The sequence below is a fragment of the Hyperolius riggenbachi genome, chromosome 6, assembly GCF_040937935.1.
Source record: "Hyperolius riggenbachi isolate aHypRig1 chromosome 6, aHypRig1.pri, whole genome shotgun sequence".
In the NCBI taxonomy this organism is placed as follows: Eukaryota; Metazoa; Chordata; class Amphibia; order Anura; family Hyperoliidae; genus Hyperolius; species Hyperolius riggenbachi.
The window spans coordinates 8,755,554-8,827,642 of record NC_090651.1 but is presented as its reverse complement, the minus strand read 5'-3'; the positions used below and the strand labels follow the sequence as shown (position 1 = coordinate 8,827,642).

General features: G+C 45.7%; 1 protein-coding gene across 2 annotated transcripts; it reads right to left on the bottom strand.

Moving 5' to 3' along the window:
- Positions 1-13,436: 13,436 nt before the first annotated feature.
- Positions 13,437-26,929, bottom strand: LOC137522339 (uncharacterized protein CXorf65-like). Of its 2 annotated transcripts, none has more exons than XM_068242377.1 (6): positions 26,796-26,929; positions 24,999-25,085; positions 24,118-24,234; positions 21,432-21,506; positions 16,465-16,566; positions 13,437-15,317 (listed from the first exon to the last, which is right to left on the bottom strand). In XM_068242377.1, exons 1-6 carry the CDS (start codon positions 26,818-26,820, stop codon positions 15,268-15,270), a joined length of 456 nt encoding a protein of 151 aa, XP_068098478.1. In that variant the 5' UTR covers positions 26,821-26,929; the 3' UTR covers positions 13,437-15,267. The 2 variants fall into 2 exon arrangements, with proteins under 2 accessions (XP_068098478.1, XP_068098479.1); XM_068242378.1 differs by having other exon boundaries at positions 24,118-24,216.
- Between the last annotated feature and the right edge of the window lie 45,160 nt (positions 26,930-72,089).

Here is a 72,089-nt window from a genome sequence, read left to right as displayed (position 1 = left end):
CTTGTTGTTAGTGTGTTCTTATGTCTTCTACATCATATAGGAGGCTTCTGCACAGATCAATAGTGATGGCAAGAACTGTGAGCTGGTGAACAGTCCCTGTGTACTGACCTCGCGACTGCATCTGGGTCAGTGAGGTCCATTAGTAGTGTGCAGGCACTGGCACAGCAGCACACATCCTTGATAGCGTGCCCACAGCCGTGAGTGCTCTGTATGGCGTTGTGCACATAGGCAGAGCGATCCCGGTCGCCGGCACGCAATCAAGGACACTCGCTGCCAGGCCAGTGTCTAAGCACTACTTACAGACCTAGCCGACCCCAAATCATCCCCGGGGTCACTACACAGGCGCCACTTGCCTGTGACCAGTTCTTGTCATTACTACGTATCAGTAATAGAGAGCATGTTGTAGAAACATTTACCTCCTCCAACAAGTACCTACAGCTGCTGACTTCTTTCACATAAGATTCAGGAAGTTATGTCAGTCATGTGACACTAAGTCACATGACCAATATTGCTGTACTTGCGTAGCCGGCTTCTGTGTGAAAGTGTGTTGCCCCTCTCATTACAGCCTCTCACTATGCACCCCCTCATTATACCCCTTTCCCTTCACTATATGTGTATATAATAAATATAATATATATATAATAATATAGTATATTATTGTATTCCTCTCATTAAAACCCTTAACTACATTCCTCCCAATTTTTTGAGATGAGAAAGAGGGACACTTAAGCCACGCCCCTGCCACACCCCTGATCATGCCCCGTCACATCCCTAGTCACGCATGCCATAAAGATTTCATACGAAAAATATGTGGTTTTATAACTCAAACCACACTGGCTCTTTCTATCCTGGTTCCTTTTTTCTTCATAGTAACATTTTACAATTAGTAATATATCAATTAAAAGGATGGGAATTAAGTTTTGAGTCAATCAAACATGTGTTAGTAGAGAAATATATATATTGACATAGAAAGAGGGACAAAAGTCCTGAAAGAGGGACAAATGAGGAGGAAAGAGGGACAGAGGGACAGGGCTCCCAAAGAGGGACAGAGGGGCAGGGCTCCCAAAGAGGGACAGAGGGGCAGGGCTCCCAAAGAGGGACAGTTGGGAACTATGTAACTATACTCTTTTTTGTTTGTGAAATTGATTGGGCTCATTGATATTGAATTGAGCCTGTACTTTACTTCCACATATGGGAGGGTTTAACCCTGTCTGCCAATCACAGTTAATTCTGTCACTCTTATTTGACTATTGGGGCCACAGGGAATCCATAAAGACTGAATATCGAAGAATATGTTGATATTTGTTTTTAAGTCGGGGATCTATGATTTTGCTTGTCTCAATGTAAATTTTGTCAGAGCTCCATATTTTGAACACACAGAATTATTTTCTAGAATCTTCCTCAGAATACCACATCCTGTAAGATGTTCCTACTGAACTTTCTACTTGAAATGGAATCCTCTCTGACACATTGACAAGGAACTCCTTCACTCCCCAGAGAGTTGCCCTTCTAACATATAGCCATAGGCTACGAAGTCTGCCTGCCTGGATCTACTACAACACACAGAAAGAATGCTATCTGATAAATATTATGCAGGTGAAATGTCACTGCCACGATTGTCTGTCACTTCTCCTTACACCGATTCCTCCCACGCTCACCCCCACTGGTTACCTAGTCTCCTGCCACCCACCAAACTGTCACCTCCACTGGTCACGTAGTCTCCTGCCACCAACCACACCGTCACCTCCACTGGTCACCTAGTCTCCTGCCACCAACCACAATGTCACCCCACTGGTCACCTAGTCTCCTGCCACCAACCACACCATTACCCCCACTGGTCACCTAGTCTCCTGCCACCAACCACACCGTCACCCCCACTGGTCACCTGGTCTCCTGCCACCAACCACAATGTCACCCCACTGGTCACCTAGTCTCCTGCCACCAACCACATCATCACCCCCACTGGTCACCTAGTCTCCTGCCACCAACCACACCGTCACCCCCACTGGTCACCTGGTCTCCTGCCACCAACCGCAATGTCACCCCACTGGTCACCTAGTCCCCATGCCACCAACCACACCGTCATCCCCACTTGTCACCTAGTCTCCTGCCACCGGCACCAACCACACCGTCCGTCACCTCACTGCTCACCTAGTCATGTCTCCTGCCACCAACCACAATGTCACCCCACTGGTCACCTAGTCTCCTGCCACCAACCACATCATCACCCCCACTGGTCACCTAGTCTCCTGCCACCAACCACACCGTCACCCCCACTGGTCACCTGGTCTCCTGCCACCAACCGCAATGTCACCCCACTGGTCACCTAGTCTCCTGCCACCAACCACACCGTCATCCCCACTTGTCACCTAGTCTCCTGCCACCGGCACCAACCACACCATCCGTCACCTCACTGCTCACCTAGTCATGTCTCCTGCCACCCACCACAACGTCACCCCCACTGGTCACCTGGTCTCCTACCACCCACCAAACTGACACCTCCACTGATCATCTAGTCTCCTGCCACCAACCACACCGTCACCCCCACTGGTCACCTAGTCTCCTGCCACCAACCACACCATCACCCTCACTGGTCATCTAGTCTCCTGCCACCAACCACACTGTCATCCCCACTGGTCACCTAGTCTCCTGCCACCAACCACACCATCACCCTCACTACTCACTTAGTCATGTCTCCTGCCACCCACCACAATGTCACCCCCACTGGTCACCTGGTCTCCTGCCACTCACCACACTGCCATCCCCACTGCTCACCTATGCATGTGTCCTGCCCCCCACCACACCGTCACCCCCACTGGTCACCTAGTCTCCTGCCACCAACCACGCCATCACCCCCACAGGTCATCTAGTCTCCTGCCACCAACGACATCTTCACCCCCAATGCTCACCTAGTCTCCTGCCTAGACATGTCTTGCTAACCACCACACTGCCACCTCCAATGGTCACCTAGTCTTAGTGCTGGCCTATATGTGCTGTATAACCGCTGAAAATAAAAATATGAACATTTGAAGAATTCCTCTCATATGATTGGTTGAGTCCAGATTGGTGCTGCATAGATTGGACACCTTGTCTCCTGCCACCAACCACCCCATCACCCCCACTTGTCACCTAGTCTCCTGCCACCAACCACACCGTCACCCCCACTGGTCCTCTGATCTCCTGCCACCAACGACACCATTACCCTCACTGGTCATCTAATCATGTCTCCTACCACCCACCACACTGTCACCCCCACCAGCCACCCAGTCATGTCTCCTGCCACCCACCAAACCATCACTCCCACTGGTGACCTAGTCATGTCTCCTGCCACCCACCACACCGTCACTCCCACTGGTCACCTAGTCATCTCTCCAGCCACCCACCACAATGCACCATACTGCAACAATAACCCCAAAGTATCAAATGCAGCTATTATGACCATCAAATAAGAAATGCAGCAAACATTGCACCCTATTTGAAATGCAGAAAACATGATGCTCCATAAGAAATACAGCAAACATTACTCCCCATATGAAATGCAGTAAAGTTTACACTCTATAGCAGTGGTCCTCAAACTAACGCCCGCGGGCCGAATGTGGCCCCCTGAGGCTTTTTTACCGGCCTCCCACACACAAAATATATTACAGATGTGGTCAGCTACATCTTTAAATATTGGTGGTCAGCATATAGAATGAAGCCAGAAAGCAGTATTTCGCTAGTTTCCAATCAAATTCCACATCAGGTGACACTGTTGTCCAATTGGACTGCAGGTTGTCACCTGGGCATGCTTCACTGTCTGGTGCACAAAGACTTCTACATTATTTTATGTATTGGTGCACAAAGACTTCTACATTATTTTATGTATACTCCGGCCCCCACAGCAGTCTGAAGTATGTTGGCCCGGCCCTCAATCCAAAACGTTTGGGGACCCCTGCTCTATAGGAACTGCAGCAAACATTACCCCACATCAGAATTACAGCAAACATGACTCCAGTTATGAAGATGCAATAAACATTACCCCACATATGAAATGCAACAAATGTTACCCCACAAATGAAATGTGGCAAATGTTACCCTACAATATAAAATGTGGTAAATGTTACCTTACATAGGAATAGGAAGCCAAATGTGTCCCCCAAGAATAGGTAGCCCCCCTGTATAGGTAGCCAAAAGTGTCCCTCACTATAGGTAGTTCCCCCATAGGTAGCCAAAGCTGTCCCCTAGTAAAGGCACCCCTTTTTATGAATAATTATTATATTTATTCATTTGTTTAGTTTTTTTTTGTTTGTTTTTTTACAGAGAGACAAGGACACTGTGGTCAGCACATTACTGATGGGTGAAGGGACCTGTACTAGCGCCAGCAACACTGTGATTTTTCCTGAGAACCGAAAGCCTTGTGCCACTTATCAGCAGCACTTGATAGTAAAGTGGTTAAGATAAGATATGCCCTGGATGGGGCGATATGTAATTTCCACTGAGCTAACATCATTGCTCCATACTCTCGCCATCTGCTGCCAACTAAGTCATCCCAAACAGGTAAGTATTATTGCTGTGTCACCTTTTCATAGTACCAGGTATCCAACAACAGCAATTAAAATGTGTAACAAAAGTGGCTGATAAGAGAACTGGTCTGTCATCCTTTGAGAAGAGTCCCTGGAAAGTGCCGGGGACCGTTCAGAAATGTCACCGCATTACAGAGCACGGGAGAAAAGTTCACCTTGGGGTGTGGAGTGAGGAGAGAATGCGCTGGTACCAGCAACACAGGCTGGAGTGACACTTGATTGATATATTGACGGCTCTCTCGGGTGTACTGGTACCAGCACATTCTCGCTATTATATGATTCTCTCCGCCCACTCTGCAGCCGTTCCAAGTAATCCGGCTCAAACCGGCTACAGAAGAATGAAAATAGAACAGGGCGGAGCCCATGCTTTCATTAATAGCCTGTAATAGCTTTGCAGGTTTTCGCTGAAAAAAAAAAAGAAAGAAAGACAGAAATGTAAACAGAAAATATGATGGATGAAGCCTCGAAATACACCTACTTTCTGGAAACAACTGTGCTGCTTGTGTACCGTGAAATGCTATACCTACAGCGGGGAGGAGAAAGAATTCACCAAAACAGAACTTCCACAACATAAAAACAAGAAAACACTTTGGGGGTGATGCACCGAAATGCGGTGATATTGCGATGCTCAGTGCTTGAGAAGCCAGAGTGGTGCTATGGTAATGCTTGCTCTACTTAAAGGAAAGTTAAAGGCGTCATCAGGCAAAACATTAAAAAAAGCTTTACTCACCTGAGGCTTTCTCCAAGCCCCTACCAGCCGACTGTCCCATGCTGACCGCTCCACTCTCCGCCGCCATCCCGGGCTCGCCGCACCGTGCAGAGGCCGAGGTCCTTACTGCTCCTGCGGGAAGTGCGCTGTCAATCATGGCCACGTCGCCCGCGGGGTACTCCGCAGGCGCAGTAGTTCTGCAATATGGCCATGATTGACAGCGGCGCTTCACGTGGGAGCAGTAAGGCCAACCTCGGGGTTAGCCTCTGCCCCGTGCGGGGAGACCGGGATGACAGCGGAGAGCAGAGCGGTCAGCGTGGGACAGTCGGCTGCAAAGGGCTGGAGAAAGCCCCAGGTGAGTAAAGTGTTTTTTTTTTATGTTTTGCCTGATGACTCCCTTAAAGTGAAACAAAAAAACAATAGTTTACCCACTTCACCCCAAAGCGGTTTTTACCCTAACGGACAAGAGCGATTTTCACCTTTTAGCGCTCATCCCTTTCATTTGCCAATAGCGTAATCACTACTAATCACAATGACATGATCTATATCTTGTTTTTTTCACCACCGATTAGACTTTTTGGGGTTGATATTTGTTTTCAGTAATTACTTTATTTTCTATGCATTTTAATGGGAAAAACAAGAAAAAAAATAAAAAATACACTATTTCTCCAATTTCATCCTCTATGGTTTTAATATAAACACTGCTACTGTACATAAAACCTACACATTTTATCTGTCTATTTGTTCTGGTTATCACAAGATTTTAATTATGTCCCTAGTACAAAGTATGGTGACAATATAGTATTTGGAAATAAAGGTGTATTCTTTCTATGGTGTTTTCTTTCCCACTAATCTCACGTGCACGGGCACGGGAATGCACTTGCACGCACTGGTGCACGCACGAGCATGCGGGAGCGTGCACGCGCACAGCGGCAGCAGCACTGTCTGACTTATAAAAACGTCCTGGAGCCATTAAGAGGCTCTAGCAGGACGTTTTTATATGTCAGCTTGTCATTAAGCGGTTAACTAACTTGGGGCTTCTACCTGCCCAGTGGCATAGCTAAGGAGCTATGGGCAAGATTTCCATGGGGCCCCCAAGCACTCTATACATAACAATTTATATGGAGCACCAAAACCTGCCAAGGATTTTCACAGTATCAGAGGTGCAAGGAGGGGATGGGGAACAGTTTATTAATGATTACTACTATTTCAAGCATCTATAGAAATTAGTATTACCAGTATAGGACCAATAGAGAGCTAATATTGCGCTTGAGGGAGGGCACCTTGGGGCCCTTCTGGCCCAAGGGCCTCGATACAGTCGCTACCTCTGCACCCCCTATTGCTACGCCACTGTACCAGCCCCCTGCAGCTGCCCTGTGCCATGACAAACCGATTCTCCGGTCCCCTGCAGCAACTCAGTTTTATTGTTGGCGACTGAGCCAGTCGATGGCCATTGCGTTTGCGCAGCCCTGGTGCACGCGTCCTTGATCACGCTCCCATCACCCGGAGAGTCCTGTGCATGTGCAGTACAAGATTTTCTGTGCATGCGCAGGACGCTCCCAGCAACGGAAGCGTGATCAAAGATGTGTGCGGCCAGAGCCATGCAGGACGGCCATCAACTGGCCCAGTTGCCAAAAACGAAACGGTGGGACCAGAGGATCGGTTTGTCCCGCCGTGGACAATGGTTGGTTGCAGGGGGCCGGTAAAAGCAAAAGAGTCCAGTAGCTTAAACTGCTGTTGGTAGACCAGCACCAGGTAGTCAACCAGTCAACACCCGGATCCAACAGGGTGTAAGCAAACCGAACCAAAGGGAAAAGAAGACCAGGTCTCAACCTGGATTTGTGCAATTATAGCGATAATTTAATGTGCCATAGCAGACAAAAACACAACGTTTCGGCCCAGGAGGACTTTATTAAGTGTTCACACTTGATAAAGGCCTCCTGGGCCGAAACGTTGTGTTTCTAGCTGCTACGGCACATTAAATTATCGTTAGAATTGCACAAATCCAGGCTGAGACCCGGTCTTCTTTTCCCTTTGGGGGCCAGTAGAAGCCCCAGATAAGTTAAACTATTTTTTATTGTTTCGCTTTAGGTTTCGTTTAAGTACAACAGGTCTCGCTTATACCGTAACTCGCAGTACACTGCTGCCAATAGTAAGACTAATATTGCTGTGCACTGCCTCTGTACATCAATATTATGCGCACAGCCAAAAGAGGCGACGGGAAAAAAGGTGCATGGTGCCACCCGATAATTGCGCATGTAAACTTTAAAGTTCATTTAAAAATGCTATTTAGCGTTTTAGTCATTACCCATTAACATTAATGACTAAAACAATAAATAGCATTTTAAGTGAATTGTAAAGTTTATATGTGTAATGACTTTAAAACGCTAAATAGCGTTTTTAGCACTTAATCGGCGTCTCCGTGCGCCATTTTTTCCCAACAGGGGGTGGCGCCATAATGCCATTCTTCAAAATAAAAAATAACATTTTGTATGTATTTCAATGGCGCGTCAGAAGGTTTATAGAGCGGTATGCGCCATTTTTTCCTGCTCCCCAATATTATTGCAGTCTAGGGAATCAGCCCCATTATGGCTCTCCTTCGATTCACTTTCTCTTCTAAAGATGGCGACACACCATACATTTTTTTTTTAAATTTATTAATTTATTGATTAATTAGAACATGTTAAAAAATCTGACCAATGTACCACGTGTGTTTAGTTTCTCCCTGATCATGAAAAAAAATGATTGAAAACTAGTAAAAAATTGCTTGCGTCTCTACATCTTGAAATCCTCTCTACACCATCCAATCTTGCAAAAAATTGATCAGAAATTTCCACATCGAGAAAAATAAAAAAAGACAAGAAAAAAAAGCTTTAAATTTTTCAATAGAAACAATTATTTTTATTGAATTGCAGTAAAATCGTTTTTTATTGTATTGTGTGTGTCCACTTTTAGATTTCTCCTAGGGGATGAATTTTCTGTTTAAAATATCTTTCCAACACAACATTTTTCTGAAAAAAAAAAAAAAGTACAGTGGGATGCGAAAGTTTGGGCAACCTTGTTAATCGTCATGATTTTCCTGCATAAATGGTTGGTTGTTACGATAAAAAAATGTCAGTTAAATATATCATATAGGAGACACACACAGTGATATTGAAATGAAGTTTATTGGATTTACAGAAAGTGTGCAATAATTGCTTAAATAAAATGATAGAAATGGAATCAATATTTAGTAGATCCTCCTTCTGCAGAAATTACAGCCTCTAAACGCTTCCTGTAGGTTCCAATGAGAGTCTGGATTCTGGTTGAAGGTACTTTGGACCATTCCTCTTTACAAAACATCTCTAGTTCATTCAGGTTTGATGGCTTCCGAGCATGGACAGCTCTCTCTAACTCACACCACAGATTTTAAATTATATTCAGGTCTGGGGACTGAGATGGCCATTCCAGAATGTTGTACTTGTTCCTCTGCACGAATGCCTTAGTGGTTTTTGAGCAGTGTTTAGGGTTGTTGTCTTGTTGAAAGATCCAGCCCCGGCGCAGCTTCAGCTTTGTCACTGATTCCTGGACATTGGTCTCCAGAATCTGCTGATACTGAGTGGAATCCATGCGTCCCTCATCTCTGACAAGATTCCCAGTCCCTGCACTGGCCACACAGCCCTACAGCATGATGTAATCACCACCATATTTTACTGTAGGTAGCAGGTGTTTTTCTTGGAATGATGTGTTGTTTTTACTCCATGCATAACACCCCTTGTTATTCCCAAATAACTCAATTTCAGTTCCATCAGTCCACAGCACCTTATTCCAAAATGAAGCTGGCTTGTCCAAATGTGCTTTAGCATAACTCAAGTGGCTGAAGTGGCTCTGTTTGTGCTGTGGGCAGAGAAAATGCTTCCTCTGCATCACTCTCGCATACAGCATCTGTAAAGTGCGCTGAATGGTTGAACGATGCAAAGTGACTCCATCTGCAGCAAGATGATGTTGTAGGTCTTTGGTGCTGGTCTGTGGGTTGACTCTGACTGTTCTCACCATTAGTCGCTTCTGTTTAGCCAAGATTTTTCTTGGTCTGCCACTTCGAGTCTTAATTATTTAAATCGCGTTTTCACACAAATTTACAAATTTTTCTTCACTTTTAAAATGGCAATTTTTTCACATACGATGTGCAGATCGCATGTCCCTGTGCCATGTTGAGACAACTGGGTCATTTGCATAGCGCCACCCTCCACTCAGTGACGTTCTCCGTGCTGGGTAGGATCATAGGCATAGCGCCACTCCCCGCTCAGTGATGCTCTCTGTGCTGGGCAGGATCATAGGCATAACGCCGCCCTCCACTCAGTGACGTTCTCTGTGCTGGGCAGGATCATAGGCATAGCACCGCCCCCCACTCAGTGACGTTCTCAGTGCTGGGCAGGATCATAGGCATAGCGCGGCCCCCCCACTTAGTGACGCTCTCCATGCTGGGCAGGAAGTATGTCACTGGGATTCCTGTTGGTAGGCGCATGTGTGAAAACACAGCGCTACCTGAATATTGTAAATTAACACTTCAGCCAAGAGGGTTTGGTCATTATGCAAAATAATTTGCCAAACTAATAAATTGCATATCTTTTATAACATTAACCGCTCAAATTGTTATTTTGTATTTTAATCGGTAAATCTGTAATTATGCTTACTAACAGATTTATCAAATTAACTCATATATATATATATATATATATATATATATATATACAGTATATATACTATATGTCCAGATAACTTATTGGGTGCTGGTGGCGACGCTGCAAGGAACATCAATGGTGTGGCTTCAGCGAGTGTTGATGGCACGGACGACACTGTAGCAGTAGGGTAACTGATACTGAGGGGTACAAAGTATCCAATTACCCCAGTGCCAGCCTACATGTTGGGAAGTTGTTGGGGGTGGCTGTACTAGCCAGAGGAGAGAGTTTGGCTCATAAAGTGACTGTTTTATGGTCTGAGCAGTTTCTCTTTTTAATTCCGTGAGGAATATTGTGTTTGGGCACAATATCCCCCCCCCCCCCACCCCCAGAAAAACATTTTTTTATTTTCTTCTTATCTTAAAAACACTGTGTGGTTGGCTGTTTTTCCTTTTATTTCTGTTAACCCTCTTGTCCCAAAATCCCTGCCATCTACTGAGCTACAGCATGCACATGGTGGAGGATGCGGGCATGAAGGTGTTCAGGCCAGGAGTGATAGGAGTTCATGCCACTGCACCAGTGAAAGTAAACCCAAAAGTTTACCAATAATTGGGAGCGTTTCATAATGTCCATATTAATGTGCATTGACGTGAACACACACTGTAATATGAAAGAGCCTTTCTGCAATGGAAATTTTTGAGAAGTGTCAGGGAAGGAATACAAAAAGTTCAGTGCGAGGATTTCCTGCAGGTATTGGGGAGTGTTTGAAAACGTATTATGTGTTGCAGGCATATGTTTAATCTGTAGCTATGGTAACTATGTTGATGTTTTGTTTGTAAGGTTTCCAACTGACTTTAGAGAGTGTCAAATAATGTAATGCGTGTCAGATCTCTCTCTCTTGCTCCTGCTGTCTCTGTCTATCTGCTTACAATGTAGTGAGCATGGCCATCTACTTGTACATCAAGTCTCACAAAGAACTTTATCCGATTCATTTTTCATTTATAAAACAAACAAAAAAACAGCAATTGATAAAATGCTAAATAAAGTAGGTAAAAAAACTATTACCAAAATGTTTTTGAGTTATTGATTGGTGGAAACTTGAAAATATTTCATTGACAAGGTTTGAAAATAACTCAGGAGAAAAGTTAATAGGATATGAGTCAAATACCTTTATTCAATTAACTTTTTCTCCTAGGAGATAAATTTCTCTCTTCTGTTTACAATAATTCTGAGCACTGAAAAAGTACCAAAAAGTAGGTGAAAAATTCAAAATTATTCTGAATATTTCCCTGCTCGCTGGGGGCTTAAAAGCATTTGATTGATAAGGGCCCACATGCAATTAACCTTTTCTCCTGAGCTTTCTCATATGAGTGAATTATTCATCTTCAATTTAAAATATTTTTTCATTATTTTGCAATTGAAAATGTACAAAAAGTAGATGAAAAAGTATTATCAAAATTAAGTATTTTCTTGCTTGCTTGTGGTTAAAAAGGCATTTTATTGACCACGGCCCATATGCAATTACGGTAACGTTTTCTCCTGAGTTATCTCCGAGGTGATAATTTTCATATTCTCATTAAAAAAACTCTTCAGCATTTTACAATTGAAAAAGTACCTAAAAGTTGGTGAAAATGTACTATCAAAATTATTCTAATTATTTTTTTGCTTGTTGGTGGTGTAACCAATTAAGCCTATCTGGACTAACACGCACTCCCGCGGGCCGCGCGCTCCCGCCGCCGGCCATTAGCCCAGCGATCAATGAATGGGATTATAGATCCCATTCGTTGAATGAAGCAACCCCCTCCCCCCCCCCCCCCCCGCAGAAAAAACAACAGCCTCTTACTAGAGGCTGCGGTTTTTCTGAGTTACAAAAAAGTTTCCAGGCCCCCTAATGCTTCCTGGAAGCGTACGATCATGCTTCCAGGACTTTTTGACTGTGGCCATCTTGTGGCCGAATAGTAAAACTACAACCACATCAATTTTTTTATTAAATAAATACATTATTTTACATTTAAAATTAGCTGTTTACCTCCCACACCAAAATTACCCAAATAACATTTTTATTAAAAAAAAATGAAAAAAAAAACAATATAAAAAAAACAACAACAAAAAAAACGTTAATAGTTACCTAAGGGTCTGAACTTTTTAAATATGCACGTCAAAGGACTATATTAATGTAATTTTTTAAATTATGGGCTTGTAAATAGTGATGGACGCAAATTGAAAAAAATGCACCTTTATTTCCAAATAAAATATCAACGCCATACATTGTGATAGGGACATAATTTAAATGGTGTAATAAGCGGGACAAATGGGCAAATAAAATACATGGGTTTTAATTATGGTAGCATGTATTAATTTCAAATGCAGTATAATGGGCAAAAACTGAGAAATAATTATTTTTTTCCATTTCTTTCTTAATATTCCTGTTAAAATGGATTTAGAATAAATTAATTCTTAGCAAAATGTATCACCCAAAGAAAGCCTAATTGGTGGAAGAAAAAAACAAGATATAATTATAAATCATTTCAGTGTGATAAGTAGTGATAAAGTTATTGGCAAATGAATGGTAAGTGAAAGTTGCTCAGATACAAAATATAAACAACCCTGTTGGCTTAAAGGGAACGTAAACTGAGCAGGATATGGATTTTTCCTTCTAAAATAATACCAGTTGCCTGACTCTCCTAATACTTTTAACCACAGCCCCTGAACAAGCATGCAGATCAGGTGCTCTGACTGAAGTCAGACTGGATTAGCTGCATGCTAATAATATGCATAACATATTTCCTCCTCCAGACTGAACAAACTAATCCTTTATTGAGAATGGAAAGAGCTGAGGCCAGCATTACCTGTGTTTGTGAGGTGGATTACATCCAACGCCAGCTCTAATCCCATCAGCACAAACCATAAACTGGCGTCAGGCAGCGCCGCAGGCCTGGAACGCGGGCGGAACACAGCGAACTACTTACGTCACAAAGAGTCAAGAACTCACGTCCCAAACCGCAAACTGCCTGATCACAATCTCATGCTCAGAGATTAAACTTTACACAGCTTAATCCACCTGCAGAGCTGAGAGATCTGACAATAGGGGACTGTCCCGGAGATTCCTCTCTGCATGAGATTCCTGACATCAGCTGCTAAGCTGTGATTAGCATTAGCCTGCACACATACACACTTTTATTACTATAATTACTGACATTTATAGCTCCACCATCTTCCAAAGAGACATGAATGTCATAAAAACAAAATATGTACATTTGAGGCAAAGCTCCCAACTTTTTGATTAAGAGGGACACATTAAGACACACCCTTGTCACACCTCTAGCCAGTGCCACGCCCAACCACACCCCTAGTCACGTATATCACAAAGTATTCTTATGCAAAAGATGTTGTTTTATCATTAAAACCACTCTGGTCCTATCCATCGTCATTCGTTTTATTTCATAATAACATTTGAAAGTAAGAAATACATTAATTTAAATGATGACAATAAAGTTTAGAGTCAATTTCAAAACATTTTTCAGGAGAAATATTCATATATTTACAAACCCTCTGAAAATGGGACATTTGGGAGCTATGATGTTATGCCTCCTGTCATTTGTTCTTCGTCTGTTGTTGCAAATACTTCACAGTGCTAGCTCTCAGACCTTTAGTCAGATCCTAGTGTGTTGATCCGGCAGGACCCCGGGGAGTCACACTTAGCTCAGGATTTTGATAGCTATAATTATAAATATTATATTGTATTGATATTTCTGTGTATGACCTTTTGCTTGACCTCTGACCTCGCTTCTGCTTTCTGATTCTGTACTTCTGCCTATCTGATCTGCTGCCGACCTATTGCCTGTTTACCGACTACGATCTGCCTAATGATTCTGTACCGATACTGTCTGACCCGTTGCCGACCTTGCTTGTCCGACCACTCTTTGTATAGTGATAGCCCCAGCCACTAAGGGCTATCACTTTAGGAGTACTCCTGATATTATTGAGCACCAAAACACCTGAGATCACATTTTGAATAAATTACTGACTACTGTTCTGATTGAGCACGATCTGATCACCTGTTACGACACTGATCGTTACATATGAGTTTGTTTTTGTCCACTGTTCCTCCAAGTAGCAGTGCTGATTCTGTCCTCCTCTCTTTGCCGTGCTAATCAGTATATTAAGAGCCACAAAGGAAGATGGGATATACTCCCTAAACGGCACTAAAATTACCATGTGCACACAACTATTTTACTGGCACTCAAGCAACTGACGTAGTGTCCATTGTGCAGGTAGCTAAACCAAGCGATGGTCGGAAACGCCCATTTCAGATTTTGCAGAAATTCCAATTTCCGCCAATCCCAGTTTCCGGTTCTTCTGATTTCCTGTTTTTCTGATTTCCGTTTTTCGAGGAGTATTTCATTAGTAATTGTTTGCAACAGAGAATGCAAAAAATGAAAAAAAAAAATGTAAAAACAGAAATCGGAAAAACGGAAACTCAGTCTTGTGATTGGTCTAAAATTACGACAGTGATCACATTTTTGCAGAAACAAATTCTGCGTTCTCTGATTGATCCAATGCTTCCGAGTTCTGCGATTCGGCTAAAATTACCAAGTTGCTGCAAATCAGATTCCAGAGGAATTACGATGTCCAAAGTCTGATTTCTGTCCTCCGATCAGAAATATGGAGAGAAATCCGTGCACAGGGCCGTGACATGAAAACCATGCAGTGCTGTAATCCAATTGTAAAGGATTGTCACCTCCATCCTTTACAGTACTGTAGCCTGTATTTTTATTGTTTGGAATAGAAGCACAATTTTTGCATGGATGTGCGTTCTCCTCTCCTCCTTGCTGAACCTAGTTAAACGAATGTTGCCTACGTAACGCACGTTGTCAGTGTAACGTGAGGAAGTGCGCACACTGTCATTTCATTGACTTTTAGTGAATATATATACGTTACAATGGTTAACATCTTAGGATTTGTTGATTGCGGGCAGAACCGGAAATCCAATCTTTTATGACAGTCAATGTTATACCAATCGTGGTGAAGATCTACAGATTCCTTTCCTGCAAGGTGCCATCTTTTTATGTTGATATGTAGCGGGGGGAAAAAACGCACTTATTTAGACCAAACATCTTATGAGCAGGTGGAGCTCAGAAAATGAATAGTGGACATTATATACATCTTTTATAACGACAGTCATTTTAGAAGATGGTGAATTTGTGGCATCCCCTGCAGCCATCCGTGGAACGCTCAGAAGACGTCTATGGAGGTAAAGAGGCGATTCATCGATCTTCTGGAGGCTAAACGTCACACTAATAGCGGTCTATCCAGGCTTGTAACATATCCTCTGGCTTCACGATTTAACAGTCCGTTTTCGGGTAGGCGTGGTCTGCTTTGCTACCGCTGTTAAAGAGGAACTCCAGTGAAAATAATGTAATAAATAATACAATAATTATGTATAAATGATTTAGTCAGTGTGTGCCCATTGTAAAATCTTTTAAATCCCTGATTTACACCATGACATTTATTACATGGTGACATTTTTACTATTGGCAGGTGATGTAGCTGCTGCATGCTTTTTTGGCAGTTGGAAACAGCTGTAAACAGCTATTTCCCACAATGCAACAAGGTTCACAGACAGGAAACTGCCAGGAGTACCACGGTCCTCAGAGTTTCTTGTGGGAGGGGTTTCACCACAATATCAGTCATACAGCGCCCCCTGATGGTCTGTTTGTGAGAAGGAATAGATTTCTCATGTATCAGCTACTGATTGGGATAAAGTTCAATTCTTGGTCGGAGTTTCTATTTAAGTTAGAAAAATAGACATCATGAAAGTCCACATGCCGAAATGCTAAAATGCAACTTCCCTCTATCAAGCAAGACAACCACGTGGACACACAGGAGACATGCAAACATGGAAAGGCCCCTCCCACCAGCCTAGAGCTTAAGAACAGGGAGCTGTCATTAGGAATTATGGGAGGACCATGTTCAGCTTATCTTATGGACACCCCAATTAATTCTGAATAAGCATCAAGATCCTGTGCCTGGCCTACAAATCTATACACAAGGCCTGCCTGACTCTCTGAACTCGTCCACAGATACATACCGGCCCGCCCTCTCTGATCCTCCAATGACCTTCACTTCACTGTCCCATGCATTTCGCAACCCCACGTGTGGCTGCAGGACTTTTATAGAGCTGTCTCCACTTTCTGGAACTCTTTTCCCATCGCCCATCAGGCTTGCCCTCTCCTTCAACACCTTCAAACAAGCCCTCAAAATGAACCTCTTTGTGCCTCCTTCCTTGTATGACCGAGTGCTTGTCTGTCACCCCTAATTATCAGTGTTTGTAACCCAATCTATTATTCAGCACTGCTGTTCAGTAATAGGTTGGCGCTTTATATATACAATTATTAATAAAGATAACACATCATTAACAAAAAATAAAAAATAAAGATAATACATTAAAAAAAAAAAGTTTATGTCTAAATGTAATCGGAGAAGCCACTCCGGGGGCTGTTAGACCAGTACAATAATTCTTGATTCTTTTTACCTTCGGGCGGAGTGGAAATAACAACTGTGGCTTTTCTGGTGGACCTCTTGGATTTCGGCTTACGGCTCGAATCCTTGGATTCTCCCCAGTTTCCCAACTTCGCTAAAAAGAAACAGAGTACAGTAAAACCTTGGATGGAGAGTAGCTTGGTTTAAGAGCGCTTTGCGATACAAGCAAAAATGTTTGTGAAAATATGACTTGATATACAAGCAACGTCTCCATATACAAGCAAAAAAAAACAAAAAAAAAACGTATACATGCGTCACGTCATCACAACTGCTGAGCTGATAGTTCTTCTCCCATTGGCGCAGCAGGATTGCCCTGAAAGGGACTCCAAGCAGTGCATAAATACAAAATCTGAACTTACCTGGGGCTTTCTGCAGCCCACCGTAGGTCGGGAGGTCCCCCAGCGTCCTTCTGGCTCATCTCCCAGGCCCTGTTCCGAAATGGCTCCCGGCGACACACCGGGACCAAGTGTCTGGCTCCCTCTTCCGGGAAGATGACGTTAGTCATATTCACGCCGGCCGCCTCGTGTCATCACAGCGGCTGGCGTGACAGTACTGTGCATGTGCGGTTTAATCGTGTATGCGCAGTACTGTCACGCCAGCCGCCGTGAGGACGCCGAAAGACCTCTCGACCTACGGTGGGCTGCAAAAAGCCCCAGGTAAGTTCAGATTTTGTATTTATGCACTGCTCAGAGTCCCTTTAACCACTTAGGTCTAGCTAGACGGATATATCCGTCCAGATAGTTTGCACTGCTGCTGTGGTGCCGCGCACGCTCCCGCAGCCTTCCCCTGCCCCTGAGATCAATGAATAGGAATACAGATTCCATTTATTGATCTATGTCCCCCCCAAGAAAAACCGACAGCTTTCTCTGAAAAGCCATGTCACCCCTTCGTTCCTGTAAGCAAGAGCTCTTGCTTACAGGATGAAAAATCAAAAACTCACTGTGGCCATCTTGTGGTCAAATAGTAAAACTACATCTACATAATTTTTTTAAAAAATCTACACAATCAATTTCATTTAAAATCAACTGTTTACCTCCCCACTCCAAAAAAAAAAAACCCAAATAAAATGTTTAATTAAAAAAAAATAAAAACAATTACAATTTTAAAAAAACAACATAAATAGTTACATAAATAGTTACCTAAGGGTAGAATTTTTTAATATGCATGTCAAGCGAGTATATTACTATAATTTTTTTAAATTATAAGCTTGTAAATAGTGATGGACGCAAATTGAAAAAATGCACCTTTATCTCCAAATAAAATATTGGCGCCATACATTGTGATAGGGACATAATTTAAAAGGCTGTAATAACCGGGACAAATGGGCAAATAAAATGTGTGGGTTTTAATTATGGCAGCATGTATTATTTTAAAGCTATAATGGCTGAAAACTGAGAAATAATGCCTTTTCTCCATTTGTTTTCTTAATATTACCATTAAAATTCATTTAGAAAAAAATAATTCTTAGCAAAATGTACTACCCAAAGAAAGCCTAATTAGTGATGGAAAAAAACAGATATAGATCAATTAATTGTGATAAGTAGTGATGAAGTTATTGCCGAATGAATGGGAGGTGAAAGTTGCTTGAATGCATAAGGTGAAACAACACTGTAGGCTGAAGTGGTTAATTGCACTAAATCTGAGTGTAGAGACTGAGCAAAGTCACATTTCCATGAAATCCTCAAAAGCAACTGTCACTGGATAAGTTCCTTGTTAAAGCCACACAAAAAGAAAAGGTTGGGGTGAGCCAACAGATGGCAATAATTCTGTTAGTTATAGTGAAAGTCTTGTTTACATTTTTATTTTATACTACTTTACTATAACTGTTTTTGGATTGTGGAACAAATCAGCTGGGTTTCCTTTAATTCTAATGGGGAAATTTGCTTTGATATAAGAGTGCTTTGGATTACAAGCATGTCTCCGGGACGAATTATGCTCACAAACCAAGGTTCCACTGTACTGTGATAACTGCAGATGCAAGAGTCAGAGCTCAAGTGAAGATCATGAACCAGCATTGCTTCTCAGGAGTGGTGGTAGATTTCAGCAACTCAACTTCATGGTTGTAAAGGTCTTTTCAGCTATCGATTTGCGTGCTGCACTGTGCAATCTGATGGATCACAAAACACAGGGTACACAACAGCGACCATTGCAGTTGGTCCAATCCAATTGCAGCACAATTTTGTCCCAAGCGCAATCGCCCTCCTGACACGTTTTGGCTGCATTTGCACTCCTATATTGAGTATAGTGGCTCAATTGCAGTTTGTGGAAATTAGGAGGCAACGGAATCGTACCACAGTCAGCAACAGTCGCCTTTCCTAGTGGAAAAGAGCCCTAACAGACCGCAGCGTGCGTATATAGGAGAGAGCAAGCAAATACGTCCGAAACTGCTGCAGCTTCTGTCTTGTTCATTTCTGAAGGCAGAACCGGCATTTAGCTCACGGAGAGATTATGTGTTGGCCGTACAAAGCCTTGAAAAAGTGCACAATGGCGAGAAAAAGCGGAAGATTTTAATTGTGGTGGCAGGAACATAAAGGAGGGTTCCTGGAGGACACTGAGGGACCTGAAAGGCTAAGGGGGTCTGGAAGAAGACCTAGGTATGTAAAAGTAGTCTTGTGCCTTGTGTCTCAGGCACACTACTCTGAGCCGTGGTAAAGAGAACCAGAGATGAAGAATAAATAGATTTATACATACCTGGGGCTTCCTCCAGCTCCATAAGCCTGGATCGCTCCCATGCCGCCATCCTCTGCTGCCTCTGTCCGCCGGTACCAGGTCCCGTAATTTCGGGCAGTCAACGCAAGTGCAGTGCGCTCCCTCCGTACTGAGCAGCGCATGCGTACAACTGGTTGCATCTGGCAGAAGTGACGGGACCCGGTACCAGCGATAGAGGCAGCAGAGGATGGCGGCGTGGGAGCGATCCAGGCTTATGGGGCTGTAGGAAGCCCCAGGTATGTATAAACTCTTTTTTAATTTTTAAGGATCCCTCATCTCTGGTTCCCTGTAAAGGTGAATTTGGAGTTATTATCTCTAGTCCCTGACTTTCAATCTGCTGTTTCTGCATTAATTTCATCCCATTTCCTGTTGACATGAGATAAAACAGCACCCCCACCTGCAGTGACTATCATTGTGGAAAATACCCCAGTAACCTCAACTTCTGAGGTTCCCCATCCGGGGAGTCTTTGGACTCTGCACTATAATTTAAACCACATATTATATAGCACATTGACTAACTTCTGCTACTTCCATCTTAAAAAACATTCGAGAATTCATCCCTTCCCTTCACAGGATGCTACTAAAATGCTTGTACGTGCTCTAATCATGTCTTGTCTTCACTACTGTAGCACCCTACCCTACGGTCTACTAAAAACCAGGCTGGCACTTCTCCAGTACCTACTGACCCATGCTGCCTCCCTCATTCACCTCTCCTCCCACTTCTCTGATGTCTCTGCCAATCTCTCCATTGGCTACCAATCACCCTAAGAATCCAGTTTAAACTTCTCAGTCTAGCATACAATGCTCTACATAAGTGGTCACCTCCATAAATGTCTTCATTAATCTCCAGATATCATGCTTTTCATAATATTTGCTCCTCCCAGGAGACCCTGGAGGAGAACCAGGAAAACATGGTCGGACATCGCAGGAAAAGGTGTGAAGGCCTCTTCCTTGAGGTAAGCAACAACCAGACAGGATATTTAGGCAATACAAGTCTGCAGGTCTGTGTATCAGATGGTGTTAAAAAAACAAACAAAAAAGAAAGAAATGTGAATTAGCAGATGGAGTGTGAAAGCACGCTGGATGCCAGCACATAGTCTGCGGCCAAGTCTCCTCCCCCAGGCAATGGCAGGAACACCAGAAACAGTTTGGAAAGCAGAGGCTTATGGAAGGAAATGTTCTGCTTCTTTACAGGAAGTAGAAAACTCCTGAAGTCAACACACAAGAGATCTGGAAGACTCCACATTGTACAAACAATTTGTACCCTCTGAATGCGGACAGCCATGGTGGAAAGATGCATTCAATAGCTTCATAAAATCTATTGTACAACAGAATACCCAGATAGCTCATGGTGTCCCAAAACCACTAAAAGAGTATAATAAGGGGCTAAAAGACCCCAAAGTCCTCTAAAATGGTACGCTGAGTATACTTCTGCCATGAGCTATCTGCAGTGGCTGCGCTGCACTGGGGCACTGCCGCCCCACCCCTTCCGGGGAAATCACTGTAACCCCTGAGTGCCCCCACTGCTCAATTACATACAGATAACTGTTTCCAGGCTCCAGCAGCATACAATGATCAGGATAGGGTGTGTAAAAAAACTCTCCATGTCAGCCTGTCTATGTAGGCGTTAAGTAAAGCAAGGGTGTTATCTATTTGCCATAAATACATCACAATCCTTGCAGAATCCCTTGTAATTAATGTATCTGAATGGCACTTATATTTTTTAAAAAAAAATCTCTCTACCTCCTTATGAAAAAGGCTTACTAGTTGAAAGATAAGGAATTGCACACAGTGTTTCTCTCCCTCTTTCCTCTTCCCCCTCCCCTTGCTTGTAGAGTCCTGAGACACAGGTTGAGGGCTGGAATGATTTGTCTGTGATCTGTCCACACAGGAGCAGCTTGCTAGCATGTAAGTATTAAAGCATGCCAGCAAACTAGCCAAGTACATCTGTAGGTAACTTTTCTTCAATAATAGCACCATCATTTGGAAAAAAAAGTTCTGTTTGTAATGTTTACATTTGGTTCCTATTAATGCTGAACTATTTAGCCTTAATTTTATCACCTGAGTTAGGCTAAAAAAATCTAAAGTTCACCATACACACATCACCCAAATAGGCACCACCAGGCAGCCATTATGTCCTCTTTGTGCCCCCCCCCCAAAAAAAAAAAATAACACATTTAAAGCTGTAGATGCCACTGGCTATCTGGTCCATGTCCTAACCCTACAAAAAGCACCAAATAAAGGTCTTACCTAAAAATTTGGCGTTGACAATGTTTTCATCATTAAGTAAGGGTGTAAATATGACCTCGTTGGAGTCCTGTGACCCTAGAAAGATGGAACACAAAGGTAACGATAGTTCGTAAGGCACAATAGTCTATCAAATTAGTATACCTCTCACGTCACAGCCAGAAGCACACACGTCATGTGACATCACTTGCTTGCAGGGGTATATCTTATTAATATTGAGCCTAGATCCCCCCATCCCAGTCAGAGCCCCCTTCCCCTCTAATAACAGCAACAATTTTTGCATACATGTTATGGTTGCCTGCACTTTTTGGCTAGGGATATTGCTGAAGTTACTTAATAGAGATGGCCCGAACGGTTCGTATGCGAACGGTTCCAGGCAAACTTTCGGTGGTTCGCATTCGCAAACGAACTTTTGCGGAAGTTCCCTTTGCCCCATAGTGCGCCATTAGGGTCAACTTTGACCCTCTACATCACAGTCAGCAGGCACATTGTAGCCAATTAGGCTACACTCTTTCCTGGAGCCACTCCCCCCCTTATAAAAGACAGACTCCGCCGGCCATTACACTCACTCGTGTGCCTGCAATAGTGAGAGAAGGGACAACTGCTGGCAGACTCTCATAGGGAAAGCTTAGTTAGGCTGTTATAAGCTTGTTAGCTTGCTCCTGGCTGATTCTTATTGCTAAAATAGCACCCCTCAACAGCTCTTTTGAGAGCTAATCTTGTTCTTGTGATCTGTTTTTTTCTGTGTGTCCCACTGACACTTGTGTTGCATAGACAGCCTTGCTAATTCATACTGTGTGTGTTCCACTGCCAGCCAGGCCCAGCACATTCAGCGACTACCTGTGTGTGTGACAGCAGGGGCACTTTGTAATACCCATCACTGCATATACATAGTACCTGTTGTGTTTAGTGAACCCACCTCATCACTGCATATACCTACCTTTTGTGTTGAGTGAACCCACCTCATCACTGCATATACCTACCTTTTGTGTTGAGTGAACCCACCTCATCACTGCATATACCTACCTTTTGTGTTGAGTGAACTTACCTCATCACAGCATATACCTAGCTTTTGTGTTCAGTGAACCCACCTCATCACTGCATTTACCTACCTTTTGTGTTCAGTGACCCCACCTCACCACAGCATATACCTAGCTGTTGTGTTCAATGAACCCACCTCATCACAGCATATACCTAGCTGTTGTGTTCAATGAACCCACCTCATCACAGCATATACCTAGCTGTTGTGTTCAGTGACCCCACCTCACCACAGCATATACCTAGCTGTTGTGTTCAGTGACCCCACCTCACCACAGCATATACCTAGCTGTTGTGTTCAGTGAACCCACCTCACTGCATATACCTACCTTTTGTGTTGAGTGAACCCACCTCATCACTGCATATACCTACCGTTTGTGTTGAGTGAACCCACCTCACTGCATATACCTACCTTTTGTGTTCAGTGAACCCACCTCATCACTGCATATACCTACCTTTTGTGTTCAGTGAACCCATCTCATCACAGCATATACCTAGCTGTTGTGTTCAGTGAACCCACCTCATCACTGCATATACCTACCTTTTGTGTTCAGTGAACCCACCTCATCACTGCATATACCTACCTGTTGTGTTGAGTGAACCCACCTCATCACAGCATATAACCTGGCTGTTGTGTTCAGTGAACCCACCTCATCACAGCACATACCTAGCTGTTGTGTTCAGTGAACCCACCTCATCACAGCATATACCTAGCTGTTGTGTTTAGTGAACCCACCTCACTACATATACCTACCTTTTGTGTTCAGTGAACCCACCTACCTACGTGAGCGCACGCAGTGTGATATACCACTCCGTGCATACCTGTTAACTGCACCTGTGTGACTGCACATTGTATTAGTCAAGTCAGTGCATACCTTTTACTTCATCCCCCCGATATGGACAAAACGGACAAAACAGGTAGAGGAAGAGGTAGAGGCAGACCCGGCACCGGCAGGTCTATGTGAGGTCGTGTTGATGTGATTTTGTGTGACCCTGGCCCAAAGTAAAGTGCTCAGAAGAAGGCACGTGCCATCAACTCCCAAGATTGTCAGGACGTGGTTGACTATTTAACACAGAACACCTCATCTCCCGCAGCCACCAGCGCTACTACTAGCACCACATCTGCTGCATTTGACACTTCGCAGGAGTTATTTGGTGGTGAAATCACTGATTCCCAGCCACTACTACAACAAGATGAAGGCGCTAAGCAAGTTACACCACCTCATATGTCTGAGTTAGGCAACACTATGGACGTAAAGTGTGAGGAGGTGACCACAGGGTCAGGCATGGCAGTGCAGCACAGGGGCAGGCATGGCAGCACAGCACAGGGGCAGGCATGGTGGCGCAGCACAGGGGCAGGCATAGCGGAGCAGCACAGGGGCAGGCAATTGTGTGGAGCACAGGGGCAGGCATGGCAGCACAACACAGGGGCAGGCATAGCAGCGCAGCGCTGGGGTAGGCATGGCAGCGCAGCACAGGGGCAGGCTTAGCAGCGCAGCGCAGGGGTAGGCATGGCAGCGCAGCACAGGGGCAGGCATGGCGCCTATGGTGCTGTGGAGCCCATGGCACGAGTCATGCCTGCACCCCTGTAGATATGCCTCTGCTTACTTGTCACAGTGAGAAACACAAAGTCATGTGACACCTCACTTACTTGTCACAGCCAGTAGCACACACGTCTCTCTCTCTGCGAGAATCTCGTTGGCGTATCGGTGCTGATTCTCCAATAGATTTTTCACCTGACCGGTGTCATCTGCCAAATCCACATCACCTGCAAAATGTATTTCTGTAAATGCAGGAGCAGCAAGCTGATTAATGCAAATTTCATATCTCATGTCATATCTGCAATAAAATAACGGGAGTTCGAACAAGGTCTTTAATTGTCACATGCCATAAATGCCAGTAAGCTATAATGAGCCATTGAATTTGATGTCTGTGGCCCAGGACTGGCTATTCTCTCACCTGACATCTTAGCAAACAACAATCGGCGTCTATCAGGTTCGTAGCTAAGGGGGGGCAAGAGGAGCTTATGTCCCCAGGCGCAGTGATTTAGGGGAGCTCAGTGGTACTATGATGCGCAGAATGAACAATTTTCCTGCAGTCTCTTCCACCCCGCCCCACCAGAGCAACTAGATACCGCAGTGGAGGGGAGCGTGCCTGCCTTAGAAAAGCCCCGCCCCCCCACCTGAAAAACTGAGCTGAGGAGAATGTGTGGCTAGTAAGAAGAGCTGCCGGGAGTGTGGACAGTGCTGTCTACGCGTGTAACGGGAAAGCTACTGTGGATGCTGTGGCCATTAGTTATGGATCAAAGGTCTTGACTATTGTACCTAATGACGGCGTGTATAATGGCAAAACAGTGGCGAATGTGGGGGGAATAAAGGGCACAGATGGTCAAAGGAGGGCATTACAAGCACCGGCGCAGGCCTAACCACTGGGAAGGGGTCTTTGCACCCGGGCGCAATAAACCATAGCTACGCCTCTGGCGTCTATATCAGAATTTCATCGTCAGGAGGCGTCACCCCACCCCAGCCAAACCTTCTCCATCGCTGTGGCAGCAGTTCTTCATACTCTCCAGGAGAAGTTGAACTCTGCAGTTAATGTTGAACAACATCTCTTCATTATCTGTCAAGAGAAAATCAGAACTCAACAAAACACGCTTGAGGAATAAGTGGCATGCGTTGGTATAATGGCCCAGGTGCACGAACCAGCAGTAATACTGCAATACCTCCAGCAGTGTACCATGTGTCTCGCTATAAGCGGTACTCGAGTAAAGCAAGCATTGTAATGGCAACAACCTTTACACTGCTTGTGTTATGTGCATTACCGTTGCAATGTTTGTTTTACTCAAGAGCTGCGGATCACGCTTATAACATAATGCACAGTGCACTGCTGGTGGTAATACTGATAATACTGTTACTATATCATTACTGCTGTTTAGTGCATCAGGCCCCTCGGCTGATTACAAGGACTTACCTGCTGTCTGCTAGTATTCTAGCTTTTATTTTTGCGGCTTGCAGGTTTTTGTAACTCATAATTTAAACCTCTGCTCATTGAATTATTATATGACGAAACCGGTAGGGCGTAGCCAGTATCACACACACTCACTGGAGCAAATAGCAATGAGAAAGACCAGCGGAATGCTAAAATCCACTCATCCAGGGACATGGTGATATACAATGCTGTTTCATTGCTTTTAAAATGTCCGAGCATTACCAATTTTAAGTGTGACATTACAATATGGTTTTACACATGCTAGTTCCTCCCCTTGAGATATTTCTAGAGCAAGAAGCTGGAAGCCCTGGTGGCATGAACAGGCTTCCGCTGCATTGAGTTCTGGATTCACAGTGAGGCAGGCCTCACACTAGCATGTGCAGAAAACACACATGTATTTTTGTTTACATTCTACAGGCACTATACAGGTTCATATTAAAGTACCCTGCCCCGGAACCAAATGTTGGTGTTAATGCTTTTAATCCTGTTTTACCTGTGGCATCCTCACAGTCCAGCGCCCCCTGTGGTCCCTGCATTGCTCTGTCTTAATGTTAGATGGAGCAGAAGGGGCGGGGAGAAAGTGGCCATTCTCCTCCCCTAGTCCGCCCCTAGGAACACCCCTTTTACTCCCTGTTTATTGTTCCTGATATTACTGTCTCTGCTCAGTGACCTATGTTGGCTTTACTGATGAGCACAAATATTGCATAATCGTAATTACGCAAAATTACAGTTATTAATTACTGTTACAGATCAAATTAATTATGATTTCCCCCCCAAATTTCACATTACGATTTCACATTGCAATTTTCAGAAAGAAACGTAATTCATTTTGTTTGCAACAGTAATAAGTAGCCATAATTTTGCATAATTTTTGCGTCATTTCGTGCCGACTTTAGCGGTTAATACCAAAGTCCCCATACGTGCTATTGTCACCAAAATTTCTATGTACATTATGGGGAATAGTGGGAACAAGACCAAAAATATCTTGTAGTTATTGAGAGAAAAGATTTGTAGACAGTCCCTATTCAGTGCTCAGCAGGGTCTTGTGTACAGCGCCTAGCCCCAGCCTCTCTACGTGCTCAGCAGGGTCTTGTGTACAGCGCCTAGCCCCAGCCTCTCTACGTGCTCAGCAGGGTCTTGTGTACAGCGCCTAGCCCCAGCCTCTCTACCCCTCCCCAAGTGCTCTGTACTGTAGTGATGCTGGAGAAAGAACAGCTCCAAAGTGAAGTGGGGAGGGGGCCCCATCCAAAGTTTTGCAGGGGGGCCCAGTGATTTCTGGTTACGCCCCTGCCAGCATGACATCACAAATCACCACAGGAAGGGCAGAACGTCTACACTTACCTCCATAGAGGACAGTTACAAACATTCCTTCTTCTGAGACACACAGTGGTGGACCACCCTAGCCTGAGGTCTCTCGCTTTGCCACAGCAGAGTAGATAGCTGAGGGTTATGAAGGTTGGACAGTGGTGACTTTGGTGAGACTCTTTAGTGAAAACACAGATCACCAGGGAGAGGGGGATAGTAATAGTACTCTGTTGTTTGTCAAACATTTCCTGATTGCTGAGTAAACAGCCCTCTTATTAGTGGAGCGGCCCAGCAAGCAGCCAGATTAGCTTTGGCTTCTCGAGGTTTCGTCTCTAAGGTGTTGCTAGTGACTGGTGCCAAGAAAACATTCTACTGCACAGGAGTCTGGTGTCTACTCTAAACTCCACACCAGAGCTTCTGTAATACTGTTACATAGATGGGTTGAAAAAAGGTGTGCATCAAAAAAGGGCACCTGGAAAAAAGGTGGTGTAACCGAAATGTAATGATATATTTTATAACCGTATTTTATCATTTCTTCTTGTAAACAAAAATAATCTGAAAATATTGTTTATAACTCTGGAAAAGATAATTATGTATAATCGGAATAATTGTATAATATTGTCTATAACTTTATTTTATCATTTCTTCATGTAATAAATAAAAATATTGTTTATAACAATGTAAAAAAATTATATATATATATATATATATATATATATATATATATATATAAACACATCAGGAGAACATTAGCTCTCAAAAGAGCTGTTGAGGGGTGCTATTTTAGCAATAACAATCAGCCAGGAGCAAGCCAAGAGCCTAACTAATCTTTCCCTAGAAGAAAAAATCTGCAGCAGCTGCCCCTAGTCTTTCTATTTGCAGCAGGCACACGAGTGACTGTAATGGCCGCCGGAGGCTGCCTTATATAAGAGGGGGGTGGGGCTCCAGGGCTTAGTGTAGCCTGAATGGCTACAATGTGCCTGCTGACTGTGATGCAGAGGGTCAAAGTTGACCCTCATAGTGCATTATGGGGCGAATCGAACTTCCGCAAAAGTTCGCTTGGTCCAGGCGAACGCGAACCCCCAAAGTTTGCCTGGAACCGTTCGCCGGCGAACTGTTCACTACATCTCTAGCGTACACACGCACTACTGTTGGCTAAAAGTCCGCCCAGCGGGAGGGTCTGACGGACCCGTCGTTGCCACATGTAGTGCGTGTGTACGCACCTTAAGACCCTACTGGTGGTGCCTAACCTTAAGAACCCGCTGGTGGTGCCTAATCCTAAACCCCCCTGTTGGTGTCTAACCCTAAGACCCTCCCGGTGGTGCCTAACCCTACCCCCCCCCCCCCCCCCCCCCGATGGTGCCTATACCTAATATTTGCAAAAATACTTTGTAATTTCACAATATGGCCGATTTTTGCAATATTTAAAAATAAATGTGTCTTCCCAATACAAAAAAAACACAAAAAGGGCTTGATACACAAAGCCGTGCTAACTGTTTAGCACGGGTCTGCGCACGCAAAAGTCCGCGATCGCGCGAATCACGGCACTTTGCGCGCGCAAAAGTCCGCGAACGGCACTTCACGTGCTAACTGTTTAGCACACCCGTGCTAAACAGTTAGCACGGCTTTGTGAATCAAGCCCAATGTGTTTCACTTTGTTAGTGCAAAAATAAGCGAAAAATGAGAAAAATCACCACAAACTTACTACAAAAAGATTTTTGATGGCACTTTTGCTCAAAAGTCGAATGTTATATTATTTTTGCTAAAAGAATATTGGCATTAAGTTAGCACCCCCACTTGTCCTCTCCCCCAAATACCCTAATTTCAGCAGACCATTACCCCCACTGTTCCCTCCCAAGTACCCCAATCTTAACATACAAATAATGCAGGAATAAAAGCTAAAAGCAAATCCACTCCCCTGGGAAAGCCAACAACCTTTTTCCTGCTCAGACCAGAGGATGAATCATTTTACAGCCACTTACACTAATGTGACAACGTCTTACCACCAGCAGCTCCGTTCATAAATTCACTTTATTTACACATTTCTGAAGATGTTTTTGTACACACTATAAAGCAGTAAAAGCAGTCATTATTAGGCCTGTCTGAGCAGGTTCTGGGTGTTCTGCGCACTGCAGACTCTGCTTGTCCATGTGACGGGGTCTAGGAGTTCAGATCTGCCTTATCTGATGACATTACAGAGCACCCAGCTCATTCTGCAAACATGAACGGAGCTGCAGCTCAACACCGGACAGGCCAAGGGGTGCCAATCACAGAAGCCCGCTGTTCCTTTTGGTAATTGGTGCTGATGGTCTCACGGGCGGGACCACGGCACTGTCATTGGGTCAATCACTGCATTTGATCAGTAGCAGTGACCTATTAGATGTCACTGTTACTGATCAAGGGCAGCGATTGGCCCAAGGATGGTGCTGTGGTAATGCCCGTGAGACCATCGGCACCAGTTAACAAAAGAATCAGCGGGCGGCTGTGATTGGCAGGTCTGGTGCCAGCAGCCCCGCCTGATTAGTCAAGTACCAGAGCTTCCCCTCTGACTGGCCATGGTGATCTCTCGCTGCCAGTAGTGTGGATTGCTTTGATAAGAGGCATATATCAACACTGCACATGAATATGATGTCATAAGGAAGGGGCGGCAGGTGCCAGGGACCACCCAAGGAGACAGAGCGGACAGACCACACAGGCTCCTACAGTATGACTTCATCAGCAATTCTAATGATGTTACAGGAGATTCAACCAGCTAAACGTCTTGTTAGGCATAAATAATTGCATTGCCTATTTTTACAATATTCACTTGTAAATGCTTCAGTCAGTGTTTGCCCATTGTAAAATCTTTCCTCTCCTTGATTTACATTCTGAAAGGCAGCTCTGCAGAATGTTTGTTTACTGGGAGTTCTAAAGCCAGTACAAACAATACCTGGTCTCCCGGAGTACTCTAGGAGGATAATTCCACAAAGCTAAACAGCCTAGGCAGTGACACCATGGGGGTCTGGTGACATACTAATATACAGCAATATAAAGTTATAGGAAGTTACTGCATTCTGCTATATGTCACTACAGGGTCTCTTTACTGCATTCTGCTGTATGTCACTACAGGGCCTCTTTACTGCATTCTGCTATATGTCACTACAGGGCCTCTTTACTGCATTCTGCTATATGTCACTACAGGGCCTCTTTACTGCATTCTGCTATATGTCACTACAGGGCCTCTTTACTGCATTCTGCTATATGTCACTACAGGGCCTCTTTACTGCATTCTGCTATATGTCACTACAGGGCCTCTTTACTGCATTCTGCTATATGTCACTACAGGGCCTCTTTCCTGCATTCTGCTATATGTCACTACAGGGCCTCTTTACTGCATTATGCTATATGTCACTACAGGGCCTCTTTACTGCATTCTGCTATATGTCACTACATGGCCTTTTACTGCATCCTGCTATATGTCACTACAGGGCCTCTTTACTGCATTCTGCTATATGTCACTACAGGGCCTCTTTACTGCATTCTGCTATATGACACTACAGGGCCTCTTTACTGCATTCTACTATATGTCACTACAAGGCCTCTTTACTGCATTCTGCTATATGACACTACAGGGCCTCTTTACTGCATTCTGCTATATGTCACTACAGGGCCTCTTTACTGCATTCTGCTATATGTCACTACAGGATCTCTTTACTGCATTCTGCTATATGTCACTTCACTACAGGGCCTCTTTACTGCATTCTGCTATATGTCACTACAGGGCCTCTTTACTGCATTCTGCTATATGTCACTACAGGGCCTCTTTACTGCATTCTGGTATATGTCACTACAGGACCTCTTTACTGCACTCTGCTATATGTCACTACAGGGCCTCTTTACTGCATTCTGCTATATGTCACTACAGAGCCTCTTTACTGCATTCTGCTATATGTCACTACAGGGCCTCTTTACTGCATTCTGCTATATGTCACTACAGGGCCTCTTTACTGCATTGTGCTATATGTCACTACAGGGCCTCTTTACTGCATTCTACTATATGTCACTACAGGGCCTCTTTACTGCATTCTGCTATATGTCACTACAGGGCCTCTTTACTGCATTCTGCTATATGTCACTACAGGGCCTCTTTACTGCATTCTACTATATGTCACTACAGGGCCTCTTTACTGCATTCTGCTATATGTCACTACAGGGCCTCTTTACTGCATTCTGCTATATGTCACTACAGGGCCTCATTACTGCATTCTGCTATATGTCACTACAGGACCTCTTTACTGCATTCTGCTATATGTCACTACAGGGCCTCTTTACTGCATTCTGCTATATGTCACTACAGGGCTTCTTTACTGCATTCTGCTATATGTCACTACAGGGCCTCTTTACTGCATTGTGCTATATGTCACTACAGGGCCTCTTTACTGCATTCTGCTATATGTCACTACATGGCCTTTTACTGCATCCTGCTATATGTCACTACAGGGCCTCTTTACTGCATTCTGCTATATGTCACTACAGGGCCTCTTTACTGCATTCTGCTATATGACACTACAGGGCCTCTTTACTGCATTCTACTATATGTCACTACAAGGCCTCTTTACTGCATTCTGCTATATGACACTACAGGGCCTCTTTACTGCATTCTGCTATATGTCACTACAGGGCCTCTTTACTGCATTCTGCTATATGTCACTACAGGATCTCTTTACTGCATTCTGCTATATGTCACTTCACTACAGGGCCTCTTTACTGCATTCTGCTATATGTCACTACAGGGCCTCTTTACTGCATTCTGCTATATGTCACTACAGGGCCTCTTTACTGCATTCTGGTATATGTCACTACAGGACCTCTTTACTGCACTCTGCTATATGTCACTACAGGGCCTCTTTACTGCATTCTGCTATATGTCACTACAGAGCCTCTTTACTGCATTCTGCTATATGTCACTACAGGGCCTCTTTACTGCATTCTGCTATATGTCACTACAGGGCCTCTTTACTGCATTGTGCTATATGTCACTACAGGGCCTCTTTACTGCATTCTACTATATGTCACTACAGGGCCTCTTTACTGCATTCTGCTATATGTCACTACAGGGCCTCTTTACTGCATTCTGCTATATGTCACTACAGGGCCTCTTTACTGCATTCTACTATATGTCACTACAGGGCCTCTTTACTGCATTCTGCTATATGTCACTACAGGGCCTCTTTACTGCATTCTGCTATATGTCACTACAGGGCTTCTTTACTGCATTCTGCTATATGTCACTACGGGACCTCTTTACTGCATTCTGCTATATGTCACTACAGGGCCTCTTTACTGCATTCTGCTATATGTCACTACAGGGCCTCTTTACTGCATTCTGCTATATGTCACTACAGGGCCTCTTTACTGCATTCTGCTATATGTCACTACAGGGCCTCTTTACTGCATTCTGCTATATGTCACTACAGGGCTTCTTTACTGCATTCTGCTATATGTCACTACAGGACCTCTTTACTGCATTCTGCTATATGTCACTACAGGGCCTCTTTACTGCATTCTACTATATGTCACTACAGGGCCTCTTTACTGCATTCTGCTATATGTCACTACAGGGCCTCTTTACTGCATTGTGCTATATGTCACTACAGGGCCTCTGTACTGCATTCTGCTATATGTCACTACAGGGCCTCTTTACTGCATTGTGCTATATGTCACTACAGGGCCTCTTTACTGCATTCTACTATATGTCACTACAGGGCCTCTTTACTGCATTCTACTATATGTCACTACAGGGCCTCTTTACTGCATTCTGCTATATGTCACTACAGGGCCTCTTTACTGCATTGTGCTATATGTCACTACAGGGCCTCTTTACTGCATTCTACTATATGTCACTACAGGGCCTCTTTACTGCATTCTGCTATATGTCACTACAGGGCCTCTTTACTGCATTCTGCTATATGTCACTACAGGGCCTCTTTACTGCATTCTGCTATATGTCACTACAGGGCTTCTTTACTGCATTCTGCTATATGTCACTACAGGGCCTCTTTACTGCATTGTGCTATATGTCACTACAGGGCCTCTTTACTGCATTCTGCTATATGTCACTACATGGCCTTTTACTGCATCCTGCTATATGTCACTACAGGGCCTCTTTACTGCATTCTGCTATATGTCACTACAGGGCCTCTTTACTGCATTCTGCTATATGACACTACAGGGCCTCTTTACTGCATTCTACTATATGTCACTACAAGGCCTCTTTACTGCATTCTGCTATATGACACTACAGGGCCTCTTTACTGCATTCTGCTATATGTCACTACAGGGCCTCTTTACTGCATTCTGCTATATGTCACTACAGGATCTCTTTACTGCATTCTGCTATATGTCACTTCACTACAGGGCCTCTTTACTGCATTCTGCTATATGTCACTACAGGGCCTCTTTACTGCATTCTGCTATATGTCACTACAGGGCCTCTTTACTGCATTCTGGTATATGTCACTACAGGACCTCTTTACTGCACTCTGCTATATGTCACTACAGGGCCTCTTTACTGCATTCTGCTATATGTCACTACAGAGCCTCTTTACTGCATTCTGCTATATGTCACTACAGGGCCTCTTTACTGCATTCTGCTATATGTCACTACAGGGCCTCTTTACTGCATTGTGCTATATGTCACTACAGGGCCTCTTTACTGCATTCTACTATATGTCACTACAGGGCCTCTTTACTGCATTCTGCTATATGTCACTACAGGGCCTCTTTACTGCATTCTGCTATATGTCACTACAGGGCCTCTTTACTGCATTCTACTATATGTCACTACAGGGCCTCTTTACTGCATTCTGCTATATGTCACTACAGGGCCTCTTTACTGCATTCTGCTATATGTCACTACAGGGCTTCTTTACTGCATTGTGCTATATGTCACTACAGGGCCTCTTTACTGCATTCTGCTATATGTCACTACAGGGCCTCTTTACTGCATTCTGCTATATGTCACTACAGGGCCTCTTTACTGCATTCTGCTATATGTCACTACGGGACCTCTTTACTGCATTCTGCTATATGTCACTACAGGGCCTCTTTACTGCATTCTGCTATATGTCACTACAGGGCCTCTTTACTGCATTCTGCTATATGTCACTACAGGACCTCTTTACTGCATTCTGCTATATGTCACTACAGGACCTCTTTACTGCATTCTGCTATATGTCACTACAGGGCCTCTTTACTGCATTCTGCTATATGTCACTACAGGGCCTCTTTACTGCATTCTGCTATATGTCACTACAGAGGCTCTTTACTGCATTCTGCTATATGTCACTACAGGGCCTGTTTACTGCATTCTATTATATGTCACTACAGGGCCTCTTTACTGCATTCTGCTACATGTCACTACAGGGCCTCTTTACTGCATTCTGCTGTATGTCACTACAGGGCCTCTTTACTGCATTCTCCTATATGGCACTACAGGGCCTCTTTACTGCATTCTGCTATATGTCACTACAGGGCCTCTTTACTGCATTCTGCTATATGTCACTACAGGGCCTCTTTACTGCATTCTCCTATATGGCACTACAGGGCCTCTTTACTGCATTCTGCTATATGTCACTACAGGGCCTCTTTACTGCATTCTGCTATATGTCACTACAGGGCCTCTTTACTGCATTCTACTATATGTCACTACAGGGCCTCTTTACTGCATTCTGCTATATGTCACTACAGGGCCTCTTTACTGCATTCTGCTATATGTCACTACAGGGCTTCTTTACTGCATTGTGCTATATGTCACTACAGGGCCTCTTTACTGCATTCTGCTATATGTCACTACAGGGCCTCTTTACTGCATTCTGCTATATGTCACTACAGGGCCTCTTTACTGCATTCTGCTATATGTCACTACGGGACCTCTTTACTGCATTCTGCTATATGTCACTACAGGGCCTCTTTACTGCATTCTGCTATATGTCACTACAGGGCCTCTTTACTGCATTCTGCTATATGTCACTACAGGACCTCTTTACTGCATTCTGCTATATGTCACTACAGGACCTCTTTACTGCATTCTGCTATATGTCACTACAGGGCCTCTTTACTGCATTCTGCTATATGTCACTACAGGGCCTCTTTACTGCATTCTGCTATATGTCACTACAGAGGCTCTTTACTGCATTCTGCTATATGTCACTACAGGGCCTGTTTACTGCATTCTATTATATGTCACTACAGGGCCTCTTTACTGCATTCTGCTACATGTCACTACAGGGCCTCTTTACTGCATTCTGCTGTATGTCACTACAGGGCCTCTTTACTGCATTCTCCTATATGGCACTACAGGGCCTCTTTACTGCATTCTGCTATATGTCACTACAGGGCCTCTTTACTGCATTCTGCTATATGTCACTACAGGGCCTCTTTACTGCATTCTGCTATATGTCACTACAGGACCTCTCTTTATTGCATTCTACTATATATCACTACAGGGCCTCTTTAATGCATTCTGTTATATGTCACTACAGGGCCTCTTTAAGTTTCAGCAATCCTCCAGCTCTGTATGGGATCACCATGTATAAACTAGTGACCTAAGCCCGTTTAAAAACGGGCTCTAGGTGTGTCTCCACTGCTCCCGCCTGCTGGCCCGTCCGCTGTGTGTCCTGTCCCAACAGCTGTCAGTGCTTGACATGCGCAGTAGCGCAAAAGCACTGACACACGGACAGGACGCAGGGACACTTGCACATTATTAGGTAGGATCTCGTCGGTTCCTTAGGCAGGTGTGTTGTGAAAGTCAAGGACTCTCCCTCATTCTGTAAAGCTGGAAAAGTCTCCCTAGGAGGAGTGATGAAACGTCTCATAGTGTCCAGTGTAAGATGTCTTATTTTACGTTGGAGAATTACCTCAATAAATTTGGCAGTGTGCTAGAAACACTGGTTAAGACACCCTTGATGAATCCAAACACCTATAAACTATTGTATGGATTAGAAGTGTATTGTCTTTGTCTTTCCTTCTCAGAGGGATGAACCAAGTTTAATGGAAAAGTATTTATTCATGCAAATAAGACAACGCGTTTCACAGGCCCTGGTCTGCTTCCTCGGGTCAATACAGAGTGCCTTGAATGAAGCAGGCACAAATGTGAGCGCCTCTGAATAGGATTAGAGCGCTCACACTCATGCAGCACCTACTGTACAAACAAGTTCTAAACCAACTTTCTAGGTTTTAGGATGTCACATCAGCTTTTTAAATGTAACTCAGTCTCTCTAATGTCACATATCTGCCAGAGATTTCATGGCTCTAGATCAGCTGTGACTACCATGCAGCGATGGTCAAAGACTTGCTACTCATTCTGGCTTTCATGCAAATTTAATGCAATTTGTATGCAATGCCTCCTGATAACAGAGACTAGCTACAAATAAATGAAACAGGTCTGGTCTGTGTGCCGTAGATATGTCCATCAATGTCATCATATTAAACTCTGCAGTGGGTGGGTCCGAGACCCCCATGTTCTGTCTGTCACAGTTCAGGTTTCCGGGGGCGGTCTTCTTGACAGGAAGTGGGTGCAGATGAGGAGGAAGTGGTGCTCCGCGGCTGTAGATAATGGAGGCCGGATTCTGCTTTGTTGATTGTCTCAGCTGTGCAGCGTCTCTTTATTCCAAGCAGGATTCCCAGGTCCCTCTTCTCTGCCAGGCGGGGCAACTGTCAGACAAAGCAACAGTCACTGAATGCCAGGTGGTCTGTGGGCTGACCATGAAGCATGGAGTATTGTTCTACAACATGTAAACATGCATTTCTGGCACCACGTAACCTGGCAACTAGGGTGAACATAAACACAGTGTTCCGGAACGCAGAAAAACACAAACTTGGACGGTGAACATCTTATGATAGTAATATAATGCGTTCACACTGTCAATTAGAACATGAACGTAAATCCCACAGACTGGATCGCAAATGCAAAGTGCCAACCTGATACATTTTTCCGCAACCGTATTGCAAACACACCGCAAACTGCATGCACTGGAAGCCTATAGCAGCAGACAGAGTCCGTTCCCACGAGGCTTCTCCAGAACGCCCACCCGTGCCATGGATTTGGTTCCGCCGCCGCCGTTCAGTGTACTGCAGGGTGTCGGAGCCCAGCAGAAACATGCAGCACCTCTTTGGTTTGCAAAAGTCAAATGGGAATCCCGCAGCAGCAGAGAAAATGGTTTATGGGAACCAATGAGCTAGGCAGTGGTGGGCCGAAATTTCGCATTCACAATTACGCATCGTAAACGTAATGCGAAATTTCAGAGAAAATAGTAATTCATTTCGAATGTAATAGTAGTATTTCAAAATTTTGCATAATTTTTTGTGTAATTTTCGTGAAATTTCGCATAATTTAGTGCCGACTTTAGAGGTCAAAGGACCAAAGTTGCTACATATGTTATGCAAAATAATGGGTATAAGTTACAAAAGGATTTTCCGAAAAGACCTTGTAGATTTTAAAAAATGCAAAGAAAAATGGTTTTTAAACTCATTTTTCTACGTTAAAAAAACATTTTTTTACTTGCATTTTTAAAATCGAGTTTCTCAAAAACTATAAAGTCCTTTTGCAAATTTTTTTTTTGACTTGTACCCACTATTCTTAACATATGTAGCAATTTTTGTGTCAATAGCATGGTGGGCTTTGCTATTCACTGCTAAATTCGGCACGAAATTATGCAAAATTTCGTTAAATTTTATGTAAATTACGAATGACTACATGAAATCAATTAGATTTGAAAATCGTAATTATGTATAAGCAAAATTGTCAAAAGAGCTAGGTCGTTGGTAGGTCGGATTGACATTGATTTTTTTTACACTCCAACAGAGAGCCCTGCTCTTCCTGTTCTTGTGGACGCGCCGGGACAGCGCGGGGACAGCGCGGGTGAGAAAGGAAGTGGCGCATGGTATGTCGGACAAGCAGACAGGTGGCAATGCAAATCAGCAGATGGAAACAGTGGGTAATGTGAGCAACACAAAGCAGACGCCAGCACATCCTGAGCGGATATCCTTAATACACTGTTTCCTCATCCGCTGCGTTTACGTTGCAGTGTGAACCCGCCCTTATAATCAATAATGAATATCCAAGAACTTGTGAGGCACGTGGCTGATCTGAGGCAGTAAAGTGAGGCTATGCATTCTCTTGTTCTCTGCATGTGAGGAGGACACAGCAAGAGGCATAACTACATGTTATGGAAACCCCACAATAAGCAAATTTAAACAATATCACCATGGACCGGAGTCATGAGGGCATTATATACTCACATATAACATACATGGCATACCTCATATGGGGGTTGATAGTTGCCCCCCACAGAGCTGAGCTGCAAGTCCCCAAGCGTGCTATTCATCAGAATACCAATAATTCTCCTGCAGGATCCTGTAACCAGTGATGTCACTTCCTGCACCTGCAGGGATCTTGTAACCAGTGATGCCATTTCCTGTAGTGATGTCATTTCCCATAGGAAAAACTGTGCAATACTTGAGGCAGCTTCCCTACAGGTTGCGCATAATACACATGCTCAGTGGTTTAATTGAAAGTGTCTTTAAGGAAAACCAAGCAAGTGGATGTCATATTGAACAGAATGGGGACAAAAAGGCCTCCTGGGTGCTATTCAGCCCCCCTGCAGCCTCTATCACTCTGCGTATAGCAGTAGCTCTGAAATAGCAAGAGTTTCCAAGGCTGGAAAGTTTCACAGTCGTTTGAGACGGGTGCTTTGCATTGTGTTTACCTAGAAATCTCTACCTGCAGTTGTAACTGGCCTGATATTTCGCTATTTACCAGTCTTGTTTACATAAGGAGCTTGTTCTCAGTAGAGTATATTTACAGCATACAGGACACAGTGGAAGTTTAATGGTCTGTAAAACTTCAGAAGATACTTTCCTTAAACTGGCAGTTTTCCAAGTCATAAAGTCAGAGCAGAACTACACACCGCGGTGCGGCCGGCAGCTTCTGTGACTAAACAATCTACACCGTGCAATTGCATCACAGAGTAGGGACTGCCTATGGGAATGGGGGAGATGAAGGAGAAGGCCAATTGTGAGTGGAATCAGGGTGGGGAAGGGACTACTAACCACAGATATCTGAGAGTGGTAGTCACCATTCATTAAGTCATATCTGCATTATTTTTTTATTTAGAACCAGAACCGGCAAACTTCCGGGGCTCGCGATCGTGGAGAACTGCGAATTTCCGGAAGTTCGATTCGCCCCCATAGTGCATCATTAGGGTCAACTTTGACCCTCCACATCACAGTCAGCAGGCACATTGTAGCCAATCAGGCTACACTCCCTCCTGGAGCCCCACCCCCCTTATAAAAGGCAGGCAGCGTCAGGCATTGGACTCACTCGTGTGCCTGCAGTAATTAGTGAAGGGATAGCTGCTGCAGACTCTCATAGGGAAAGCTTAGTTAGGCTCTTGTAGGCTTGTTAGCCTGCTCCTTGCTGATTCTTATTGCTAAAAAAGCACCCCACAATAGCTCTTTTGAGAGCTAATCTTGTTCTTGAGATCTATTTTTTTTTGTTTTGTTTTGTGTGGCCCACTTGCATTATATACAGCCCAGTCAGTCGCAGCTGGCCCTATGGCCCCTTGGTGGTAATTCCTACTGTGCCACTGCCAGGCCCAGCACATTCAGTGACTACCTGTGTGTGTGACAGGTGCAGATTTGTAATACCCATCACTGCATATAACTCTGTTGTTCACAGTGCACCCACCTACCTACGTGTGCACACGCAGTGTCCCTGTGCCTGTTCGGTACCTCTGTGTGTGTGAAAGGTGCACATTTGTAATACCTATCACTGCATATACCTACCTCTTGTTCAGTGCACCCACCTACCTACGTGAGCGCACGCAGTGTCACCTTTACCTGTTCGGTACCTATGTGTGTGTGACAGGTGCTCATTTTTTAATACCACTCACTGCATACCTTAACTGCACCTGTGTAACCGCACATTGTTGTACCAGCAGTCACTGCAACCTGTTCACTGCACCTGTGTAACCGTACATTGTATTAGTCAAGTCAGTGCATACCTTTCACTTCATCCCCCCAATATGGACAAAACAAGAGGCAGAGCTAGAGGCAGGCCACCTGGCAGGTCTGTTCGAGGTCCCGCTGTCGTGATTTTGTGCAGCCCCTCAACCAAACTACAGTGTTCAGAAGAAGGCAGGTGCCATCAACCCCCAATATTGTCAGGACGTAGTTGACTATTTAACACAAAACACCTCATCTTCCTCAGCTTCCACACAGAAGCGTGACATATCTTCCTCCTCCTGCTCAGATTCTGGCACCCCACTTAACACTCCGTCGGCAGCCATCACCAAAGTGCCATCATCCCAGGGCTCAGCGGTGTGGACATTTTTGTGTGTGTCTGCCTCAGATGAGAGCAATGCCATCTGTACTCTCTGCCACCGAAAATTGAGCTGTGGAAAGACCAAGACCCGTGTAGGGACAACTACCTTACGAAGGCACATGATTACAAAGCACAAACTCCAATGGGATGACCACCTATGGAAAAGCAGCACACAAAAGCAAAGCCACACACCGCAGTGTAAGATCCCAGGCCGCAATTATTTCTCAAAAAAGGCGATACCTAAACTGTGCTGTGATGTTGAAAGGCAAGTGGTGACATCTCTGGCACATAGCATTGGGTCAAGGGTCCATCTGACCACGAATGCCTGGTCTGCAAAGCACGGTCAGGCCTGCCCGAAGACGAAGTCAGTCCCCACACACAGCATCTCTGCCTGCACGCCGTGTGACTGGCTGCCTGGCCTGCCCCAAGAAGACTAAGTCGGTCCCCACACAGCATCTCTGCCTGCAGGCCGCCTGACTGCCTTCTCCGCCACCACTAATGGGGTCCAGGACTCCAGGCGGATTCCTGAATTTTTAAGGCCGCTGCTAGCAGCAGCCATTATAATAATTTTTCTGGTGCGTGTACATGCCTGTCTAATTTTTCTGGCTGCACTGCAGCTGCAACAACAAAACAAAAGGCATGTACATGTGTCAATTCCCCTTCGTGATCATTACCTTGCCGCGGTGAAGGGGCTTGCGTATCACAGTGAAGCAATGACCGCCGGCTATATGAGTGTCTCGGGGGGAGGGGGGCACACCAAAGATAATAAGGTCGTTGCTTCATTGTAGACAGACCAAATTTGATCAGCTGGACAGACACTGTTGTTCTGTCATTGAGCTACCTCAGCCCGACCATATGGGCTGGAAAGCCGCCATCACCTGCACTCTCGTCATGGTGCGCACCAGTCCAGCACGGCCGTCACTACACAAACAGCTGTTTGCAGTCACTGCATATCTTTCACTGCATCTGTGACTGCACATTGTATTATACCTGGCAGTCAGTGCATACCTTTCACTTGAATGAATGGATGGCAGACTTGCCCTCCATAACAGATTGTCGTTAAAGGTAGTAAAGTTGATGATTAGTCTCATATACAGCAGGGCCTCGAAAGTCCTCCTGTATTGTTATTTTTTTGTCACTACCTTGGGACTTGCATGCCATGCCTGCTGCCTTCCTTGTATGTGTGGTGGTAGCCGTTTCTCAGGCTCCAGCTCTGGACCAGGATCGAACCCTGACTCCCCGGCCGTACGCTTTCTTTAACAATGGTAGAGAAAGAACCATCGACAGTATGAGCAGCGATGGACTACTGGGTGCGCAGGCTTGACCTGTGGCCAGAGCTGTCACAATTTGACATCCAACTTCTGTCTTGCCCTGCCTCAAGCCTCCTAGAAAGGACATTCAGCGCAGCTGGAGGCATTGTCAGTGAGAAGAGCAGTCGCTTAGGGCAAAAAAAGTGTTCAGTACCTCACCTTTATTAAAATGAATGAGGCATGGATTCTGGAGGGCTACTGCCCGCCCGAAGACTAAGTCAGTCCCGACTCCCCACACACACACTGTTCTATCATTGAGCTACCACAGCCCGGCGACCATATGGGCTTGAAAACCGCCACGGCCTACACTCTGGCCACGGTGCGCATTAGTCCAGCACGGCCGTCACTATACAAACAGCTGTTTGCGGTGCGTTACACGGTGAGTTTGGTGTGTCAGTGTGAAGCAGTACTCTAATTACGCTCCCTGATTGATGTATACACATGCAAGATGTTTTAAAGCAATGTAGGCCTCCAATCCGCATCCATCTGAAAATGGCGCCTGTGAATAATGGCGCACAGTGTTGCCGCTAATCCGTTTGCCGCTTATCGCTATTTAACGTTAAAGCCTTATTGTTATTTAGCGTTAAAGCCTTATCGTTATTTAGCGATAACACACAGAACCCTCTCTGTACCTATCCCTAACCCCTAAACCTCCCCCCCCCCGGTGGTGCCTAACCCTAACCACCTCCCTGGTGGTGTATATTGTACTGTAACTATACCTAACCCTACTCTCACACAGAACTCTCCCTGTACCTAACCACCCACTTGGTGGTGCCTAACCCTAAGACCCCCCTGGTGGTGCCTAACCCTAACCTTGACAGTGTTACATTAAATCCAGTCACCGTTTTGCAGTTAAATAACGTCTGCAGTTTGGCTTATGTAGGGCACTATTGATAAATAACGTTAGTGTGTGCCAGTATTGATAAATAACGTTAGTGTGTGCCACTATTGATAAATAACGTTAGTGTGTGCCAGTATTGATAAATAACGTTAGTGTGTGCCACTATTGATAAATAACGTTAGTGTGTGTCGTTTTTCTTCTTTTTTCCCTGTGCACCATTATTATGCAGTACTAACGATAAATAGCGATAAGCGTATCTTTTTAATGCGGTGCCATTTTTATGCATAGGCGCTGTGCGCCATTATTCACTAATCGCTCCAATCCAGCAATAAAATGTGATTTCTGCCCTTAAAACGCTGCTTTGCGTCAAATCCAGATTTTTCCCCGGGACTTTTGGCATGTATCCCACTCATCCATTCCCCCTTCCAGGTGAAATGCTACGTACACACATGCGACAACGATTGTTCGTTGTCAACGACGAACGATCTTTTAATTGACGAAAGAACGACCGAAGTAAAGTTAGTTGTAAAAAGTATGTAACGATCACATCGTTAGAACGAACGTTACACCACGTAAAAGCACTTAATGCGCCTGCGCATAAAATTGTAAAGTTCCTTGGAGAAAAAGTGAAATGCGCATGTCCAGCCTGGTACGAACGATCGTTTCCAACGATGTACCACTTTTGCTAACGATCGTCGGTGGTAAAAATCCGCCAAGACAGAACTTTGTTTTGTAGCGATTTGCCTCGTTCGTCGTTTGCCTTAATAGTCGTTGGTTCGTTTTTTGTAACGATCGTCGTTGGTAAAGATCGGGGAACGATCGTTACAAACGACTATAGTCGCATGTGTGTACGCACCTTTAGACTCCTTGAAACATCTTTTCCATCACTTTTGTGGCCAGCATAAAAGTTTCTAGTTTTCAAAGTTTGCCTCCCCATTGAAGTCTATTGCGGTTCGCGAACCGAAAATCAGAGGTTCGGCCTATCTATAGTTATTTTTACTTCTTTGTCCCCTTCCCTTGACCACCCACAAAAAAACAATGAGGTTTGCACCCTCTGTGTTACTCCCACAGGTTCCCAAAGTTCCAGAAATGATGTCACATTGGGTCGCCCAGGTGGGAACCTGTCACCTTACAGAGGTAGGCCACCAAGTCATTGAGGAGAGGTGTCCCTGCAAGGATGAAGTCGGGGAACGCATCGGTTGGAGACTGCTAATGGGGGGAGCCAGCGCAGGAATGACGGGACCAGGAGAGGAACGAAAGGATAGGACCCAGAGCCTTCCGCCTCCTTAGGGGAGTATAGTTTTTTTTTTGTTTTTTTAAATCTGGCTTCAGCATCCCTTTAATGTGCTCCTTATTATTCTGATCTCCAATTTAGTGCTTATTTAAACAGTATCCCCTATTATATTTCACCCCGAACACATTCGGGGCGAGCATACAATGAGTGAAGAGGACACAGATGAGCCAAATAGGTATTTTTTGAAACTTTCTCAGCCTGCTGCTACTGTCACGGGAGGGGACCACGCCAGGGAACCCCTGCAAAGACCTCAAGGAACCCTAGGGTTGAGAAAGTCTGTAACTAAATACTAGGGGCTTGATTCATTCACTAACCGGCGCTAAGTGTTAGCACCGGAGTGAAAAGCCCTTTTTGTCCGCTAGTGCGCGCAGCGCAGGTGTGCCTATAGTAGTGCGCGGTGCGACGATAATGTTGCACCTGCTGCCCCTTAAAAGTCGTACCCGGTGCAACGAAAATGGCGCATCGGGTGCCCCCGAAGCGGCACATCACAGCGCTGCTTAACGGGCACCTAATGCGCCATTTGTCGCACCGGGTGAGACTTTTAAGGGGCAGCACCGCGCACTATTACCCACAAATGTGTGGGTGCAAACCAACTAACGCCGTGGTTTGCGCACACTAACACTTAGGGCACACTAACGGGCTTAGCGCCGGTTAGTGAATCAAGCCCTAGATCTAGTAAACATACTAGGTATTTACCAACTGGTTTGACATTCTGATGTGAGTACAGGTATCTCTTAATACAATTGTTGAAGTCCTTAGTGATCCATTATCTTTATCTATATATATAATAGACTAAGTGCCTCAACCTTCAAACAACAAGAAGAAGTACTTTGCATGAGAAAATTTATGCGTGCTCAAACACCAAGTTTAAGGCCTCTTTTCCACGGACTGTTGAGCTGTGTGCTCAGCAAGCAGTTACCAGGCAGCAGTGAGCAGATACCAGGCAGCAACAAGCAGTTACCAGGCAGCAGCGAGCAGTTATCAGTCACAGTGAGCAGTTATCAGGCAGCAGTGAGCAGATACCAGGCAGCAACAAGCAGTTACCAGGCAGCAGCAAGCAGTTACCAGGCAGCAGTGAGCAGACACTAGGCAGCAGTGAGCAGATACCAGGCAGCAACAAGCAGTTACCAGGCAGCAACAAGCAGTTACCAGGCATCAGTGAACAGATACCAGGCAGCAGCAAGCAGTTACCAGGCAGCAGCAAGCAGTTACCAGGCAGCAGCAAGCAGTTACCAGGCAGCAGCAAGCAGTTACCAGGCAGCAGTGAGCAGTTACCAGGCAGCAGTGAGCAGTTGTGAGAGTTTGAGAGCCATTTCACTGCCTATTCACAGTCCATGGAAAAGAGGCCTTACCCTAGCAAGTCTGACATTGCAAATCTGGCCTAATTGGCTATTCATGAGGCAATGCTCATGCAAATGCATGCACAAACCAATACCACAAAGCAGTCACCCTGCTACATGCTACATTAGCACTATCCGGCTTAGTGCACACCAGAGCGGTTCGGCAGCGTTTTGCGATCCACTTGCGGCTGCGGATACGCTTGGGTAATGTATTTCAATGGGCTGGTGCACACCAGAGCGGGAGGCGTTTTGCTGAAACACATACTCCCAAGGTGAGGCATTTTTTGGATTGCGGAGGCGTTTCTGCCTCCAATGTAAAGTATAGGAAAAACGCAAACTGCTCTGAAAAACGGCAGTTCAGAGCGGTTTTGCAGGCGTTTTTGTTACAGAAGCTGTTCAGTAACAGCTTTACTGTAACAATATATGAAATCTACTACACCAAAAACGCTTTACAAAACTGCAAAATGCTAGGTGAAATGCTACAGAAAAATAAGAAAAAGCGTTTCAAAATCTGCTAGCATTTTGCGGATCTGCTAGCAGTTTTTGGTGTGCTCCAGGCCTCCAGGAGCGCCACGGGGAGGATTCCCAATGCCCCCTTTTTATACAACTGGGGGGACCGCAGGGTCCCAGGCTCTCTCACTGCCTGGAAACCACAGCGGCACCCCGGAGGGGGAGGCTGGGTGGCATGGACGACCCCCCCCAAAGGGGCCAGCGCCGGGGAGAGCCGTCTGCACCCACCTCCCAATATTAAAAACAGGCACTTACCTTAACGTCCATTGCGTTCTGCTACATGCGCATTAATTTGGGGGCACCGCATGAGAAAGGAGAGAAGCATGGGTCACAGCTAGTGTTGGGCGAACATCTAGATGTTCGGGTTCGGGCCGAACAGGCCGAACATGGCCGCGATGTTCGGGTGTTCGACCCGAACTCCGAACATAATGGAAGTCAATGGGGACCCGAACTTTTGTGGTTTGTAAAGCCTCCTTACATGCTACATACCCCAAATTTACAGGGTATGTGCACCTTGGGAGTGGGTACAAGAGGAAAAAAAATTTTAGCAAAAAGAGCTTATAGTTTTTGAGAAAATCGATTTTAAAGTTTCAAAGGGAAAACTGTCTTTTAAATGCGGGAAATGTCTGTTTTCTTTGCACAGGTAACATGCTTTTTGTCGGCATGCAGTCATAAATGTAATACATATAAGAGGTTCCAGGAAAAGGGACCGGTAATGCTAATCCAGCAGCAGCACACGTGATGGAACAGGAGGAGGGTGGCGCAGGAGGAGAAGGCCACGCTTTGAGACACAACAACCCAGGCCTTGCATGAGGACAAGAAGCGTGCGGATAGCATGCTTTGTACCACCATGCAGTCATAAATGTAATAAAGATAAGTGGTTCAATAAACAGGGACCACGCGGCAACGCTAACCCAGCAGCAGCACACGTGATGGAACAGGAGGAGGCGCAGGAGGAGAAGGCCACGCTTTGTGAGACACAACAACCCAGGCCTTGCATGAGGACAAAAAGCGTGCGGATATAGCAGCAATGCTTTTTGCCGCCATGCAGTCATAAATGTAATACAGATGAGAGGTTCAATAAACAGGGACCGGAAACGCTAAACCATCCCAGATGTTCATCGGTCATGTTACTTGGTTGGGGTCCAGGAGTGTTGCGTAGTCGTTTCCAATCCAGGATTGATTCATTTTAATTTGAGTCAGACGGTCTGCATTTTCTGTGGAGAGGCGGATACGCCGATCTGTGATGATGCCTCCGGCAGCACTGAAACAGCGTTCCGACATAACGCTGGCTGCCGGGCAAGCCAGCACCTCTATTGCGTACATTGCCAGTTCGTGCCAGGTGTCTAGCTTCATGCCCGGTTTCAGGTCCAGCGGTGCCAGCCACAAATCCGTCTGTTCCTTTATTCCCCTCCAAATTTCCTCCCCTGTGTGCTGCTTATCCCCAAGGCAGATCAGCTTCAGCAACGCTTGCTGACGCATGCCAACAGCTGTGCTGCACTGCTTCCACGATCCTACTGCTGCTGGTGCTGGGTTAGCATTTCCGGATGAGGTACAGCTTTGAGATGCGTTGGAGGAGAAGGAGTCAGAGAGGTAGGTGCTGCTGTTGTTATCCAGCTGTTTGCGGCGTGGGCAACACCCGCGCCGTAGCAGGTGAGGAATCGCTGCCAGGCTCCACAAGGTTCACCCAGTGCGCGGTAAGGGAGATGTATCGACCCTGGCCGAACGCACTCGTCCAGGTGTCAGTGGTGAGGTGAACCTTGCAGGCAACGGCATTCTTCAAGCTTCGGGTTATTTAGCTGACCACGTGCTCATGCAACTCAGGCACTGCAGAGCGCGCAAAGTGGTAGCGGCTGGGAACCACGTAACGTGGGATGGCCACTGACATCATGCCCTTGAAGCTGTTTGTCTCCACCACTCGATATGGCAGCATTTCGCAGGCCAGAAGCTTGGCTATGCTGGCTGGCTGTTACTGCCACGGCCCGGGGGTCATTTGCTGGCAATTTCCTCTTGTGCTCAAACATCTCAGAGACAGACAACTCAACCGTAGCGCTGCACACCGAAGGGCTGTTGGTTGTTGTGTTTGATGAACACTGGGAGACCTCAAGAGCACTAGTCCGGAAAGTGACAGTGTCAGCATCGTCTGATGTTTGTGAATGTTGTGAACCACGCAATGGCTGGGCTACTGCTGCTGCTGAGGCGGGTCTGGTGGTGAGTCTGGTGAACCCAAGGGAGGCAGTGTTGCTGGTGGTACCCTGTCCTGCCGCGTTTGCCCACAGAGTGGGATGTTTGGATAGAATGTGGCGGCTCATGCTGGTGGTGGAGAGGTTGTTAATACTTTTCCCCCTGCTCAGGCGGGTCTTGCACACCTTGCAAATCGCCATGGTAACATCCTCAGTGCAGTCTTCAAAGAAAGCCCAGACTTTAACTGGCTGAGGACTCGGACCTCGTGCGTGATGTGCTGGTGCTGCTTAACCCACTGCTGGACGCTTGAGAGGTCATCCAAGTAATTATCTGGTCCTGTTCTTTTGGATCTGTGAGGGTTGTTGTCCTGGACAACATGGGCAGTATTGAGTGGGTTTTCTTGGGTGCTCCCCTGTGGCCTGTACGTGAACCGTCAGGGGAAACACCTCTTCCCTTGCCCCTCCCTCTTTCACCGGATTTCTTCCTCATTTCACTTATCCTTAAAGTACACGCTGACTGGCAGCAGTACAGTGGCAGTACAGAAATGCTATACAGTGGTGGGTGAGCGGTGTACCACTATTGTCAGCAGTGACACAGAGCACAATGCTATACAGTGGCGGGTGAGCGGTGTACTACTGTTCCCAGCAGACACAGAGTGGAAGTAAACACAATGCTATATAGTGTGGCTGAGCCGTGTACACAGAGTGGCATTAAACACAATGCTATATAGTCTGCTATATAGTCACCCCGAACAGGGTGATGTTCTGCAGAACCCGAACAGTGGCAAACACTGTTCGCCCAACACTACTGGGAGGGAACGCAGATTTTAGTACCTAAACACACGATACAACATGTTTTCCGGGGTCGGACTCTGAGGCACATACAGATGGTCCCGATCATCATCCTCATCATACAACTCTTCTCCTGAGTCTGACCCACCCACCACCTCTGCCACCCCAACATCCCCAGACACAGACCCCTCATCGTCCTCAACATTAACTTGGGATGCTGGCCTGAGCCAGACCTCCTCCTCCACATCAGGCCCCATCATCTCCTCAATGGCAGCCCTCATTAATCGCTCTGGCGACGGACTGATGGACACAACGTTCTCCTCCGGGGAGGGCTGCTGCTGACCACTGGCTGCTGGGGTGGATGTTATAGCTTGCGTGGGGCGTTGGCTGTTGCTGTTGTTGGGAGTGCTGCTCACAGCGGAGGTCTCTGGGGAACTCATGTTGAGCTCATATAGTGGTTGACGGTGAGTGGAGTATTACTGATCCCAGCAATATACACACTGACTGGCAGAGTACGCAATGCTATATAGTGTGGCTGAGCGGTGTACACAGAGTGGCAGTAAACACAATGCTATATAGTCTGGCTGAGCGAGCGGTGTACTACTGTTCCCAGCAGAATCAGAGTGGCAGTAAACAATGGTATATAGTCTGGCTGAGCGGTGTACACAGAGTGTCAGTAAACAATGGTATATAGTCTGGCTGAGCGAGCGGTGTACTACTGTTCCCAGCAGAATCAGAGTGGCAGTAAACAATGGTATATAGTCTGGCTGAGCGGTGTACACAGAGTGTCAGTAAACAATGGTATATAGTCTGGCTGAGCGGTGTACACAGAGTGTCAGTAAACAATGGTATATAGTCTGGCTGAGCGGTGTACACAGAGTGGCAGTAAACACAATGCTATATACTCTGGCTGAGCGAGCGGTGTACTACTGTTCCCAGCAGACACAGAACAGTAAACAGAATGCTATATAGTGTGGCTGAGCGAGCGGTGTACCACTATTCCCAGCAGACACAGAACAGTAAACAGAATGCTATATAGTGTGGCTGAGCGAGCGGTGTACCACTATTCCCAGCAGACACAGAACAGTAAACAGAATGCTATATAGTGTGGCTGAGCGAGCGGTGTACCACTATTCCCAGCAGACACAGAACAGTGAACAGAATGCTATATAGTGTGGCTGAGCGAGCGGTGTACCACTATTCCCAGCAGACACAGAACAGTGAACAGAATGCTATATAGTGTGGCTGAGCGAGCGGTGTACCACTATTCCCAGCAGACACAGAACAGTGAACAGAATGCTATATAGTGTGGATGAGCGAGCGGTGTACCACTATTCCCAGCAGACACAGAACAGTAAACAGAATGCTATATAGTGTGGCTGAGCGAGCGGTGTACCACTATTCCCAGCAGACACAGAACAGTGAACAGAATGCTATATAGTGTGGCTGAGCGAGCGGTGTACCACTATTCCCAGCAGACACAGAGTGGCAGTAAACAGAATGCTATATAGTGTGGCTGAGCGAGGTACACAGAGTGGCAGTAAACAGAATGCTATATAGTGTGGCTGAGCAAGCGGTGTACTACTATTCCCAGCAGACACAGAGTGGCAGTAAACAGAATGCTATATAGTGTGGCTGAGCGAGGTACACAGAGTGGCAGTAAACAGAATGCTATATAGTGTGGCTGAGCAAGCGGTGTACTACTGTTCCCAGCAGTGACACAATGACAGGGGGGACCCTGGCTAGCGTGGCTGGAGCGCGAACTACCCTGCCTGCCTACCCAAAGCTAAACCCACAGACAAATGGCGGAGATATGACGTGGTTCGGGTATTTATTTACCCGAACCACGTGACAGTTCGGCCAATCAGAGCGCGTTCGGGTCCGAACCACGTGACCCGTTCGGCCAATCACAGCGCTAGCCGAACGTTCGGGGAACGTTCGGCCATGCGCTCTTAGTTCGGCCATATGGCCGAACGGTTTGGCCGAGCACCGTCAGGTGTTCGGCCGAACTCGAACATCACCCGAACAGGGTGATGTTCTGCAGAACCCGAACAGTGGCGAACACTGTTCGCCCAACACTAGTCACAGCGAGCTTTAGAGCTCAGGGCTGGCTCACATACAGCACTCCAGAGGGGGGGGGGGGGGGGGGGACAGGCGCACTCACTCCAGGGTTCACACCACCGGAGCAAGCCATCCACTACCTGCCTCCAAAGGATACAAACTGCACAAAATGCTTTCCATGAGAAAATTAATGCGCATGTAGCAGAACCCAATGGACGTTAAGGTAAGTGGCTGTTTTTAATATTAGGAGGTGGGTGCGGACGGCTCTCCCCAGCGCTGGCCACGCTTGGGGGGGGGGGGGGGGGCGGCTGCGCCACCCAGCGTCCCACTCCGGGGTGCCGCTGTGGTTCCCAGGCAGCGAGAGAGCACTTTGCAGTATTGGTTTTTTGACCCTGCATAGTTTGGCAATACGAAAGCAAATGCATATTTGCATGAGCATTGCCTCATGAATAGCCAATTAGGCCGGATTTGCAAAGCCAGACTTGCTAGGGTTAAACTTGGTGTTTGAGCACGCATACATTTTCTCATGGAAAGCCTACTTCTTCTTGCTTCAAGATTGAGGCACGTACTCTATTAGATAGATAGATGCGGCGTATGCTACGACGCGGGTTGGCTAGTGTTGGATAAATAACAATTGACCAGATTGTTCCCTGACCATTCTTAAGGCCCATACCCACCTCGCTGTTCTTCCATCAATTTTCCCAATGGTCTGCATCTATTGAGCAACGCATGGTCGTTTATTCGATCTCGCGAAATGGGCACAGACGCACGATCACGCGAACTACGCATAGCATCGTGTGACAATAACGTCACACGGATCTTTAAGATCCCTGATGACTCCCGCACAAAGTACTGCGATCGCTTGAAGTCTCATTTGTGCCCAACATGTAACATCACGTGAGGTTGTGCATACCCGCCGGCAGGAAGGGGCTTCACTGAATGACCATCGTCAAGGGGCAGCCCTAGGCTGCCCATGAGCTGGGGTGAGGCAGGTTTCTCGGGCTGCGGAAGTGGTGGTGGGGGCGGCGCCCGTCTGGCCATGGATGGGGGGGGGGAGGGTTGCCGAGCTGGAGGGAGTAGCAGCCAGGAAGGGAGAGCAGAGGGCACAATGGTGGGGAGGGTGGTCAGACCCCCCTCCCTCACCTGGGGCTCCCCTGTCTGTGCTTACCCTCCAGCTATTAGCGCTAAATTTGCCAGGAGCGAGCGGGGAATCAATTACTTTCTTACTGGCGTTCCACCACTCGCCGCGTCACTTTGTGCAATGGCGCCCACTGAAGTGCAGTGGATGTCATTGCAGGAAGTAACGTGGCGAGCAGTGGACTGCAAATAAGGAAGTAATTGCTTCCCCGCTCGCTGCTGGCAAATTTAGTGAAAAAAGCCGGAGGGGGAGCATGGACGGAGGGAGCCCCAGGTGAGGGAGGGGGGGTCTGTCCGTCCTCCCCACCATTGTGTCCACTGCTCACCCTTCCTGGCTGCTACCTCCTCCAGGCTACCTATCGGGGGGGGGGGGGGGGGGGCTTCCTCACAAGTTTGCCTCAGGTGGCAAAGAGTTTAGAACACACCCTGTCAAGGGGATGTCGCTGGACCCGTCGGGTGGTGAGTATGGCGCTTTAGAAAGATTTTTCTGAGCGACAGTTAGTGAAGTGTGAAGGTATCTCCAGAATTCACACCTGACCCCAGCTCACCACTGATGAGTCTTTATCCGATTCCAGCTTGTCCATCAGCCTTCTCTGCTCTTTCATGGTCTCCAGGCCCTGCGTGACCTCCTGGAGGAATTCTTCATTGAGGGTGTCCAGAACTTCCTCCTAACATTAAACAAGACCGCTGTTTACTCACCAATAAATCTGAAACATGAAGCACTCAAAGGGAAAAGATGAAAACGCTTTAAAGGTCACCAGACATACAGACTAAGCTCTGAACACACACAACATAAGATTAATTCCAGGCCGTTATTGTGGCCATGTCAGGTATAACAATCGCCACCCCTTAAAGGGGTTATCAGCCAACATCTAAAAAGTGAGCTTTACTCACCTGGGACTTTCTCCAGCCCCTTGCAGCCGACTGTCCCACGCAGACCCCTCCGCTGTGCGCCGCCATCCCGGTCTCCGAGCACGGTGCAGAAGCCGACCCCGAGGTCATCCTAACTGCTCCTGCGCTAACCGCCGCTGTCAATCAAGCCCACATTGTATGCAGCTTACTCCGCAGGCGAGGAACTACTTTCATCTGATAATTATTAAATCGAATGGTTGATAGGCCGCCAAGTCGCTTGAAGTATGGCCACCTTAAAGAGAACCAGAGACCACGAGAAAAAGATGTTATACATACCTGGGGCTTCCTCCAGCCCCATCAGCCTGGATCGCTCCCATGCCGCCTTTCTCCGCTGCCTCTGTCTGCCAGTACCAGGTCCCGTCATTTCGGCCAGTCGACGGAAGCACAGTGCGCTCCCTCCGTACTGCGCATGTGCATGCGTACAGAGCCGGAGGGAGCCCCTGGGCATGCGGAAGACTGGCCACGTCCGGCGGAAGTGACGGGACCCGGTACTGGCGATAGAAGCAGCGGTGGATGGCGGCGTGTGAGCGATCTAGGCAAATGGGGCTGGAGGAAGCCCCAAGTATGTATAACATCTTTTTTTCATTTTTTAGAGAACGTTCGTCTCTGGTTCCCTTTAAGGATTAATTGGTGTTGTTGTCAACAGAACCCACCATGACCCTTTGATTTATACATATTATTCCCCAAGGCCAATTTACTTGTGGTGTGTTATTTCAAGTGTATATACAGTGGCTTGCAAAAGTATTCGGCTCCCTTGAAGTTTTCCACATTTTGTCACATTATTGCCACAAACATGAATCAATTTAATTGGAATTCCACGTGTAAGACCAACACAAAGTGGTGTACATGTCAGAAGTGGAATGAAAATCATACATCATTCCAAACATTTTTTACACATAAATAACTGCAAAGTGGGGTGTGCATAATTATTCGGCCCCCCGAGTCAATACTTTGTAGAACCACCTTTTGCTGCAATTACAGCTGCCAGTCTTTTAGGGTATGTCTCTACCAGCTTTGCACATCGTGGGCCTGGTTCACAAAGCGGAGCAAACTGTTTAGCACGGGTGTGCTAAACAGTTAGCACGTGAAGTGCCGTTCGCGGACTTTTGCACGCGCAATTTGCCGCAATCGATCGCGGACTTTTGCACGCGCAAAAGTTCGCGATCGTGCAAATTGCTGCACTTTGCGCGCGCAAAAGTCCGCGAACGGCACTTCACGTGCTAACTGTTTAGCACACCCGTGCTAAACAGTTTGCTCCGCTTTGTGAATCAGGCCTCTAGAGTCTAAAATATTTGCCCATTCTTCTTTGCAAAACAGCTCCAGCTCAGTCAGATTAGATGGACAGCATTTGTGAACATATGTTTCTTTTAGGCAAAAGGACTCAGATTATAACACAATCTTATGATGCAAAAAGTAGAAAAAACTTTATTAACACACAGCAAAAAGGGGTCTTAAAAACAATTCTTTAGATATGCAAAATTAGTCCTCATATAGAGAAGATGAGCTGACTGTAATTTGGCTTGATCAATAAATAGTTGTGACCTTTACAGGCATACGTTTTAGAGGCGTTTTTAGCTCTCACAGCATTTGTGAACAGCAGTTTTCAGATCTTGCCACAAATTCTCGATTGGATTTAGATCTGGGCTTTGACTGGGCCATTCTAACACGTAGATATGTTTTGTTTTAAACCATTCCATTGTTGCCCTGGCTTTATGTTTAGGGTCGTTGTCCTGCTGGAAGGTGAACCTCCGCCCCAGTCTCAAGTCTTTTGCAGTCTCCAAGAGGTTTTCTTCCAAGTTTGCCCTGTATTTGGCTCCATCCATCTTCCCATCAACTCTGACCAGCTTCCCTGTCCCTGCTGAAGAGATGCACCCCCCGAGCATGATGCTGCCACCACCATATTTGACAGTGGGGATGGTGTGTTCAGAGTGATGTGCAGTGTTAGTTTTCTGCCACACATAGCGTTTTGCATTTTGGCCAAAAATAACCATTTTGGTCTCATCTGACCAGAGCACCTTCTTCCACACGGTTGCTGTGTCCCCCACATGGCTTGTGGCAAACTGCAAACGGGACTTCTTATGCTTTTCTGTTAACAATGCCTTTCTTCTTGCCACTCTTCCATAAAGGCCGACTTTGTGCAGTGCATGACTAATAGTTGTCCTATGGACAGATTCCCCCACCTGAGCTGTAGATCTCTGCAGCTCGTCCAGAGTCACCATGGGCCTCTTGATTGCATTTCTGATCAGCGCTCTCCTTGTTCGGCCTGTGAGTTTAGGTGGACGGCCTTGTCTTGGTAGGTTTACAGTTGTGCCATACTCCTTCCATTTCTGAATGATCGCTTGAACAGTGCTCCGTGGGATGTTCAAGGCTTTGGAAATCTTTTTGTAGCCTAAGCCTGCTTTACATTTCTCAATAACTTTATACCTGACCTGTCTGGTGCGTTCTTTGGATTTCATGGTGTTGTTGCTCCCAATATTCTCTTAGACAACCTCTGAGGCCCTCACAGAGCAGCTGTATTTGTAATGACATTAGATTACACACAGGTGCATTCTATTTAGTCATTAGCACTCATCAGGCAATGTCTATAGGCAACTGACTGCACTCAGACCAAAGGGGGCCGAATAATTATGCACACCCCACTTTGCAGTTATTGATATGCAAAAAATGTTTGGAATGATGTATGATTTTCAATCCATTTCTCACATGTACACCACTTTGTATTGGTCTTTCATGTGGAATTCCAATAAAACTGATTCATGTTTGTGGCAGTAATGTGACAAAATGTGGAAAACTTCAAGGGGGCCGAATACTTTTGCAACCCACTGTATCTTTCTCTCAGTATTTGTTTAACTATTCCTTCTTCATCTGCTTGTTTGAAGATCCGACAATGTTTTAGGTCTCCTATATATGAAAATATAGAAAGGGTTCACAAATTCCCAAGAACCGCTGCATATAGAAAGCTGGCCTTGGGAGATAAGTATAAATCCGTAGTTTCTGGAAAGTGTCTGCAACACCTCAACCAAATAACTGTGTGTGCTAGGGCTGAAAAGTATAAATCCGGCCTTCATGTGTTGGCCTTAGCTCCCACCTCCCAACTGTCCCTCTTCGGAGGGACTGTCCCTCTTTGGGAGCCCTGTCCCTCTTTCCTCCTCATTTGTCCGTCTTTCAGGACTTTGTCCCTCTTTCTATGTAAATATCTATATATAATAGACTAAGTGCCTCAACCTTCAAACAAGAAGAAGAAGTACTTTGCATGAGAAAATTTATGCGTGCTCAAACACCAAGTTTAAGACCTCTTTTCCACGGACTGTTGAGCTGTGTGCTCAGCAAGCAGTTACCAGGCAGCAGTGAGCAGATACCAGGCAGCAACAAGCAGTTACCAGGCAGCAGCAAGCAGTTACCAGGCAGCAACAAGCAGTTACCAGGCAGCAGCAAGCAGTTACCAGGCAGCAGTGAGCAGATATCAGGCAGCAACAAGCAGTTACCAGGCAGCAGCAAGCAGTTACCAGGCAGCAGTGAGCAGATACCAGGCAGCAACAAGCAGTTACCAGGCAGCAGCAAGCAGTTACCAGGCAGCAGTGAGCAGATACCAGGCAGCAGCAAGCAGTTACCAGGCAGCAGCAAGCAGTTACCAGGCAGCAGTGAGCAGTTACCAGGCAGCAGCAAGCAGTTACCAGGCAGCAGTGAGCAGATACCAGGCAGCAACAAGCAGTTACCAGGCAGCAGTGAGCAGATACCAGGCAGCAACAAGCAGTTACCAGGCAGCAACAAGCAGTTACCAGGCAGCAACAAGCAGTTACCAGGCATCAGTGAGCAGATACCAGGCAGCAGCAAGCAGTTACCAGGCAGCAGTGAGCAGTTACCAGGCAGCAGCAAGCAGTTACCAGGCAGCAGTGAGCAGTTACCAGGCAGCAGTAAGCAGTTGTGAGAGTTTGAGAGCCATTTCACTGCCTATTCATTGAGAAAGGAGAGAAGCACGGGTCACCCCGAGCTTTAGAGCTCAGGGCTGGCTCACATACAGCACTCCAGAGGGGGGGGGGGGGGGGGAGGACAGGCGCACTCACTCCAGGGTTCACACCACCGGAGCAAGCCATCCACCACCTGCCTCCAAAGGATACAAACTGCACAAAATGCTTTCCATGAGAAAATTAATGCGCATGTAGCAGAACCCAATGGACGTTAAGGTAAGTGGCTGTTTTAAATATTAGGAGGTGGGTGCGGACGGCTCTCCCCAGCACTGGCCACGCTTGTGGGGGGGGCGGCTGCACCACCCAGCCTCCCACTCCGGGGTGCCGCTGTGGTTCCCAGGCAACGAGAGAGCACTTTGCGGTATTGGTTTTTTGACCCTGCATAGTTTGGCATGCGAAAGCAAATGCATATTTGCATGAGCATTGCCTCATGAATAGCCAATTAGGCCGGATTTGCAAAGCCAGACTTGCTAGGGTTAAACTTGGTGTTTGAGCACGCATACATTTTCTCATGGAAAGCCTACTTCTTCTTGCTTCAAGGTTGAGGCACGTACTCTATTAGATAGATGCGGTGTATGCTACGACGCGGGTTGGCTAGTTTATATATATTTCTCTACTAAAAAATGTGTTTGATTGACTCTAAACTTTATTTCTATCCTTTAAATTGATATATTACTAATTTTAAAATGTTAATATGAAGGAAAATGAACCAGGATAGAGAGAACCAGTGTGGTTTAAATTATACGAGGGCAGCGCGGTGGCGTAGTGGTTAGCGCTCTCGCCTTGCAGCGCTGGGTCCCCGGTTCAAATCCCAGCCAGGTCAACGTCTGCAAGGAGTTTGTATGTTCTCCCCGTGTCTGCGTGGGTTTCCTCCGGACACTCCGGTTTCCTCCCACATCCTAAAAACATACAGATAAGTTAATTGGCTTTCCCCTAAATTGGCTCTAGACTACGATACATGCACTACACAATACATACATAGACATAGTACTATGGTAGGGATTAGATTGTGAGCCCCTTAGAGGGACAGTTAGTGACAAGACAATATATACTCTGTACAGCGCTGCGGAATATGTCGGAGCTATATTAATACTAAATAATAATAAAACAACATATTTTTCTTATGAAATCTTTGTGGTATGCGTGACTAGTGGTGTGCCGGGGCATGTTCAGGGGTGTGGCAGGGGTGTGGCTTAAGTGTCCCTGGCATACTTCTCATTAAAGGAAACTTGAGATATAACATACATAGGCAATTAAAGTCACCTTGAGTTTCCTCCAGATCCCTGTAGGCTGTGAGCTCCCTCACTATCCTCCTAGGCTGCTCCGTTCCTCTGCTGACCAGTCAGGGACTTTACTGGGCCAGAGGTACGGAGCAGCCATGGAGGATGGCGAGGAAGTTTATGGCCTACAGGGAGCTAGAGGAAGCTCAGGGAAGTATGAATGTTTATGCCTGTTGTTACATCTCAGGTACACTTTATTGTCCTTGTCAGACCGACAGTCATATTCTCCTCACTCTTCCTGTTCAGGAACTTTGTCTAGTATGGAGGTCACTGTACAACACTCACCTGAAGAAGGGTTGTGTCAGAATCATCCTCTTTGTCATCTCCTCTTTTATTGCCTTTTTCCTTCTTACTAAAGGAATCTTCAATGTCTCTCCATCGCTGTATTCTATCATATAATTCAGAGCTGAGGAAACAAGAAAGGACCACTGAATATAGTGCCTCTGTATGTACCGTATATCTAACATGCTGCATAAGCTCTGATTTACATGCTATCCACCACAACCATGTATGCTTCTCCTATGTGTACAGGAAAGGCAGGGAAGGTTTCACAATGCAGTAAATACAAAGCAAACTCTTATTACATACATTTAGCTGCTGGCAGAACTTCGTGTATCTGTGATAGGTGTCACCAGAACAAGTAGTAGGGTAAACATACTGGTTAATTGGCTTCTCCCAGCTGGCTCTAAATCAGGGTAAGTTTCATAGACTGTGGTAGGGGCATGAGATTGTGAGCTCCTCCGAGGACAGAAGATGCCGTTGCTATATAAATACTGTACATAATAATAATAATATGGTAGGACATTAGACTATGACTATGGTAGGATTAGAATGTGAGCTCCTCTGAGGACAGTCAGTGACATGACTATGTACTCTGTAAAGTGCTGCAGGAGATGTCAGTTCTATACAGTATAAACACATAATAATAATATGGTAGAGCATGACAGGACATTACACTATGACTATGGTAGGATAAGACTGTGGGCTCCTCTGAGGACAGTCAGTGACATGACTATGTACTCTGTAATGTGCTGCAGGAGATGGCAGTGCTATATAAACACATAATAATAATATGGTAGGACATTAGACTATGACTGTGATAGGGTTAGAGTGTGAACTCCTCTGAGGACAGTCAGTAGCATTACTATGTACTCTGTAAAGTGCTGCAGAAGATGTCAGTGCTGTATAAATACATAATAATAATATGGCAGGACATTAGACAAAGCCTATGGAGGGATTAGAGTGTGAGCCCCTCTGAGGACAGTCAGTGACATGACTATGTACTCTGTAATGCACTGCAGAAGATATCAGTGCTATATAAATACATAATAATAATATGGTAGAGCATTAGAGTATGACTCTGGTAGGGATTAGATTGTGAGCTCCTCTGAGGACAGTCAGTGACATGACTATGTACTCTGTACAGTGCTGCAGATAATGTCAGTGCTATATATTGTAAATGCATCATAAGATGTCATTGCTACTGTATATGAATACACAGGCCCAGATGTGTAATAAAAGAGCGCCATCACATTATTACCTAAAACACATTAGAGAGTCTTTTCTTAGAATGAAATCCATTGATGATTGGCAGATTATTCTCTCTGCAGTCGTCCTGCTGTGACTGAGTGTTATACAGTTACACAAATCTCAGAAAGTGGACACCTTCTTACAGTAAATAATTGAGCGTAATGATGATAGCTATAATTGCGAGTATATTCCCTGCCTGTTTGTACCTCGGTTGGACTCCTGGCCGTGTTCCAGAAAGGAATTATAAATAAATAAGTCTTCAACCTGTCAGATATCGTACATATATAATTATATCTAATTAACACAGCTTTGAAAGTAAGCCTGATGGCAAACTCTGCCTTGAGCTAACAGGTCTGAGGAAAATCACATGATCTTCTGACCAACCAATGGCGACACGGGACATTGAAGAGGCAAGGCCTTAACACGAGAGAGCAGGATTGGCTAATCATTTCCAGAATGAGGTCTGATGACTCATAATTACATATATCTGGCCACTGCTTTTAAAATTATACATTTTCCTGCTAAGACCACCATAGGTTGTCAGGAAAATCATCCTCAGACTGCTTCCATAGGATGAGCATGTCGTCAAGATGGCCATCCCTGACCTTTACACTCGCTCACCTATACATCCTGCTCCCTCCAAACCCCAAAATGCAAGCAAGGGTAGGATGGTACGCAAGCAGCCGCCATGCTTGTCCCCCACAACTGGTGGTAGTATGGTTCCTCAAAAATGAAAAAGTTATTATAAAGAACAAAAAACATCAAATCACATGAATAAAGATTGTGTTCTTCATCTAGAGCAGCCTTTCCAAACCTTTTTACCCTGGAGGAACCTCTGAAAACTATTTTTTGATCTTAAAGAACACCTGCATTTATTTTTCAGGAGGCGTAGTCTTTAAATGTAGGTGAGCCTGTTAATTTCACTATCTCCTATTACACTGCCACTCATTATACTGTGCTCATTTTTATTCTGACCCCAATTTAGTGCTTCTTTTTCAGTATCCCCTATTATAATGTGCTGTATTATACTTCCCCCACGATGGCGGAAAATGCCAAGGAACCCCTGCAGAGTCCTCAAGGAACCCCCTAGGGTTCCAGGAAACCCTCGTTGAGAAAGCCTGATCTAGAGGGTATGCCTGGAACAAGGTCTGTTCTAATGCATTCAATACCACCGAATGTGGAATTGAGGTGTAGAGTGACTTTACATCAAGTCAGGAACTTATCTTCGATATGAAAACCATGAAGCACCTCTATCAAATCTCTCACATAGAATTCAAGCTTCTTGTCCAGAAATCTTCCAACTCCCTCACACGGTCCCACCACATCAGAGACAATGGGCTTGATTCACTAACCGCCACGAAGCTGGTTAGTGTGCCCTAAGTGTTAGTGTGCGCAAACCACAGCGTTAGGTGGTTTGCGCCCACACATTTGAAACAATCCCGCTCACTGTGCGCTCAGCGCACAGCGTGGGTAATAGTGCGCTCTACTGGCCCTTAAAAATCAAACTCGGTGCAACGAAAGTAGCGCATTGGGTGCCCATTAAGCAGCGCTATGAAGCGCCGCTTTGAGGGCACCCAATGCGCCATTTTCGTCACACCGGGTGCGACTTTTAAGGGGCAGCCGGTGCAACGGCTTCGTTGCACCGTGCACTATTGTGGGTTTGCGCACACTAGCGGCCAAAAAGAGCTTTTCACACCGGCGTTAACACTTAGCGCCAGTTAGTGAATCAAGCCCATTGTGTCTCCCGGGGGAGAGGCATGGTGCCCTTATGTATCTTTGTAAGAACATACAAGGTTGGTTTAGAATAGGCATACCAACTGTCATCCGAATTAAGAACACCATGTCTAACCCCAATCTGCAGTCTGAGGTTTAACTCATCGACAACATGTGGGAATGGTCTACAGATAATACTCTCATAGGTACTAGTAGCTTGGAGCTGTCTATAAATGTCATCTGATTACATCTCTTGTGTCAGGAATCAGAATTACCAGGTTACTACCCTTGTTGCTGGCCTTCATCATAAAGTGTTTCTGTCTCTTTAAAGTGAACCTCCAGACTAAAAATCTACTCAGTAGCACTGAAAAGGCTTGGTGTTTCTTTAACAGTTTCACAGAATCAGAATTTTGTTTTTTTACCGAAGCCTCATTTTTAGCTGCACTTTTAGCTAAGCTCCACCCATCAAAGAAAACTGCCCGGGCTTTTTTCCCCTGATGCTGTGCAAAGCATGATGGGATTTCTGATGCTGTTGTTCTTGTTGCCTAGCAACTGGGAAGGGTGATCAGGACACAGGACAGTTGGAACTGTGTCTCATGCTCCCTGTCACCTCCTTTCAACCAAAAAGATGGCTGCCCCCATGAAATCACAAACCTTTACCTGTTCTCTTAAAACAGTGTGGGTAAGAGATTATATTACCTATCTATTTTAATTAGCATAACTAATGTAACTTAATGACAGTATGTTTGTTTAGGCTGAAGTTCCTCTTTAAATCACACAGGGCTCACCTCTCTCCAACTGCCAAGTTATCCTCAACATCAATCTTATCCCATTTAATGAGATGGAGCTCTCTCTCTACAAGTTCCATAAAGGGCAGCACGGTGGCGTGGTGGATAGCGCTCTCACCATACAAATGGAGCTAGTATGTTCTTCCCGTATAGTACAAGGGCAGCATTGCAGGAAGTGACGAGCGGTGGTAAGCAGCGCTGGAACGCGAAAGGAAGAGGTAAGTAATTACTTCCCCCTCACGCTGCCTGACACACACTGCGCTCATAGCTGGAGGGGGAAAGTGAACAGGGGGACCCAAGTGAGGGAGGGGGTCCGACCACCCTCCCCACCACTGTGCCCGCTGCCCCCTTCCTGGCTGCTACCCCCTCCAGCTCGGCGCCCCTCCCTCCCATCCATGGCCAGGCAGGTGCACCATCTGGATCATTCGGGAGTACACAGGGTATCTGGCTGGGCTGGCAGCCATATGATTTGAGGCAAAGGGGGACACTTGGGGGCCCCTAATGTATGTGGGGGGGGCAGGGGAAATTGCCCCCTTTGCCTCTATGGAAGCGCCGGCCCTGCACATCAGGCAAACCTCAAGTTCCAGAAACAGACACAGTGTTGGTACCTTTTTGGAACGTTGTAATTTTCTGGCACTTTGTGGATGGATAAGAGATCTCTGAAGTCTGGGTACTCCTCAGGGCCCGATTCATTCTTATCCTGCAATGGAAAGGCAGATTACTACAAGAGACAGCTGTGACATCGATGTGACAAGACGGAGTTCACCCAGCTATATAAATACTACATAATAAATTATAATAACAACTCATTACACACATAATAAAGACAAAAAGCACTTCCTGATCATGTCAACACCTAAAAACATTTGGGTTTAGCATTAAAGAGGTGTCAGCCATACTATCTCAGAAAAAAAAACACATATATAAGTAGATAAATACTTGCTCTACTTACATAATGTAATGATCGTTTTCAGTAAGCAGAGAGAATCTGATTATTAGTGATCTGCAGTATCACCAATAATACAGATGTCACCTGATTATTAGTGATCTGCAGTATCACCAATAATACAGATGTCACCTGATTATTAGTGATCTGCAGTATCACCAATAATGCAAGTGCAACTAACCTCTGGATACCGTATGCAGAAAATGACAATCAAAACTGTACAATATACAAGATTGTGGAAATATCCACCACACTGCGATTCCTCAGAGGTGTGGTTACCTCTGAATGGGAACCCCGTGTGTGAGATCCTCGGTCCAGGCGAAGATTGGGATCTCAGCCCTTGGCAGTAATCGTCTGCTAGGGCAAGCGTCTCGGAGAGGCAAGCCTCAGAGATTTCCCACCAGTGGGAGACGTTCCACTGGGGAAAAGAGAAAGGTCAGACAGGCAGAGGTTCGGCAACAGAGAGACGGCAGCAGTACAAGAACAGAAGGCTGATTCAGAGTCCGTAAACAAGCAGGGTCTGCAACTAAGAATCAGATAAGCAAAGGTACAAAATCGAGAAGAGGAGAGAGTAGTCAGGGATAGCCAGAGTCAAAACACAGATAAATATGCAATACAATCCTAGACTGAGGTGTGACGTCCTTGATATCAACACCTAGGGACTGAGCTAAGGTCTGAGCGTTTACACCTAAGTATTCACAACAGCAGACAACTTGCTACTGACCAGCAAGTCCTATTTGTAGCCAGAGAGCTACTTAGCGGCGCCCCAGAGCCCCAGCCAATCCAGAGCAGTGCAGGAATCAGCTGACCGGCCTGGTCAGCTGACTCTTCTCCTGGAACAATAAAGTTCCTGTCTCCTCGCGCGTGATCTGCCGCCTCCGAGCCGGCGAGAGAGCGGGCGACCCTCCAGGTAGGAAGTGTGCGGCGGAGTCCGCCGAGCTCACGGACTCCGCCGCCTGCCCTACACCACTTGCCGGCAGGAGTGCGGAGGCCCCTGTCCGAGATGCGGAGTCCGCCGCCACGTGTGCTCTGGCGGCGGCTCCGCTATCTCTCACACATAACATATGTATTGCACTGTCCATGTTTTGATTTTAGTGATTTTTCTACTATAAGAAAAGAGAAAATCCTTCTTAGCATTTCCCATTTTAAGTGTGGCTATTTTTAAGCCAATTCTGAGGTCATTTCCTCCCTTAGTCTCCTCTGCCTGATTTGCCCACCCTTCACTATAGAAAGTGTGTTGTCTCAGCATGAGAAATATTGGCCAATCAGAGAGGAACAGAGGTGTGGGAGGGGAAACAGGAGGGAAAGAGGCTTCAGCCAATCAGGCTGCATTAGTTGAGTCTAAGGGGAAAGTAGAGAAGCAAATAAGGACAACCCAGCATGCCCTGCAACTTCCTTTTTGTGTACCAAATTTTGTGTGTACCAAATAAGAGTCAGGTAAACTGGGGAATAGAGTTGGGCCGAACGGTTCGCCTGCGAACGGTTCCATGCGAACTTCAGTGGTTCGCGTTCGCGTCCCGCAGGCGAACTTTTGCGGAAGTTCGGTTCGCCCCATAATGCACCATGAGGGTCAACTTTGACCCTCTACATCACAGTCAGCAGGCCCAGTGTAGCCAATTAGGCTACACTAGCCCCTGGAGCCACTCCCCCCCTAATAAAAGGCAGGCAGCGGCGGCCATTAGGCTCACTTGTGTGCCTGCGTTAGTGAGAGTAGGGCGAGCTGCTGCAGACTGTCTTTCATAGGGAAAGATTAGTTAGGCTTAGCTTGTTCCTGGCTGCATACCTGTTCTGTTGCATACCTGTACTGTGAACCCACCACTGCATACCTGTACTGTGAACCCACCACTGCATACCTGTTCAGTGAACCCACCACTGCATACCTGTTCAGTGAACCTGCCACTGCATACCTGTTCTGTGAACCCACCACTGCATACCTGTACTGTGAACCCACCACTGCATACCTGTTCAGTGAACCCACCACTGCATACCTGTTCAGTGAACCTGCCACTGCATACCTGTTCTGTGAACCCACCACTGCATACCTGTTCAATGAACCCACCACTGCATACCTGTTCAGTGAACCTGCCACTGCATACCTGTACTGTTCAGTGAACCCGCCACTGCATACCTGTTCTGTTCAGTGAACCCGCCACTGTATTCCTGTTCAGTGAACCCACCACTGCATACCTGTTCAGTGAACCCACCACTGTATACCTGTTCTGTTCAGTGAACCCGCCACTGCATACCTGTTCTGTTCAGTGAACCCGCCACTGCATACCTGTTCTGTTCAGTGAACCCGCCACTGCATACCTGTTCTGTTCAGTGAACCCGCCACTGCATACCTGTTCTCGCCATGGTGCGTCCAGCACGGCCGTCACTACACAAAAAGCTGTTTGCGGTGCGTTACACGGTGAGTTTGGTGTGTCAGTGTGAAGCAGTACCTTAATTACACTACCTGATTGATGTATACACATGCAAGATGTTTTAAAGCACTTAAGGCCTGTCATTTAGCATTCAATGTGATTTCTGCCCTTAAAGGGAACCAGAGATGAACGATTCACACAAAATAAACATATCAGTTGATAGCTTGTAAAGAATAAATGCTCTACCCGATAATTTCGCCACTCTGGTGTGCCTTTTTGAGTGCTTTTTATCCATTATTGCTCCAGGAAATATCCAATATGGCCGCCGGCTCATATCCCTTTGCTTCCAGATTATGAGGTGTTCTGGATGTGCTGTCTAGGCTATATGAGACTATAGAAAAGCAGGGCTGATACTGCAACATTCCATCTGTGTGCTTTCAACTTCATATTCTGGTATGCTGTGTGGCTGCCTGTAGGAAGTGTCTCTCATAGTAATGAAACTGCATACAGTAGATAATAATGACAGGCTGCACACACAGAGCACACAGATCACACAGCCACACTTGTCTGTTAGACAGAGTTTTTTCCTGCAGCATCAGCCCCTCCCATATCATCACAGCTCTCAGCATGTAAAGCATGAAATTTGAGCCAGGAGGGGGAAGGCTTGGGCTTGAAAACACTCCACAGAAGAGTGACTCAGCTATAATGATTCCAGGTCAAACCTCGACTGAATAGTCGGTGGATTCTTATCACAGTTGATAACAGATAGATTAGACTGAGAAGAATTTAACTAAAAGCAGGGTAGGTGTTTACTGTCATGTTCCCACTGATAAATGTAATAAAATACATGAGGGTGCTTCGTCTCTGGTTCTCTTTAAAACGCTGCTTTGCGTCAAATCCAGATTTTTCCCGGGGACTTTTGGCATATATCCCACTCCGCCATGCCCCCCTCCAGGTGTTAGACCCCTTGAAACATCTTTTCCATCACTTTTGTGGCCAGCATAATTTTTTTTTTTTCAAAGTTCGCATCCCCATTGAAGTCTATTGCGGTTCGCGAACTTTTACGCGAACCGAACCTTACGCGGAAGTTCGCGAACCCGGTTCGCGAACCTAAAATCGGAGGTTCGGCCCAACTCTACTGGGGAATGATCATTTAGCAACAAGAATAGTAATAGAGATTTTAACTTTTGGATTCCCTGGTTAGCTTCCTTATTACTTGTTTACCAGATAAAAATAAAGAATTGATTTTTGTTTTTTTTTGCCCGACAGTTACACTTACTGAAAAGTGACCCCCAAAGCGGAAGTCTACGATTCTAAAAATGTCCGCTCACCCAATTGTCCCTCTTTCTCCCTCATTTGTCCCTCTTTCAGGACTCATGTACAGGTCTATGTAAATATATTTATTTTTCTGCTGATGTGTTTAACAAACTCTAAAATGTATTCCCATCCATTAAATTGATATATTTCTTATTTTCAAATGTTACTATGAAGGAAAATGAACCAGGATAGAAAGGACCAGTGTGGTTTTATTATTAAAACAACATATTTTTCTTATGGATTATTTGTAGTAGGCATGACTAGGGATGTGTCCAGGGCTGAATTTAGGCCAAGGCCACCTAGGCCATGGCCTAGGGCATCACAGGAGGAAGGGCACCAAAGCAGCAGTATATACTGCTGCAGCATTTGCAAGCTTGTACATACTGCCATCAGGGAGCTCAGTCAAATGCCTGACTGCAATAATCTGCTACTAGTCGCCTGTGCAGCAGCCACCTTGCTCTCTGTGCACGTTTGCATTGGGGGCCGGGGGGCGGTGGCTATGGACTTGGGCAGCATTGGAGACGGAAAGTACAGGAAGCTTCTGCACTGGAGACAAGTGGAGAAATGAGTGACACTGATTGCTGCGGTGTGAAGGCGAGCTGGCTACCGATACCTAAAGGGGAGGGGGGATGGATTAAGTGAGTCACCTGGCTACCTTACCTATACTGGGGGGAGGGGTCATCAGGCTACCTATACTGGAGATAAAGGGGGAGGATTCATCTCGCTACCTATACTGAAGGGGGAGGCGGCTGGTGACAGTGGCCTTGGGTGGTAAAGAGTAAAATTCTGGCCCTGGGTGTGTCCGGGGTGTTATTAGGGGTGTGACAGAGGCGTGGCTTAAGTGTCTTTTTTTTCTTATCTCAAAAAGTTAAGAGGTATGCCTTCACCTATTGGTTAGCTGTGTTCTCATTCGTGTTGAAGGGTTCCTTAGAGTTAAAAATAAACAAAAAACACAACCACAAGTATAGTCCTTTAATATTCTTAACTGACCATAAATATTTACTGGACCTTTGAAATAATGATCCCACGCCAATATCCTTTTGAATTTTCCTACACCATTATGGTCTAATGATTGAAGACGGACAATGTTGCACACGTCGCTCTACGCTGTCGGCACTCTCTATATAAAAGTCTAGCAAGCACCGGAAAAGCATCTTTAAATGTGTCACCGGTGCCCCCGGTTGTTCCTTTAACAGACCAATGGGAATATTTCCTGAAGAGGATGCCAATTGGTCTGTTAAGAGAGACCAATGAGGAGCCCAGCGGTGCATTTAAAGGGACTCCGAGCACCTCTCATGGGCATGCCTTTAAGCCAGATGACTTGCAACAAAGTCGTGCTATGACCCCTCTGGAGGAGCCTCTTGCAATGGCCATGCGTGTCACTTCCTCTTCCTGCTTCATTCAGTGATGCACTTCTCTAACAGAGAAGACAGGGGTGACCCAGAAGTTATAACATAGCTAAGATGGCTGCCGCGATTTTTAAATTAAAATCAAACAAAAATGATTTGGTGTAGAATGGCGATTCAGGCATCAAATGAAAAAGGAGAGCACAGGCTACAGTAAGGTAGGCATCTTTAAGTACTTTGCAGTACTGGTCGGAGTCTCAAAGGCATACCCATGAGAGGTGCCCCGGAGTCTCTTTAACCACTCTACGAGCGCCTAATGCCAATTGGTGGCTGCAGAGTGGCTCTACCAGGACCGCCTAACACCGAAAGGTGTCAAGTCCTGGCAGAGGAGTATAGAGAGGATCGGGCATGCGAATGCGCGTGCATCCCTGCTTGAGTGACGGTGTGGAGCTCCATCAATGGTCTGCCATCAGCAATCATCGCTGGTAGACTAAAAAAACAAACGTTTGTATGTTTTGATTGTACAGCCCTGTACTGGGGTACCGGCCAGTCACTTGGTTGTCCCTTGTAGCGGCTTCGAACGCAATCCCTTCTCATAGGCTGATGCCTATGAAAAATGATTGCCCTAATTGGTTCTGGGGCAGCAGCCTGCAGCAGCAATCAGGTGCCACCAACAGAAAGCACGGTTGGTGACAACAAAATGAGGAAAAAATAATTTGTGTGCTAAGTTGTATGGCTCTGCAGCGAGCTGTTAAAGCTGCAGTGTGTTGAATTGTAAAAAAAACAGCCTGGTCACTAGGGAGGTGTAAGCCTGTGGTCCTTAAGTCGTTAAGGGCTCGTTCACACTTTTCAAATGCAGGCAGTTTTCAAAATCACCCACAAAACGCTTGTGCAATGAATCTCCATGAGAAGGTTCATATCAGCACGTTGCGTCCGCTTTGCAGTGTATCATCTTTGGGTGTTTTTGCTATAATGGAAGGTACAGGAAAACCCAAAATGCTCACAAAATCGCTGCAGTGATTGCGATCCAGTTTGTAAAAAATACGCTCTGGAAAAGCGCATAGAAAAGCGCTTTTAACAAAAATGCAGCGCACAGTGGAGCGCTGGGAGGTGCTAAAAAGAACAGCGCACAAAAATGCAAAATGCTTGCATTTGCGTTTTTAGATGTGAACAAGGCCTAAAGATGCTCTGCTGAGGCAACACATGGGCAAACACTGACTAAATCATTTATACATAACTAGCTGATGACCCGGCGTTGTCCGGGAATGTATTTGGCTGGTGTCAGCTCCGCCCTCTTTTTCTAACCCTAACACACAAACACTCAATGACCAAGTTTGTGAGCTTTGGCATCAATAATTTGTATATTCTCATAGAAATTAAATGAATTAGATTGGCTGTTTGTGACTCCGCCCCTCTCCAGCATTTGAACCCCAGTCACCCAATGACCAACTATAGCAGGTTTGAGGCATCTGCTATTACCAGTGTAAAAATGGCAGCAATTTAAATATTCCCCTTGAAAATCAACTGGTGAATTTTGATCGGCTATTATAGGCTCCACCCACTTCCCTGAACATTAATCTCAGTCACCCAGTAACCATCTGGGCAAAGTTTGAGAACCCTGCCATTAACAGTGAAGAAGGGCTGCAGTTTATATTTTCCCAGTGAAATTTGTTTTTGGCTCTGCCCACTTTTTGTAACCTGGACACACAGTCACTCAATGACCAAGTTTGTGAGCTTTAGGGTCCTTGGTATCATTAAAAACAAATCTGATGGGCAGTTTGTGGCTCCACCCCCTTTTCTGAATTTGAAGCCATTTGACCCAATGACCAACTGTACCAGGTTTGAGGCTTGTGCTATTAACAGTGCAAGAATGGCAGCAATTGTAATATTCCCCTTGAAAATCAACAGGTGAATATTGATCGGCTTTCTTAGTCTCCACCCACTTTTCTAAATATTAATCCCATCCCAGTCACCCAGTAACCAGCTATGCTAAGTTTGAGAACCCTGCCATTAACGGTGAAGAAGGGCTGCAGTTTATATTTTCCCAGGGAAATCAGTTTTTAATTCCACCCACTTTTTGTAACTGACACACAGTCACTCAAAGACCAAGTTTGTGAGCTTTCGAGTTTTCTGGCATCAAAATTGTGTGACTGGAAGCAGTTTATCCAGCAAAAAAATGTGACTGGCTGTTTGTGGCTCCGCCCCTTTAGTGAATTTGAACCCCAGTCACTTAATGACCAAATGTAGCAGGTTTGAGGACTCTGCCATTAACAATGTGAGAATGGCAGAAATGTCAATATTCCCCTTGAAAATTAAAAGGTGAATTTTGATTGGCTGTTGTAGGCTCCACCTACTTTCCTGAATGTTAATCCTAGTCACCCAGTGGCCAATTGTGTCAAGTTTGAGAACCCTACCATTAACAGTGTAAGGCTCCCTGCACACTTCAAATCCGATTTGCGATTTCGATTCCGATTTGCAATTCCGATTTTGCCTGGATGCTATCAAAAGAAAAAACGCAGAAAAAACGCAGCATGCAGTATCGATTAAAAATTGGAAATTGGGATTGCATGTATTGTGCAGGGGAGTCTAAGAATGGCTGCAGTTTATATTTTCCCATGTAAAAAGTTAGTTGTTTTTGGCTGTTCCTAACCTTGACATACAGTCACTCAGTGACCAAGTTTATGAGCTTTGGGGTCTTTGCCATCAATAAAATGCATTTTTCCATTTAATTGCCCGGGACCCGTCCCGGATTCGGGGTCCGCTGTCCCAGGCTTAATGAGGTCCCGGGAAACGTCCCGCTTTCAGCAGCGGGACGTCCTGGCCTCGGGACTCTGGCCACTCTCTCCTCAATGAACTGGCAGCAGGGTCTATAGACGCCGTGCCAGTTCATTGCCTGCAGCCCCGCTCCAGCCTCCTCTTCCGGTGTCTGTTTCCGACACCGGCAGGCGAGCAGGGCTACGGCAAGATGGCTGCCGAAGCCCTGTACTGGAGACCTATTTGTGTCTCCAGTACAGGGCTTCGGGCGCCATCTTGCCGTAGCCCTGTCAGCGCGGGAGAGAAGAGCAGGAGGAACAAGACGGTCCCGGGATGGAGCAGCGCGCCAGAGGCCGGACACTTCTGCCAGGTGAGTAAATCATTGCTTTCTTTTCCAGGTGAAATGTTTGCCCGCATTAGGTTTCTTTTCCAGGTGAAATGTTTGCCCGCATTGTTTCTTTTCTAGCGAAATGTTTGCCCGCATTGCGTTTCTTTTCTAGCGAAATGTTTGCCCGCATTGCGTTTCTTTTCTAGCGAAATGTTTGCCCGCATTGTTTCTTTTCTAGCGAAATGTTTGCCCGCATTGTTTCTTTTCTGGTGAAATGTTTGCCCGCATTGTTTCTTTTCTGGTGAAATGTTTGCCCGCATTGTTTCTTTTCTAGCGAAATGTTTGCCCGCATTGCGTTTCTTTTCTGGTGAAATGTTTGCCCGCATTGTTTCTTTTCTAGCGAAATGTTTGCCCGCAGTGCGTTTCTTTTCTGGTGAAATGTTTGCCCGCATTGTTTCTTTTCTAGCGAAATGTTTGCCCGCAGTGCGTTTCTTTTCTGGTGAAATGTTTGCCCGCATTGTTTCTTTTCTAGCGAAATGTTTGCCCGCATTGTTTCTTTTCTGGTGAAATGTTTGCCCGCATTGCGTTTCTTTTCTGGGGAAATGTTTGCCTGCATTGTTTCTTTTCTAGCGAAATGTTTGCCCGCATTGCGTTTCTTTTCTGGTGAAATGTTTGCCCGCATTGTTTCTTTTCTAGCGAAATGTTTGCCTGCATTGCGTTTCTTTTCTGGTGAAATGTTTGCCCGCATTGTTTCTTTTCTAGCGAAATGTTTGCCCGCAGTGCGTTTCTTTTCTAGCGAAATGTTTGCCCGCATTGCGTTTCTTTTCTGGTGAAATGTTTGCCCGCATTGTTTTTTTTCTAGCGAAATGTTTGCCCGCAGTGCATTTCTTTTCTAGCGAAATGTTTGCCCGCAGTGCGTTTCTTTTCTGGTGAAATGTTTGCCCGCATTGCGTTTATTTTGTACCGACATGTTGCCCGCATTGCGTTTATTTTGTACTGACATGTTGCCCGCATTGCAGTTATTTTGTGCTGACATGTTGCCTATTGCGTTTATTTTCTGGTGTCCGGGGTAACTGTTACTACATTTATTATTTAATGGTCATAGATGGCTATGTTTGCTGCTTTGTGGTTACGGTATACTATTAGCATCACACAGTTTCTGCACACCCATGATGCAAAGTCTCGTTTGTCCACATCATGGCGTAAACACTGCTTTCTTATGCCTCGCTGTTACATCATTACGTCAGCTCCGCC

What these genes read in the sequence shown, in the direction of transcription:
- LOC137522339 (XM_068242377.1), bottom strand. Translation starts at nt 26,820, where the DNA reads ATGTTTGTAACTGTCCTCTATGGAG. An exon ending in CTGCCACAGCGATGGAGAAG is followed by an intron (nt 24,235 to 24,998) that starts GTTTGGCTGGGG and finishes TACATTTTGCAG; the next exon opens with GTGATGTGGATTTGGCAGAT. An exon ending in TGTCAACGCCAAATTTTTAG is followed by an intron (nt 16,567 to 21,431) that starts GTAAGACCTTTA and finishes GTTTCTTTTTAG; the next exon opens with CGAAGTTGGGAAACTGGGGA.